Source organism: Ailuropoda melanoleuca, chromosome 16 (genome assembly GCF_002007445.2).
Source record: "Ailuropoda melanoleuca isolate Jingjing chromosome 16, ASM200744v2, whole genome shotgun sequence".
Classification (NCBI taxonomy): Eukaryota; Metazoa; Chordata; class Mammalia; order Carnivora; family Ursidae; genus Ailuropoda; species Ailuropoda melanoleuca.
Genome location: NC_048233.1, coordinates 42,514,901 through 42,585,330, shown reverse-complemented (window position 1 = coordinate 42,585,330; position 70,430 = coordinate 42,514,901). Strand labels below are relative to the sequence as shown.

At 49.3% G+C, this 70,430-nt stretch overlaps 1 protein-coding gene and 1 long non-coding RNA gene across 2 annotated transcripts; one reads left to right on the top strand and one right to left on the bottom strand.

Annotated features, from left to right (window-relative positions):
- The first annotated feature begins 28,711 nt into the window (after positions 1–28,711).
- Positions 28,712–42,694, top strand: LOC117796723. The gene is made up of 2 exons (XR_004621373.1): positions 28,712–28,940; positions 41,831–42,694. It is a non-coding gene; the product is annotated as an uncharacterized LOC117796723 (long non-coding RNA).
- Positions 42,366–46,286, bottom strand: KRT18 (keratin 18). The gene is made up of 7 exons (XM_011229906.3): positions 45,721–46,286; positions 44,857–44,939; positions 44,418–44,574; positions 43,684–43,848; positions 43,452–43,577; positions 42,907–43,130; positions 42,366–42,545 (listed from the first exon to the last, which is right to left on the bottom strand). The coding sequence occupies exons 1-7, from the start codon at positions 46,135–46,137 to the stop codon at positions 42,425–42,427; spliced, it is 1,293 nt and encodes a 430-aa protein (XP_011228208.2). The 5' UTR covers positions 46,138–46,286; the 3' UTR covers positions 42,366–42,424.
- Positions 46,287–70,430: the final 24,144 nt, after the last annotated feature.

Genomic DNA, 70,430 nt, shown 5'->3' with positions numbered 1-70,430 from the left:
GAGGCTTTGTTTTTTTTTTAAAGATTTTATTTATTTATTCGACAGAGATAGAAACAGCCAGCGAGAAAGGGAACACAAGCAGGGGGAGTGGGAGAGGAAGAAGCAGGCTCACAGCGGAGGAGCCTGATGTGGGGCTCGATCCCACAACACCGGGATCACGCCCTGAGCCGAAGGCGGACGCTTAACCGCTGTGCCACCCAGGCGCCCCCACATGAGGCTTTGTAAACCGGGTTTAGGAGTTTGGATTTTATTCCAAGTGGGTTGGGAAAGCATGGAAGGATTTTATGCAATTAAATTATACAATTTTATGTCAAAACTTGAAGTAAAATTTTGAAAAGGATTACTTGGTGTCTTGATGGAGGTGGTGGTTACATCAGTGTATATTTATGTAAATATTCATCAGAATTAATTATAAAATTGTACTTTATGGCTGCTGGCCAACATATTAATATAATACATTAAAACATTTTTTGACCTTAACATTTGTTTTTTTATTATAATTTTAAACTAAAATGTTTTTGAGGGCCCTAAAATTATGGTGGGGCCCAGCCACGGCACCTTCTTATACCTACTGGACAAGGTGGCCTGGCTGCTGTCATCCTGGTGAGAGAAGATGGTGGCTTAGATGTGAGTGTAGGGATGGAAAGAGACAGATGCAGATATATTTTGGAATTAGACATGGCGATGGTTAGATGTGAAGGGCAAGGGGAGGGAACTATCAAAGATGACCCCATGTTTTTGGCATAGACACCTGGATGATACCATTTACTTAGATGGCCAAGCCTGAGGTGGGGCAGGTTTGAAGAAGTGTAGGCTCTGTTTTGGCCATATTGGGTTTGGGATGTGTACTAGTCCAGTACTTGTTATGTTTTGATCAATTTGCTTATCACTTGGGGAATTTGTTAGAAGTTAGATTCCAATTCAGTAGGACTGGGGTAAGGCCTGAGATTCTGTATTTCTTCTGGTTCGGATCATTAAAAGGGAATGTTATTTGAAAATTAAGAAAAAAACCGTTGGCCATTGGGAACAGATTTGGGGATGGATTTCAGAAAGTTCACAGAAAAGCTAGAGGGGGTAGGGACAGAGACTTAGTTATCAAGCACCAAATATATCCCATGGTTATATCAAGCACTTAAAAAACTAGCTTATTTAGTCCTCACAATCGCCCGCTAAGGTAAATATACTTTTTTCTTAAAGATTTTACTTATTTATTTGATAGAGAACACAAACAGGGGGAGCATCGGGCAGAGGGAGAAGCCGGCTCCTCGCTGAGCAAGGAGCTTGATGCGGGACTTGATCCCAGCTCCCTGAGACCATGACCTGAGCCAAAGGCAGACGCTTAGCTGACTGAGCCACCCAGGCGCCCCCTTCTAAGGTAAATGTTAATCCTATTTTTAGATAATGATTCTGCTGCTCAGAAACAGTGAGTACCTAACCCAAGTGCACAGAGCCAGCAAGTGGCAGAGCTGCAGACCCCGAGCTCTCAAGTTCGCGTTCTTTTCAGTTTCCCAAAGACTTCTTAAAAAATAAAGAAAACTGTTAAAATCACAAAATAGGTCTATGTCAACCACTTTGTAGCATTTGTTCTGAAGAAATCCAGAAGGAATAAGCTGTTAATTTGCTGTTGCTATGTAACGAATTACTCTAAAACTTACTGGCATACAGCAATAAACATTTATTATCTCAGTTTTTGTGGGTCAGAAATTGGTTATAAAAAATCACCTGCCGGGGGCACCTGGGTGGCTCAGTCAGTTAACTGTCTGCCTTCAGCTCAGGTCATGATCCCAGGGTCCTGGGATTGAGTCCTGCATTGGGCTCCTTGCTCAGTGGGGAGCCTGCTTCTCTCTCTCCCCACCCTTACTTGTGCTGTCTCTGGCTATCTCTTTCTCTCTCTCTCTCTCTCAAATAAATAAATGAAATCTTAAAAAAAAAGAGAGAGAAGTACTTAAAAAATCACTTGCCAAGTCCTGACATTTGCAGTGTCTTGTATTTGTATTCTCTTGTCCGTGTTCCTATTATTTCCCTTGTATTTTCTCACTCTGACCACTATACTAGTTCCTAATGAGTCTTCCTGCCTATAGACTTTCCCTGCCTCAATCCATGTAATATGTAGCTACCAGATTTATTACCCTAAAGCATAGGTCTGAACACATTCCCCTGCTGATTACCTTCCATGACTCTTCATGGCCTAGGCAGACTTTGAAGGTTGTGTTTACTCCAGCCACAAATTACTGGTTCACATTTATTTCCTACTGTCCTCCCTTGTCTACTGTTACATTCCAGCCATGGATCCCCTGTGGGTTCCTAATGTTGAGTCTTTTTTTGCTCTTTGCTCTTCTTTTTGCCTGGAATACTCTTTCCTCTTTCACTACTGAATGGGTCAACAATAAAATCTATCTTTCTGGGGCTCTTCAAATGTTGTTACTTTTTCTAGGAAGGTTTTTCTGAGCTCTTTCTTTGAACCCCCCCCCCCCAGGACTGTGCAATTACCTTCCTTTTGACGCTTGTCAGCTTCCTCCTCGACTGCCCTCCTTCTGGTCTACCAGCTGCTCTGGGGTGGCATCCATGTTGATTATCTTTGTGCTTTGAGTGCATCAGCATGTGGAACACTGTTGGAGCTCAGTACGTATTTTCTGGTGCTAAGTCAGATTTTCAAGGAATTTATACTCACTGAGGAGGTTTTCAAGAAGTTATCATAATACATATTGACTTATATGCCTGGATTAATTTATTTTTCCTTGAACTAGAAAACATAGCCCTTAAAAGCAGTGGCTTCTTTCACAGGAATCAAGCAAAAAAGATTTCTTCCTTTAGACTAGTCAGAACTAGAAAGATGTTTGGAAACTAAGTTAAAAACAAAGCAAACAAGGGGCACCTGGGTGGTTCAGTCAGTTAAGCGTCTGCCTTTGCCTTGGGTCCTGATCCCAGCGTCCTGGGATCGAGCCCTGCATAGAGCCCCGAGTTGTTGGGCTCCCTGCTCAGTGGGGGAATCTGCTTCTCCCTCTGCCCTCCCCACGCCGCACGCTCTCTCTGTCTCTGTCTCTCTCTCAAATAAATAAATAAAATCTTAAAAAAAACCCAAAGCAAACAAGCAAATGCATGTAAGTTTATATTTGTTTTCTGGAGACTGAATTTACTAAGCTAATTGGTTTAATTTAGTATTTGAGGTTCTTACAATAATTTAGTTGAAATTGTCCAAATTTTCTTTTGAAAACTACACTTTTTCTAAAATATATAAATAATTATATATGGAAGCTTTACTTTCTTCTTTTTTAAAAAGATTTACTTTTTTATATTAGAGCATGAGTAGGGGGAGGGGCAGAGGGAAAGGGAGAGAGAGACTCCTCTCTGACTCCAAGCTGACTCCTGGCTGGGCTGAGCGAAGAGCTGGATGCAGGGCTCGATTCCAGGACCCTGAGATCATGACCTGAGCTGAAATCAAGAGTCAGATGCTTAACTGACTGAACCACCCAGGCACCCCTGGAAGCTTGACATTTTAAAAATCTCAACTACGCTAATTAATAAATTTTAGCTGAAACATTCCCTTTGTCTTCTCTGAGCATTAGTAGCCTAATCTGTAAAATGAAGGCATTAAACTAGATGATTTCAAAAATCTTTTTTTTTTTTTTAAGATTTTATTTATTTGAGAGAGAGAGAGCACGAGTGGAGGGAGGGGCAGAGGAAGAGGGAGAAGCAGACTCCTCGCTGAGCTGGGAGCCTGACGCAGGGCTCAATCCCAGGACCTTGGGATCATGACTTGAGCCGAAGGCAGCTGCTTAACCAACTGAGCCACCCAGGTGCCCTAAAAGAATCTTTTTTCTTTTGGTCATTTTATGAATCTGTGATGCTAACTGTGGATATTATGATCTTCCTTCTGGTGAAGTGGCCAAAGACATTTCTTAGATAATCAGGACTAAGCTAATCCAGTAATAATGGAATACGGTTCATTTACCAGTTACTTCTATGTTGTTAAGCTTGAGTAGCTGAAATGATCAAATTATCCTTGTTTGCTGTTTTATGTCCTCACAACCCAAGCAAAATATAGCAGTGCTTTAAAGATGTGTATTTCTTCAAAATAAAAGTCTTTTTATCACTGAGTTTTGACTGTCTAAGATTAATTTTAAATATATATCAAGATTATATAGGGGTTCTGTTTCTGGTTTGGTAATAGGTTCCCAGAGGATTAACTCTCTTGAAGGTAAAAATTAACCCTGAACAAAAATTAAAAAAAACACACACACACACAACAACCCACAACTATCTGAAAGCTGTGGAACGAAGACAAGCAGATTTTGGAGTGGAGCTAAAACTTGGAAAAAAGTACCAATGTGGGGTGTTACAACCTGGTGTGGTCCAGGGTCAGACAGTCTCTTCTGCTCTCACGAAGCGAGAGGGAATCCCTGTAAAGAAGAGAGAGTTCTGGTGTTGATTCTGCTGAAGTCTCTGGCTGGTCCTTGAACCATGAATGCATAAAGCAGGCTGTAGAGAGCTCAGCTGAGGAAAGAAAAAAAAGAGAATTGAAGTAAGATCTGAGCTGCTTGTCTGTTTCAAGTGAGAGAGAGTTTGCAGTTTGGGTGTAACCAATTTCATTGCTTGCTAAAAGAAAAACATCAACATCTTTGGAGGATACATTAGTTTCTTGTTCCCACTGCAAGAAATTACCACAAATTTAGTGGCTTAAAACAACACAGATTTATTTTCTTATGGCTCTGGGTCAGAAGTCTGAAATGGGCTGGGGCGCCTGGGTGGCTCAGTCGTTAAGCGTCTGCCTTCAGCTCAGGTCATGATCCCAGGGGCCTGGGATCCAGCCCTGCATCCAGCTCCCTGCTCAGCGGGAAGCCTGCTTGTCCCTCTCACTGTGCCGCTGCCTGTGTTCCCTCTCTTGCTGTCTCTCTCTCTCTGTCAAATAAATAAATAAATCTTAAAAAAAAAAAAAGTCTGAAATGGGCTAACCTGGGCTAAAATCAAAGTGTTGGCAGGATTGCATTCTTTCTGGAAGCTCTCCGGGAGAATCTGTTTCCTTGCTTTTTCCAGCTTCCATCTAATGCCTTGACTCATGGTCCCCTTCTTCCATTTTCAAAGCCAGAAACACCAGGTTGAACCCTTATATTGATCACTCTCATCTGATTTATCTTCTGCCTTCCTCTTTCACATAAAACATTTTTTTAATTTTTAAATTTTTAAAAAACTATTTCATTTATTTATTTGAAAGAGATTGAGGACACGCATGAGAGTGAGAAAGCGAGCATGAGCAGGGGGAGGGGCAGAGGGAGAGGGAGAAGCAGGCTCCCCACTGAGCAGGACTCTGGGCTCAGGACCTGGGCCAAAGGCAGACACTTAATCAACTGAGCCACCCAGGCGCCATCTTTCACTTTTTTTTTTTTTTTTTTAAGCAATCTCTACTTCCAACATGGGGCTTGAACTCATGGCCCCAAGATCAAGAGTCACAAGCTTTACCAACTGAACCAGCTAGGCATCCCCTCCCTCTTTCACTTTTAAGGACCCCTGTGATACATTGGGCCCACTTGGATATTCCGGTAATATCTTAAGATCATCCAGTTAGCAAACTTAATTCCATCTGTAGCCTTAATTCTCCTTTGCCTTGTGACATAACACATTCCCAGGTTCGGGATTCAGATGTGGACATCTCTGAAGGGCCGTTATTCTGCCTACCACAGAGGGGTATAACAGAACCTAGAGTCTCCATAACATGATATTTACAATGCACAGGATACAATCAAAATTATTCAACACATAAAGAGGATGGAAAATGTGACCCGTTCCGGAGGGGCTAGCCCTTAAGATGACCCAGTTGTTGAAATGATCAGAGGAGGACTTTAATGCAGCTGTTATAACTGTGCTCACTGAGATAAAATAAGATATATGTGTAATGAAGGCAAAGGTAGGAAATCTCAGCAGAGAAATATAAAATATAAAAAGAACCAAATGGAAATGTTAGAATTGAAAAATGCAGTGTCTGAAATAAATTTCATGAGATGAGATTAACAGCAGAATAGAGATGATAGGAGTCTCTATATTTGAAGGTAGATCAATAGAAATGATCAAATCTGAAAAAAAGAGGGGAAAAAGGTGGAGAAAAAAGTGAACTGAGTCTCAGGGACCTGTGGACTGTATGAAAAGAGAGATTATTGAAGTCTCAGCAGGAGAGGAGAGAGAGATGCAGCCAAAGAATATTTGAAGACATTTCCCACATTTGTTTAAGATTCAAGAAGTTGAGCAAACCCCAAACAGCATAAATACAAAGAAAACTGCATTGGCTTATTGTGGTTGACCTGATAAAAGCCACTGATAGCAAGAAAATCTTGGAAGCATTCAGAATAAAGTAACCCATCACGTATAGGGGAACAATTTGAATGGCTATGGGCTTATCAAAAATGCTGGAGGCCAGAAGACAAATGAGATTTTTGAAGTGCCAGATGAAGAAAATGGGTCACTCTGGAATTCTATACTTCAGAATGAAGTGCTGATATATGCTACCAACACGGATGAAACACACCCAGTGAAAGAAGCCAGTCACAAAACACAACATATTGCATAATTTCATTTCTATGAAGTGATCAGCATAGGCAACTCTATAGAGACAGAAAGTGGTTAGTAGCTGCCTGGGGGGATGAGAGGTATGGGAGATGCCCACTGAAGGATATGGGGTTTCCCTTGGTGGGATGAAAATGTTCTGAAATTGATTGTGATGATGCTTGCTTAACTCTTAGGAACTCTAAATTCCACTGAGTTTACTGAGAGCTCTCAAATCCACTGAATTGGGGCGCCTGGGTGGCTCAGTTGTTAAGCGTCTGCCTTCGGCTCCAGGCATGATCCCAGGGTCCTGGGATTGAGCCCCCAATCGAACCCCCAATTGGGCTCCCTGCTCTGCTGGGAGCCTGCTTCTTCCTCTCCCACTCCCCCTGCTTGTGTTCCCTCTCTCACTGGCTGTCTCTCTCTCTGTCAAATAAATAAATAAAATCTTTAATATAAATAAATAAAAATAAAAAATAAAATCATAAAATCCACTGAATTGTATACTTTATTATTATTTTTTTTAAGATTTCATTCATTCAGGGATGCTGGGTGGCTCATTCGGTTAAGGGTCTGCCTTTGGCTCAGGTCATGATCCCAGGATTCTGGGATCGAGCCCTGCATCGGGCTTCTTGCTCAGTGGGGAGCTTGCTCCCTCTCCCTCTGCCACTCCCCCTGCTTGTGCTGGCTTGTTCTCTCTCTGTCAAACCAATAAATAAGATCTTAAAAAAAAAAAGATTTCATTCATTCATTTGAAAGAGAGAGAGCAGATAAGCAGGGGGAGGGGCAGAGGGGGAAGGAGAAGCCGACTCCCTATGGAGGAGGGGAGCCTGATGTGGGGCTGGATCCCAGGACCTCAAGATCATGACCTCATCTGAAGCCAGATGCTCAACCGACTGAGTGACCCAGGTGTCCCTGAATTGTACACTTTAAATGAGTGAATTGTTCGGTATGTACATTATATCTCAAAGCTGTTAAAAAAATGAAGGCCAAATAAATGCATTTTCAGATACAAGAAAACTAAAAGTTCATTGTTGGTAGACCTACATTACAATGAAAGCCAAGGGAAGTTCTTCAAGCTGAGGGGAAATGATACCAGAGGGAAATTCAGATCTTCAGGAAGGAATGGAGAGTATCTGAAATAGTAAATTGCTATGTGAATACAAAAGGCTTCCCCCCCTTAATTCCTTTAAAATACTTTTGACCGTCGAAAGCAAATGTTAGACACTTGTGGGATTTATAACGTATATAGACACAATGTGTATATTACAACTATAGCATAAAGGTGGTGGTTCTTCTATCCGAGGACACACAATATTAACTCTAAGTAGGCTCTGAAAGGTGAAGGATATATATTCTAAGCCTTAGGGCAAGCATTAAAAACAATACAGAGAAGCATGGGGCGCCTGGGTGGCTCAGTCGTTGAGCGTTAAGCGTCTGCCTTCTCCGGGCGTGACCCTGGCGTTGTGGGATCGAGCCTCGCATGGGGCTCCTCGGCTGGGAAGCCTGCTTCTTCCTCTCCCACTCCCCCTGCTTGTGTTCCCTCTGTCGCTGGCTGTGTCTCTCTCTCTGTTAAATAAATAAATAATCTTAAAAAAAATAAAAATACAGAGAAGCATAGCTAAAAATACAATAAGTTAATGTGGGATTTAAAAAAATAATTAAATAATCCAAAAGAAGGCAGAAAAGGAGGAACAGATGAAGGTAATAATTTTGAAAGCCAGAGGGGAAAAACCGAGATGTATAAAACAAGCACTTTTTAAAAAAAAAAGATTTTATTTATTTATTTGAGAGAGAGCACGACAGCAGGGTGGGGGCAGGGGGAGGAGCAGACTCCCTGCTCAGCAGGGAGCCCGATATGGGACTGGATTCCGGACCTCTGGGACCGTGACCTGAGCCAAAGGCAGACGCTCAACCGACTGAGCCCCCCAGGCGCCCTAAAAGAAGCTCTTTTAAGGGACAGCACATAAACTGAGTCTCCCTGAAAAATCTTTCGCACTGGGATTCGTATCATCCAGAGCCTGGTAAGGCAGATTATCGCAGCTGTGTTCCTAGTCAGCTCTGCAGAACAAGGGTCAACAGAAGAAGCACAATTCAGGGGCAAAATAAATGGACAGAATTCAGAAGGGTCTTCTTGACTGTGAAGACTTTGATATCTGCAGAAGGTTGCAACACAAGGAAGTTTTGAATCTCCACCTCTGGGGAAGAAGCAGACATCCCCTCAGGGGTGTACCCAGGAGGGTGGGGAAGATATGGCCGGGTCATTCCCCAGGTTCTGTCCAGAGCAGCTACCTCCGGGAGGAGAGGAAAGGCAGGGAGACACCTGCCAGTGTCAGGTTCACTTACCAGCTACTCCCTGGTAGCATTCCACAAGGTTCTCTCCCTAGCCCGCCTCTCTTTTTTTTGCACCCAAAGCTGCAAATGCAGATGCCTCCAGCAGCCAGGAGATAAAGTGAATGACGTAAGGCAGTCGGGCAGGCAGTGTTGCAAACTGCACGCAGAGCACGTGTTCCCCGCGGCTTACCCGATACCTGTGAGCCCCCCATTTCTCAGCCCCCTGCTGGAGGGCATGTGACTAGATGAGACAGAGAGACTGTCAACGTATGTCGCATCAGGTGGGAGGCACGGAGAAGCTGCGGAGGAGTCTGATCTGAATAGCCCCTGCTCGCTGTTGATCAGGAAGAACACGAGGTGGAATAGAGCCATGAGGTGTGAGCAGCCTGGACCTTGAGTCATTGCTAGGAGGGAAGCTGCCCTGGAGAGCCGCCCCGTTCACCCGGGACTTTGCTTGAACAAGAAGCAAATCTTCATTCTGTTAAGGCCCTTCTATTTTGGTATCGCAGCCTAGCCTACCCTATACCCTGCCTTTGAAGGCGGCAGGTGCAACTCAGCCCAGACTCTTACTGTCAAGTGAAATGTGGGCATCCGCTAGATCTTCCAGTTTTTACAAGGTAAACCAGAAATAAGCTTTTTTTTTTTTTGGTGAAAATTCCAACATTTTAAAGTGGTTTTGGGAGCGCCTGGGGGGTTCAGTCGGTAAAGCATCTGCCTTCGGCTCAGGTCATGATCCCAGGGTCCTCTCCTTGCTCAACGGGGAGTCTGCGTCTCCCTCTCCCTCTGCCCCCTGCTCATGGTCTCTCTCTTTCTCAAATAAATAAATAAATAAATAAATAAATAAATAAATAAAATCTTAAAAAAAGAAAAAGTGGACTTAATTTGAACAATTAAAACACTGTGTAGCCCAAATAAAACACATCTGGGGGGCAATTTAGCTTCCGGGGACCCTAGCTGCTGCTTGTGGTGAACATTTTCTTCCTAGTGACTCATCAGTTCCCAAAGCTTCTGTTGCCGCTCCTGTTCAGATGGGGCAAAGACCATATCTTTGTATTACAGAGCTTGATGGACTCAACTGATGGCTCCAACTCTGGGTTTCTCACCTCGATCTAAACTCTGGGGGACAGCTCTTATGTGTTCTTTAAGCAATCCATCCTATCTGGCCCCCTATAGCTAGCACCCCATACATGCAACCCTGTAAAAGGCCTAATGGTTCTCTCTCGTGGTCTTGACCCCATCTCCTTTTCCTGACATGTTTCATATTCAACGTAATCATTTCTTTGTTATTTCTGACCTAGTGATTTACTTACCATTCGTGGCCTCACATTGTGCTCCTTGTACCTGACACGTCTGCTTCTCCATCAAACTTTTTTTTCTCTTAGGTTTTGTTTTTTTTTTCAACTTTTTGGAAATTTGGGTTCTGCCTTCCTCTGCCCTGTGACTAGTCCTGGATTTTCAGTGATCTCTAAGACATCTTAAATTCAAACTGCCCCAAGTTGAGCGCCCTCGTTTTTCTATCCCAACTTCCCTATCTCTGTTAACGGGACTACTATCTTCCAAGTCACAGTCTCAAACCCTTGGTATCATATTAACCTCCCCATCCCAAACCAACCCAAATATTCATTGAGTGTTCATACTGTGTGTCTTTTTCTGGGCAATGGGGACACAATGGTGAACTTAAAAAAAGGACAGGCAATAAACAAATATATATTAGGTCCGATAGTGATAAGTACCATGGAGAAAAAGAAGGCAAGGGCTAGGGGGGCCATGGTGGGGAAGGGTGCTATTTTATGTTTGGTGGTCATGGGGATTTGAGTAGAGATGAAGGAGATGAGGAAGGCAGGTGACAGGTGTCTGGGAAGAGTGCTGCGGAGCCTCGGAGCCCAAGGTAGAGGTGTGCCTGGCGTGTCTGGGGTCCAACAAGGAGACCACTGTGCCTGGATGTGGGTGGGCAAGGGAGAGGGTGGTAGGAGTTATTGCCCATCTATCCCAGCCTTCCCTTCTGATCCGTCCTCACTGCCTCTGCTCTCACATGGTGCCTGGAGCAATTTCCTTAAACTGAGCTCTATGGCTAATCTTATTGTCTCCCCTTGACTGGGCTACGGAATGCCCAGATAGCTGGTAAAACATAATTTCTGGGTGCTCCTGTGAGGGTATCTCTGGAAGAGATTAGCGTTTGGATTGGTAGAGTGAGTAGAGATCACATCATTGAATGATGCCGGTGGTTATCATTCAATCCACTGAGGGTTTAGATAGAGCAAAAATGCAGCTGCAAGGACAAATTTGCTCTCTCTGCTGGTGCTAGTCGTCCAGCTGCTCCTGAACTCCGATGTCCATGCCTCCAGTCCTCAGCCTTTGGACTCAACCGAATTACACCATCAGCTTTCCTGGTTCCCTAGCTTACACATGGCAAATCATGGGACTTCTCGGCGTCCGGAACCATGTGAGCCAGTTCCTAAATAGATCTCCTCTCTCTCTTCCTCTCCTCGCTCCCCTCTCCTATTGGTTCTGTTTTCTCTGGAGAAATCTAATACGCATCTAGCTCTTTCCAAGGCACTAGTCTCTAGCTTTGGAAGCACTTAGTAATCTGCTTTCGTCTTGCTTCTCTAACCCGATCTGGTCCCAACTTCTGCCTTGCCCTGAGATTTCTCAGTGTTACTCACTGTTCTCTTCACTTAGCATAGCCTGTACCTTCTCATTCTTGCCACATCGTTTGCAGGAGAAGCCTGCCTACTCTGATCAGTGTCCCAAGACATCATCCTGGCCTGGTCTATTTAGTTGTGTATTTGGTTTGTTTCATCCTCCTAATTAAACTCCAGGAGTTATTTTATACACGTTTGTGTTTCCTCTCTTCCAAGACCAGGTACCCTGTAATCTTTTTGATGAGAATTTCTGCTTGAGGGGTATAGGTGGTCTTTTTTTTTCTTTTCCTCCAAATCCAACCTGCACTATGAAAGATGGTATAGTCCCCACTCCCTGGGTTGGTGATTGTTAGTCAAAGGAGAGACGGGTGAGGACTTTGGCTAAAGATTTGCCATGCAATGTCTCAAACCGGAACCCATCTCTGGGGCCAGGCAGGAGGGCAGTCTGGGGTTGTTTGCTAGGACAGTCTTGTTTGACAGTAGCAGGCTCAAGTTCTCGTCCTTTCCTTGTCACTTACCAGGTCAAACTTTAAAAAAAAAATTATTTAGGGGCGCCTGGGTGGCTCAGTCGTTAAGCATCTGCCTTTGGCTCAGGGCATGATCCCAGTGTCCTGCTCCACTGGCAGCCTGCTTCTTCCTCTCCCATTCCCCCTGCTTGTGTTCCCTCTCTCTCTGGCTGTCTCTCTCTCTCTGTCAAATAAATAAAATCTTTAAAAATTTATTTATTTGAGAGACAGAGAGAGAGTGTGTGCATGGGGGGTGGGGCGGGAAGAGGCAGAGGGAGAGGGAGAGAGTGTCTTATGCAGTTTCCACGATAAGCTGGGAACCTGATGTAGGGCTCGAGCTCATGAACTGAGATTACAACCTGAGCCAAAATCAAGAGTCAGACACTTAACTGACTGTGCCACCCAGTCACCCCCAGGTCAAACTTTTTAATGCTGAAGTGTGTTTAAAAAACACCTAAAGGCCAGACCCCTGCCCCTCAAGAGTTTACAAATCTATGGTTAATTGTGTGCTCTTGGTAGGAACTGATAAAGAAATAATTGACCTGATTAATGTTTTTATTGTAGGTCTGTAGATAATGAGAAATGAATCTTGAAGTACTCTTAACAGACAAATCAAAGGTAATGGTAAGGGGCACCTGGGTGCTCAGTTAAGCATCTGACTCTTGATTTCGACTCAGGTCATGATGTCAGGCTGGTGAGATTGAACCCCGCATTGTGGGCTTCACTCTGGGCGTGGAGCCTGCTTAAGATTCTCTCTCTCCTCTGCCCCATCTCCCATCTTAAAATAAAAGGTAAAGATAAATGGAATAAGGGAAGGAGCTGGAGATGAACTCATCAAGAGCCTGGTCAAGTTATACTCTTCCCACCTTGACCTTGCCTTGCCTGGTTTGGTCTCCTCCCCCTTCTCTTTCCTTCTGCAAATCCTGCCCATCCTTCGAGGACCAACTAAGACCACTCCTCCTCTGGGAAGCCTTCCTGGATTGCTCCAGACTCCAATAACCTGTTTTAAATACCAGAATTAATAACCTTCGATGCACAGTGTGGAGCTTAATGATGTACTGGAACTCTTTGCTTCTGTGTTGTGTGATTTCCCAACTAAAGTCTAAGTCTTTTAGGAGCGTCTGGGTGGCTCAGTCGAACGTCTGCATTGGGCTCAGGTCACGATCACAGGGTCCTGGGATAGAGCCCTGCACTGAGCCCTGCATCGGGCTCCCTGCTTAGAGGGAAGTTTGCTTGTCCCTCTTCCTCTGCCTCTCCCTGTGCCCCCTTGCTCATGCTCTCTCTCAAAGAAATAAATTTAAAAACTCTTTAAACTCTAAGTCCTTTGAGTAATAAAAACAACAATAAAGCAGCTGATATTTATTAAACATTTATTATGAGGTTTGTACTGTGATAATACATCCATATATTTTATCTAATTTCATCCCCTCAACAATCCTATGGGGAGGTATGGTTATTATTGCCCTTTTATAGATGAGGAAACTGTTGTAGGATAATTTTCAAAAAGGTAAAATAATGACTTTCACACAAATGTAAAGTGAGCACCCACTGAAGGTTTTTATTTAACTCACTAATTAAAGGGGAAACCTGCAATTTGTGAAAAGCGATCGCAAGAAGACTCTGAAGAGCGAACATTTACAGGCAGTCAGGAATGCCAGATAGTTCTGCAAAACTGGATCTTAACAAAACTGGTTAAGATCCAGTAGGTACTAAAATGTAATATTTGGAATCATCTTCTCTACTGGATAGAAACCATTTTTATCTTGCTGGACAAAGTTCATTTGCATTTCGATGGACAAACATTTATTTTTGGTTTTTCCAATTTGCAGAGCTATAAATTAGTCTCGTAGGAAATGGTCAAAGGTTATGCTGAACACATGGATTGTGCTGTTGGTATATCTGAAAATAAGATGTTGAAAGTCTATGAAAAATCTTGAAAATGAAGTATTTAAAAAATTTTTTTAAAAAATTTTTATTTATTTGAGAGGGAGAGAGAGAGAGTGAGGAGCCGGGGGAGGAACAGAGGGAGAGGGACAAGCTGAGCGTGGAGCCCGATGCGGGGCTCGATCCCACAACTCTGAGATCATGACCTGAGCTGAAATCAAGAGTCCGGCGCTTAAACAACTGAGCCACCCAGGTGCCTCTAAAATAAATGATTTTTATAAATGTAAAAATAAACAAAGGCACAGACGCCTATAGAATCAAACAACGCCTAAGGGTTCCAGTTCCTGCGCAAAGCCCAGCATTCCGTGAAAGGCACTCAGTAAACTCTCGCTGGTTTCGAACTCTCCAGAACTCTGCGAATTCTTTCATACGTCAGCACCTAGCACAGCACCTAGGGCGTATTAGGTGTTCAGTAAGCACAGCTGGTGCCTGATAAGGGTTGTTGAATGATGGAGTATTGTGGTAGGTTGGAAAGCATGACCAAAACGTTAGCTCCTTTATCAAGAGGTAGAGTCTAGGGGTGCCTGGGGGGCTCAGTCAGGTAAGTGTCTGCCTTTGGCTCAGGTCGTGATCCCAGGGTCCTGGAATCAAGTCCCAAGTTAGGCTCCCTGCTCAGTGGGGAGTCTGTGTTTCCGTCTCCCTCTGTCGCCCTGCCCCGCTCATGCTCTTTCTCGCACTTTCTCTCTTTCCCTCTCAAAATAAATAACTAAAATCTTGAAAAAAAAAAGAGAGAGAGAGAGAGGTAGAGTCTGCTTCCTACTCCTTGACTCTGAAATTGCCTTGTGACTCGCTTTGGCCAACAAGTATGTAAGAAATGACAGTGTTTGGGGGCCCCTGGCTGGTGCAGTCAGTTAAGCATCCAACTCTTGGTTTTGGCTCAGGTGGTGACCTCAGGGTCATGAGGTTGAGCCCTATATCTGGCTCCATTCTCTCTCCCTCTTCCTCTGCCCCTCCCTCTGCTTGTTCTTTTTTTCTCTCTCAGATAAGTAAATAAAATCTTAAAAATAAAAGAGAAAGAAATGACGATGTATGACTTCTGGAGTCCAGACTTCCAGAGACCTCGCAGCTGCCACTTTCACTCTCCTGGAACTTGCTGCTATTCTGTAAGAAACCCGGGATATTCTGGCTGGAGAGCCATATGGAGGAGAACCGAGGCACCCGGCTGACAGCCCCAGCTAACCGCCTCCAATGTGAGTGAGGCCATCTTGGAGCATCTCGTCCCGGTGACTGCAGACACAACGAGCATCTCCAGGTGAGGCCAGCAGAAGAACTGCGCAGCTGAGCCCAGTTAAAATGGCAAAGTCGTGAGCTAATAAATGGGTATTGTTTTAAGCCTCGTAAGTCTTGGGGTTTTGTTATGCAGCGATGGCTAGACTAGCCCAGTGCTGTCTGTGTAGTCATAGCCTCGTAAGTCTTGGGGTTTTGTTATGCAGTGATGGCTAGACTAGCCCAGTGCTGTCTGTGTAGTCATAGCATGTCAGCCAGGGGCAGGGGACAAGGGTTTCTTCTTTGGGGATGTGGGTTGCTCACCATGGTTGAATTTCCTGGCTCAGCTCTCCAGTCCCCAAGCTGGTTGGGACCCCTGTGCTGCTCCTGGAAGTAAGTCACTACCTGGGTGTGTGGTTTGGCCCCAAACCTTCTAGGTGCCCACGCAGCCCCTTTGACAGGCTCATTCTCTGCACTGGGCTGAGGCTCAAAGAGTCAACCCTCTTGAAAAGAAGAGAGGCAGGGGCGCCTGGGTGGCTCAGATGGTTAAACCTTCGGCTCAGGTCATGATCTCCAGGTCCTGGGATCGAGCCTCATGTCGGACTTCCAGCTCAGCGGGGAGTCTGCTTCTCCCTCTCCCTCTGCCTCTCCTCCGGCTTGTGCTCTGTCTCTGTCTCTCTCTCAAATAAATAAATAAATAAATAAATAAATAAATCTTTTAAAAAGAGAGAGAGAGAGGCAGCAAACAACCCTCTTCTAGGAACTTAACATCTGAACAAGGACAGGTATGTCCAAATTGAAGTATGAAGTTACCCCCATCTTCAACACCCGCCCCTCCTTTCCTTGAATCTGTATGGCACTTTTACTTCCCAAACCCCTTTCTACTTAGCTTGTTTCAGTCCCAACATAGCCCAGTGGATGAGAGGGCCGGGTGAGGAAATCAGGAGACTTGCCCAGCGCCATGCAGCAGCTTAATCGTGGGACGAGTCCAGGCCTCCTGCTGGAGTTTCCAGGGACCCAGTGCTGGGTACTTCGAGCAGCTTCCATGGGCAGACCCTCTCTCTTCGAGGGTCTTCAATCCAGGATGCAGCCTGAGGACACAGAGAAGAGCACGGGATGGTGCCCCGTAAGCCGTGTGGTGTGAGGGAAAAGATCGAGCGTCAGTTCTGTCAGCTCCATCAGCTGTGGGATCTCAGGCAGTCACGCAACCTCTCTGAATCTCAGTTTCCTGATTTGTAAAATGGGGTTAAAATTATATCTACCTATACATAAAAAACTACAAGTAACATTTGCATCTGGAGTGAGGTGTGGGGTGGGGCATCTGGGATAGGAGGAAGACTTGATTTTTCCTTGTCTGTCTTTTGGACTCCGCAACTTTGTCATTGTGATGATTCATTTTATGTGAACTTGACTGGGCTAAGAGATGCCCAGATCTGTGGTGAAACATTATTTCTGGGTGTGTCGGTGAGGGTGTTTTTGGGAGAGATTAGCATTTGATTCAGGATACTGAATGAAGAAGAGCGCCCTCACCAGAACAGGTGGCCTTCATCTAATCTCTAGAGGGCCTGAGTAGAACAAAAAGGTGGAGGAAGGGTAAATTGGCTCTGTTTGAACTGAGGCATCCATCTTACCCTGCCCTTGGACATAGGGGCTCCTGATTCTTGGGATTTCAGGTTCAGATGAGGACTTCCACCACTGGGTACCAATTCCCAGGCTTTTGGACTTGGGCTGAATCACACCTGCAGTCTTCCTGTTTCTCCAGCATACAGACAGCCGACTGCGGGATTTCCTGGCCTCCACAATGGTGGGAGCCAATTCCTATTATAAATCTCCTCTTGTGTATATCTCTATCCTATTGAATCTGTTCCTCTGGAAAACTCTGACTGATCAGGTAATTGCAGAATAAATATTATCAATTCAATAACAATATGGATTAACCAAGGAATAAATCATCAGTTCATAATAATTCTAATTAGCCAACATATAAATATCATATCTAAAAAAAATCGGTCTCTCCAGTGGCATACCTAGAGTATTTGACAGTCGAAAGGACAAAACTACAAAGAATCATTATTTTCTTGATTCACTTTTCAGCTTTAGCTCAACGAACAATTTAAATGTCTTATTAAAAAAGATTCGAAACTGTTACAAACTTCTCTCAGAACGCACGGGCATAGTGGAAAGTGCTGGGTGTTCACCTAATTAACTTCCACGTAGAATACTGTTTGTTAAAAAATAATGAAAGTGTGTTAATTTGACTCTTACACATTTATTATCAAAACGCAACAGTAATCATAGCCATTTGTTTAGAACTTCTAGAACTTAGACCCACAAAGGATTTTCCCACGAGTATTTTGTCACGGACCTTGTTTAGAACTGCCCACGTATGAAGATAATAAAAAGTTAGACTTTCAGCCCGTTATACTGTTGTTTTTAAATTCCCTGCTAGACGATGCACCCCCTTGTTGCTTAACTCAGGGCGGACAGGTCCCCTAGCTCTGCCCTCTTTACAAGGTCCTTGTTAGAGATCGCATGGGATGATACTTTCAGGGGCCTCAAGTTCAAAAGCCTTTGGCGTTCAGAGAGGAGTTACGTGAAGCGGGGTAAGTCACGGGGTGTATATCCTACCCGGAGGCGGTCACAGCCGATTTTCCCGACAGACAGCCGGCGACACCCACAACCAATAAACAATCCAAACTTAGGTCAGGGCTGGCTTCAAAGCTCTCTCCACTATGCCCTTTTGGCCTCGCCCTAAGGCCGTTTCCCTCCTGTAACAACGGGCCACTAATACTCACCTATCAAGGGAAGCCCGGGAAAATTCTGTCAAATTCGAAGCCCAGGACCTGGCACACAGCGAACACTCAAAGAGCCATAGCGCTTTATAAAATAGTTGATGAGCTGCAAAGCATGGCACAAGTATTACTCTGAGGGACATAAACAGCAGGGTGGGAATACCACCTTACTTTGGGGTGGATTCACAGATGGGTGCTGATTTATGCCCTAGGTGAGACGAGGGTAAGGAACATGGGAGCCCTGGAGGAGGTGAGAGCTGAGGTGGGTGGGTTCAGATGAGAAATGAGTCTGGTGGCCCCTGTGCTTGCGGGAGGAGAGAAGGGTTCAGGCCGTAGTGACAACAGTGTGGCTCTGCTTGAGGGAAAGAGGTGTGGCCCAGCTCCCTCTGTGGGGTCCTGACAGTTTAACAGGGTAAGCAGGCCACCCGAGGAAACACTTAAAACGCAAAATGACATTTAAAATAGGCGGAGGGTGCCTGGGTGGCACAATCAGTTAATTGCCTTGGGCTCAGATCATGATCTTGGGTCCTGGGATCTAGCCCCACATCAGGCTCCCCACTCAGTGGGGAGTCTGCTTCTCACTCTCCCTCTGCCCCTCCCTCTGCTCTTCCTGTCTGTCTCTCAAATAAATAAAATGTTTTAAAAAAGAGCCAGAGGGATGTTTACCGCAGTTCAGTTTATGGTGGCAGTCAACTAAAAGTAGTGTGAGTATCTAAAGCTGGAGGGGAACTGGTTAAATCAATCATGCTACGTCCATTCCCTGCGAGAATACTATTCAATCCCCAAAACTGATATTATTAGAATCTATGTAGATGAATATTAAGTGACAAGGACAGAAATACCCTTTATATATGTTGTGTGTAAAGAGGAAATAAAACAGCGGGTACAGTGCAATCTCAGTTTTGTTGAGATGAAAGCAAGTGTCCGTTAAAATATCCTGAAGGATACGCATCAAGGTATTAACAATGGTTATCTCTAGGTGGTATTTGGGGGGGTTTAAACTTTTTTTATTTCTGCTCATCTGTGTTTTCTGATTTTCCGCAGTGAGTATGTTCTGCTTCTGTAATGAGGAAAAACGACACTTATTTTTAAAGTGTGGTGACAATTAGATGGACAGAGATCAAAGACTGCGTTAGATAGGAAAAAAAAAAGACCGTTAATAGGACTCAGCTAATCTGGAAAAGCATCCATTAGGAGGCCCCAGACTTTCCATGCAAGGTGAAGGAGTGTGAGAGGGCGTTGAGGGGAAAGGCAGGTGGGGGCAGGGCAGAAAACCGGGGATAGCTCAGGCACAAGGAGATGGCAGGGGTGGCGACCTCACGCCTGACATTCACCTTGCTGGCTCCTTGACCGCTGGACCATGGTCATTGGCCACTCTACCCACACGGCTAGGTGGCTCTCCAGAATAAACCACGAGCGTGGATGGAGCTCCGGGTGGGACTTTGTCCATGGATGCTGCCTGCCGGCTCTCCCAGGCCACGGTTCTAAGAAACTGATGAATGCCGGTGGAAAAGCTGACTATTAGCAGTTTTGGCCAAGTGGTGGTGCTAAAACACAGAAGATCAGAGCACAGCCTAGCAGTCCTGGGTTAGGCTAGAGCTGTCGGCTGCAACTGGAAGGCCACCAGGGGGCAGAGGAAGGTTGAGAGGCTGCTTCCGCGGGCCACCTTGAGTCACCGGTCTACAATGCCCTCTCTAGTCCTACAATGCCCTCAGCTGCCCTTCAATAAAATGGATCGTTAGGATAATGAAGTGCCAGGAGTGAAACAGAATTACTCAAACACGTGTGGATCTTGGAACTAAATGCTCCAAGGGACAGCTCAAGACACCTCTCCAAGCTCCTCTGTCAGCTCTCCCCCCCGCTCCAACCGCACACCTCCTTGCGCTGAGCCTCACCCTCTCGCCATGCTTTTTCCTTCTCTCCCTGTGTCCTCCCTTCCTTCTCCCTATTCACCGAGCACTGTCTGGGTACCAGAGCATTTAGCCAGATCCGGGGCAGGTAAAGGAACGATTCCAGAGGATGAGGTGGGAAGGAGCTAGATAAGGGGCAAGGTGTGTGCACAGAGTGGATATGTCAAGTGTGATGGGCAGAGAGAACCACACTTCCAGGTCCTTGGGCTGGAGAAATGGGGCCCGTTAGAAGAACCAAGTAAAGCCCTAGTGTGGCTGAAGGCTGGTCAACCAGGAGGTGACTGGTAAAGATGAGGCTGGAGAGAGGCAGGGGACTGACCGTGTAGTTTGGACATTTGCGAGACCACTGGAGGATTCCAAGTAGGTGAGGGACATGATGAGATTGATTTTTTTTTAAATTTTTTTAATTTTTTATTTTTTAATTTTAATTTTTTTAAAGATTTTATTTATTTGTTTATTTGACAGAGAGACAGCCAGCGAGAGAGGGAACACAAGCAGGGGGAGTGGGAGAGGAAGAAGCAGGCTCCCAGCAGAGGAGCCTGATGCGGGGCTTGATCCCAGAACTCCAGGATCACGCCCTGAGCCGAAGGCAGACGCCCAACCGCTGTGCCACCCAGGCTCCCCGAGATTGATTTTTAAAGAAGACCTCACTGGGTGGTGTGGAAGAAAGGCTAAGGTGGCCAAGAGAAGACCTTCTGCCAGGCAGGTGCTAACAGGACAGAGGAGTGATGATTGCCGCCTGTACGTAGTATGTAGATGGGGAGAAGGGGAGAGGTTCGGGTATGTTTTGGAAGTAGAATTAGTAATTTATTAGATGCAGGAGGGGTGGGGTAAGAGAGAACAAGCGGTCAAATATGATTCCCTGGTTTCTGGCATCAACAAGCAGACGGATGGTGTGTCGTGTACTAAGACGAGCAATGATTAAGGAGGGCTGGTGGGGGGCTACGAGCAATCATTTCAGTTTTCCACTTTGAACGGGTTAAATCTGAGATGCTTAAGAGATATCAAGGGAAGCAGGCATCAAGTAGAACGGTCCACAGACTGTTTAGGAGCTCAGAAGAAAGATCTGGACTGGACATCTAAAATTTGGCAGCCTTTGCTATGTGGAAGGTGCCATGGAAGCCATGGCAGGGGTTGAGATTACTCAAGGGGATAGTACATAGTAGCAGGGGAAGAGGGCCCGGGACCGGCCCAGAGGAACGTTCACGTTAGTAGCTCAGATGAAGGAGGGCGTGCTGGAGACAGACACTGAGAAGCTACACCTGGAGGAAACGCTGGAGTGAGGTGTCAAGGAGAATGTTTCAAGAAGGAGGGAGAGTTCAGGGTCTGAAACTCAGCCATCAAGGAACAGAAGGTATGTCAAGTGTCTGCTGAGTTTAACAATGCAGAGTCTTCGGGAAGGGTGGCTCGTGCCGAGGCTAGTGCTTCCGTGGGGCGAAGGAGCCCGGGCCAGCCTGGAGTGGGCTGCGGAGGGAGGGAAGGAGGGTGAGCAAGAGGAGAGCCTATGAAAAGGAACAGAGGCAGGGGAGGAGCCGCAGCGGAAGGTGGTCCAGGGAGCCTTTCTTTTTCTTTTTTCTTTTTTTTTTTTTTTAAGATTTTTATTCATTTATTTGAGAAAGAGAGATTGAGAGAACGAGCGAGAGGAGGGGCAGAGGGAGAGGCAGACTCCCTGTGGAGCAGGGGGCCCGCTGCGGGGCTCGACCTCGGACCCTGGGATCACGACCTGAGCTGAAGGTAGGCACTGAACCGACTGAGCCTCCCAGGCGTCCCAGGGAGCCTGTTTGAAGGTGGGCAACACTAGAACATGCTGGCATGCTAATGGGAAGGATCTAGCAGAGAGAGAGAGAGAGAGAGAGAGAGAGAGAGAGAGAGAGAGAGAGAAAGCTGATGTAGCAGAGAGAAGGTCAGCTGAGGTGTGCGCGAGGGGATGGGGTCCAGACCTTTGCTCCTGCCTTCCCTCTGCCTACGATCAGTGCCTCCCTGCCCGATCACAGGCTCCCCTGTGGGATCCTGCAGAAGCAGCCTGGATGTCACTGCTTCTGGACCGTTCTCTAGTCCTCCAAGACAACTTTGTCTCCCTGCCAGGCACGGCATGTTTATGGCTGGATTATAGCTTCTATCCTCTATTACTGAGGACAGGGATTCCCACGAAGTGTCTGTGGGTCAGCACTGTGCCTGAAACAGAAATGGAGACAGAGCCCTGCTCCCATCAGTGCATCCACACAGCAAGCCCGGAGGTCAGAGGTGAGGGGAGCAGCGGGATGGGGGTGGGGGCAGGGCAGGCACCTGAAATCCCCTCTCCCAGCACGCAGGGATCCTCAGGTATTTTTTAATTAAGCTGGGGAGAAGCAACAGGGGCCCTCTGGAATGTAAACATCGGATAAGACCAGGCTCCCCTCCTCTCCAGGAAGCTTCCATTTTCTGTCTCCCAGGATGACTACCACATTCTTTCCCAGGAGCTAGTTTCTGCCCCCTCCTTCCTGCAGGGCATCCTCTGGGGGTGGGGGCTGATGAGGGGGAAAGAGTCTGCCTCCCAAGTTCTATCCACACCCTCTACCCCAGCCTTTGTCTCCCTATTTGGGTCCCTTTGTAACCCCAGTGGGTTCGTGGTCTCAGGCAGGGCCTGTACTTCTGAACCTGGAGGGGGACCTCTGATTTTGATCAATATATGGATATCTCTTGCTGTGGCTTTTTGACCCCTGCTATGGGCCTCTCTAGCCTGTCTCTTCTGGGACGGTAGAGCGCATGCCATCACTGCCCCAATCCAACGTCCATTCAAATAACTAACGCCAGCCAACACATGGGGCCCAGCACCCCAAGTACTGAAAGAACAGCCTGGGCGGGTGGTGCTAATAAGAGGTGCGCAGAGGAGGAGAGAACGAAGGCAGCCAGCCCGTGCCATAGTTCCAGGGAAGGCTTCAAGGAGGAGGTGTGTGTGGTTCGCCTCCTTGAGGGAAGCGTGGAATGCGGGAGCGGGGAGGGCAGGAGGGAGCATCCGAAGCATTGCTTGGGATCAGCTCAGCGGGAGCAGAGGGTTTAGAGAAGGAGGAGATTGGAGAGTGGAAGAGCCAGACAACTATGGGGGTGGTGGGAGAGATGGAATGCAGGGATAAGGAGACTGGATTTTATACCTACAACAATGGGAAGCCATTAAAGGTGTTTACCATTGGGGGACAGATTGGTAATAGGGGGACAGATGTAGATTTAAAGGTAATTCTGGAAGCAAAATGTGGACTCTTGCTCAGGGCAGAGAGGTGAGGGTCCCATGCTCTCTTATCTCCCCCACAGCTCCCTCTCAGCTGATACTGTGGGCTCAGCCAGCCCAGGAGTCCCTGGAATGAAGATCTGGAATACGTGGGACTGAGGGAGACTCTGTGTGGGGCCTCTAGGACATTGGGTCCACACTTGGCCAGGTGTTCTGTCCACAATAAAGCTTGGACCTCAAAGCCTTTCCTGCCTTTTGGGTAGCACAGGACAGGATGAACTGTTTTGGGCCACAGTGCCTGGCATCGTCCAGGGAAGGGTTCAGGTAGCTGTATGCAACTGGCTCTCACCTCGGCCTCAAGAGCAAGGGGGACGGTTAGGAAGCAGCTCACTGGGTCCCTGGGGACACCGCTGAGGCTCAGTCCATCTACAGAGGTGCCCCAGAGTATCCCCTCTCTCTCCTTTTGATCCCCAACCCCAGGCTTCACTGACCCCCACTTCTCCTACCCTCTCCTCCTCCCTCAGGGGTCAGGTCTTGGGAAGAGTCCACTGGAATGCAGAGCCACACTGAGTCCTAGGGTCTGGGAGAATGTCTCCGGGACAGGGGGATGGAGGCAGTGACCTCTCCAGGATTGTTTTTGTAGGGGCATTGGCTGGAGTCTTTGGGCTCTGTCTCTGGGAATCGGAGACTGTGCTGTTTAGAGCTACTCTTAAAGGAAGGGAGTCATCCTTCTCTTTGTCCCAAGGCAGGCCACTTGCCTTTCTTCACGTCCTGGTTCCTTGTCCCTCCCCCATCCATTTCTCCTTCAGGACAGGGCTGGAAAGGTGGGGGACGCCAGACTCAGCTCTGAGCTTGGTGCAGGGGTGCTATCTGCAGACTCTTCTGTCTTGGGGCAGGGGTGTAATTTGGCCCCTCTATGGCTCTGGATCCAGAGATGCCTCCATATATCTCTCTCTATCCCTTTCTCTCTACCTCATGTCTATCCCTATAACTCACATGCTTCCAAATGCCAAGGAGGAGGATGTATTTTCCTATTATTAAATCGATGTCCTTACCTCCATGATCCCTAGGTCCTCTCCAAAAATGGCCCCTTCTGGAAGGGGATTTCTCTATGGATCAAGGCAGGTGATTCTCCAAGCCCCGACTTACGGTGCTCCCATCACTACTCCCTGCCCCCATCTTCTGCCCACCCACATTCCACTCATCCTTGTTATCAGCAAGATGCCCACCACCTCCAGGAAGCCCCCCAGCCCCACCCCTTCCCCTGCATGCCATCCTTCTCTGTAATCCTTGTTGCAGCTTTCCTCTCCGGTGACAAAACAGGGCAGACTCTGCTGGACCTTGGTCCCCTGTGGCTTCCTGTGGATGGGTTAGTCCGGTTTGCCCAGCCACACTTTACACTCTCCAAGGGCAACAGCTGCATCTCCTCGTGGATCGGGTGGGGATGGGGTAGGAGAGAGGCTGGTGCGATGGGTCAGAGGGAGGAGAGAGTATGTGTGTTGTGTGTGTGTGAGAGAGAGACAGAGACAGAGAGACAGAGAGAGCAGGGGCAGAAATGGCCAACTGGAGAGGTTGTGAGGACACGGGCTGTCCCCGAAACCCCTGCCAGCCCTTGTCACAACTAAGCCCCCGCTGATTATATTTTGCTCTTTGGTGCATAATTTGTGTTTTGTGATTATGTGCATAGATGACTATATGTTCCCCTCCCTTAACGTGCAATGTGCATCACAGCCGGGTGCCCCAGAGGATGTTTCTTCTCTATATCCAGGGTCCGCTGCCCCCCCCCCCGCCGCCCTGCTCCTCCTTGATGACTGAGTTCCTGCCCTGATGTCTTTAGACCTGCAGCAAGCAGGGAATTAGATGGACCCATCTGGTAAGCTGGCAAAGGCTCCGCAAACATGGGGCCTCTCTGGAGGTTCAGCTTACAGAATCCCAGCCCCTCTGGGTGGGTGTGGCCAGCTGCTCTGACTTCCTGCCTGATGCCCACACCCTGGCCTCTAGGCTAGAAGGAGGGTGAGGCTGGCCGCCCTCCAGACTGCAGGAGAGCACCTGAGAAAGTCCCTCACTGGAGCGGAAATCGGCCTCCTGTTGCTCCCACCACTTTGGTCTGGTGATATCGCTGGGGGTCGTGAAGATCGGTCAATTTCACTTCTAAATGACAATCCTTCAGACGTTTGGCATCACAGAAAGCGGAAGGGAACTCAGAGGAGATAGAAGGCTAAATGTAGAGGGAAACCGGGCCCAGGGAGGAAAGAACCCTGTGAAAGTTGCCCTGGGATTCAGCCTGGCCCGATCCCCTGCCACCGCCCAGAACACGTTTCTTCTCTCCCTGACTCCCTTTTCTGCAGGTCCGACTCTCCTTTCCCCTGAAATCCAACTTTAATCTGCTCGGTCCAATCTTGAGTCCACTTGTATGTGCACATTCTGTCTCTCCTTGAGTTCACCTTGTACATTTACACACTGTCTTGCCCAGAGGGGCCTAGGAGGCACTGGGTGGTCAAGAAATACTTACCGGATGACGGAACCAGCCGAGTAGCTGATACTCACCGAGTGCCTTCAGTGAGCTGCATGCCTTTCCTCCCTGCCCAGGGCTCTGAGGTGGGTTTCATTTCGATGAGGAAGAAACCCAGGTGACATGTGTCTCAAGCTCTGGCTCCCAGGCGACAGCTATGTCTCTGGGCTGCTGCCTCGTTACAGCCTTGAAACACTGCCCTGGTGTCCCTGTTGGTAAACTCTCATCAGCTGAGCTGTTGAGGTCCCCCCTGCCCCCGGCTTGTTTTCCTGGGGCTCCTCCTCGCCATCAGCTCTCAGGAGCAGGCCTGCAGGCTCAAAACCCTTCCCCTACAAGCTTCGCAACCTGGGCTTCTGCTGCTAGTACCCAATCCCTTCACCGAGGACGCTCGCGTCCGGATGGCTCTTTTTTTCTGACTTTCAGAGTTTAGAAAGGAAACGTAGTGCAGGTAATGTATAAGGAAAACCACAGTGGGGTTTCAGGTGGCCCCTGGAATTATGGACTCAGACACACTGAACATTTATTTCTACAGTGAAACCTAGGAATCGTCACACTGAATTAGATATGTAAAAACCATAAATTGCCCCATGTCAGGTTTTGCATGTGAGTGAGTTACAAAGAACTTTTGGTGTCCAGAATTGCTGGGGTAGGAGTTGGACAGATAGTGCCTTTGCAGGGGGATTGTGTGACTTGGTGGGAGCTTGAGTAAGTTGGAGAACTTGCTGAGAAGGGCTGGGTGGGGTGACAGAGGCCTGGAAGCAGGGGCACATGAGAGAGCTCCAGGGGACCCCAGGAAGGCTTTGATTCGACCAGGGTTGTGACCATCCAGCCACCCTTAGCCCTGCCAACAGAGGGATCTGACGGCTCTGAGTTGCAGAGTGTGGCTGGGCCTGGGGCCAGACAGGGCTCCAGGCCGTGTCAAGGTGGGCAGCAGGCCTTTGAGACCCCGGCTGCACAGAGCCGTGTTCTGCAGGCAAGATGTGACTTCCTTATTTAGGCCTGGGGCCTTGGGGCAGCCGTGGGAGGGTTGCAATCCTGGAGGGTAGCTGCAGGGACAAGACCCTTTTGTCTGGAACTTTTGGCTCAGCTCAGTTCCCTGTGTGCCTCTGCGGCTCCTGCCAGCTCAAGGTTATCTCCCTGGTGATGTATGGCCTGAGGCTTGGCATTTGCCCACCTGGGCTCACTTGCTACTGCTACAGCCAAGAGCGGGCTCAGATTTTCCGGGACCCTAGGAACACGTGTTTATCGAGTCCCTACTATGTGCTGGGTGGGCAGTTGAGCCTCCGGGGCTGCATTCTCCTTATTCTCTGATCTGGAATGCACGCCTCTCCCATGGCACAAATCCTTCTGCCATGAGTCATAATCACCATCCTTCCTCGGAACGTCNAGGCTCATAGCAGAAGAGCCTGATGTGGGGCTCGATCCCATAACGCCGGGATCACGCCCTGAGCTGAAGGCAGACGCTTAACCGCTATGCCACCCAGGCGCCCCAGCCCTGCCATTTCTTGGCTCCGAGTTCACCTCCGGAGCTTTGTGGTATCCTTGTCTTCCGTTTTGTTACTCGGATTTTTATTTGAATGCTTGGAGTTTTGAATCATTTAGGGCTAAGACCGAGGGTCTCCACCTGGGTCCAAGCTACCCCCAAAGTAGGCACCTGCCCCTCCTTCCCTGAACGTGTGTGGAATGCAGGAGTGACCCCGGGGGAGGACTGTAAAGCCCTTTAAAGAAGAGGGGGGAAATGGTGCCTTGGGCCCCTACACGTTTGCACTAAGCATTCCTAAATGACAGCAAGATTTACAGGTTTAGCACTTTTTCATGACTGAGGCCATTTCAGTGACCAAAGGAGACTGTAATTTCTGTATCCGGGGAAAACCGGTAGCAGCCACCTCCAATAGCAATAGCGTCCTCGGGTTCATTCCACATGCTCATATATTCATTCAATAGCTTTTGTAGCAGATAGGATTGTCCTCTGGCTAGAATGACTTTGTTAAGCCTGCTGGAAAGCCCTGGGGGTTTCTTAAAATTGGGGGGGTTGCTGGAGTGGGGCCACAGAACGAGGAAGGTCAGCCATCCTCCCGCTGCGTTCGGTTTCTTGGTACAAAGAAGAGCTACAGAGGGAGAAGGATGGCTGATGACAGCCTAACGTGTCCCTCGACGCCTTTTTCCTCCTTCCCTTGGGTGTTCTGCCTGCAGAATTCCATCCTGGTAGCTTATGTGTTCCTTTAGTTGCTCATTCATTCAAAAGCTAATGAGAGCTGATCGCTAACTTCAGGAATTTTGCTTGCCAGAACTGAACCCCTAGTAGCTTGAAAGGGACCTAGTAGCGGGAGTATTTACACTATGGAAATCGGAAAATGCTATAGGTCAGGGCTACTTCCCCCCCCATCACCCCCTCTTCCCATTTATGGGTGACTTAACCCGTTAGAGCGAAGTCTCAGGAGTGTAACAGTGAACAAAGCAGCCCTGTCTCCGGCCCCGGGGTGCTTAGAGCCGGCGCGGCACTGCGACATATAGTAACAGGGTAGCCCTTACCCCGAGTCTCTACGTGACTGTTACAGTAATTAAAATTAAATATAATTAAAAAATCATTTCCTCAGTCACACCAACCATATTTCTAGCGCTCAATAGCCGCGTGTAGTTAGTAGCCACCGTATTAGACAACACAGGTATTTTCATTACTGCAGAAAGTTCCATCATCGGATGGTGCCTGGAGACCGAAGGAGAAGAGGAACGGGTAGGGCCGAAGGATCATGGATACCGAGACCGAGACCATCATAATGATAGAGCTCTGGGCTGGGGTGGGGGGTGTCTCACAAGTTTCCGGACATGGTATAGCAGTGTTCGCCCTTACTTTACCACATGGCACGCATGCACTTTGATCTAGTTTATTCTACCCTATTCTATTCATTTTATTACAAATATGCTGGTTAATCAACTCTCTGTGCTCACACACCCTGCAATTTGAAAAACACCGCTTTGACGTCAGTGGGGGTGGGGCAGGGTGATAGGGGCAGAGTGGAGTGAGGCAGGTGGGGAGGGCATCCTGGAAGAGACCTGGGGGTCGGTGGGGAGAAGAAGGAAAGGGACAGTGTAAGTCTGGCAAAGGGAACTAACTTGGGGTGGGGGCCAGGGGCCACAAGAGGTTGGAATTCACTCCTCAAACCTGGTTGCTTTAAAGCTTCTGCCTTCCTGCCCTCTTTTGGCGTCGGTGCCATAGCCTTTTCATCCGGCCTTGAGCGTAAATCATTAGCTCTAGCCGTGGACACAAATCGGGACTCAAACACACAGGCATGTGTGGGAAGGGCCTGAGGGCAGCTCAACGGTGTAAATGGAAGGCTGCAGATCTCTCGAGGGGGTGAGTGATGGAGAAAGGTCAGCCAATTTGGCAGGTCAACCCTGCTGCCGGAGCGGGAGGGGGTGGGGGGGTGGAGAACTCTGTGGGCTTTGGGCCCACGGCATTGCAATGCCTTCAAATCCCCAGTTTATTCTAAATTCCTCCCGCTGTAGCCCCAGCCACTTCATTATGTTCTGATCAGGGCCTTCGGTAGAGACAGCCTCCCAAGACCCGAGGATCACTGAAATTGTAATTCCTTGAGATGTTCCTGAGTAGAGGACTGCTTCCCCAGCTCATCCCTGGGCAGGTGGGGCCGAGGCCAGCAGCCGAGCTCCGTACCCAGGGCTCGGGACTCCCTCTGCGTAGGTTGGGAGAAGAGTAATCACTCACACATGAAATCTTACGGAAGAGGGAGTTCTGTGTAAGTCTAGTCGGCAGAGTTGGTCTCGAAGGTTATAGGAGGCAGATTTCAGCCCAGTAAAAGGAGTGACAATGTTCTAATAACTAGCACGCCCAAAGGGGCTGTGCTGTTTTAAAATCTTCACACAGAAGGTGGGAAGGCCAGAAAGAGGATTTCTACTTTGAGAGGCCAAATCTGAACTGTTTATTCATTCATTCAACACCTGTTTATTGACCACCTTTGACATGCACTGCGCTAGGCGGTGGGGTTACAGCTGAAGAGGAAGCAGACAGAAATCGCTCAGTCCTGGAGCTGACATGGGTGGTAGGTGGGAGGAGGGGGAAGACAAGCACAGGGTGATCTGGAAGGACTCCTATAATGTGAGGGTTGTATGGAACTGGATGAAACTTCACGACTCCTCTCTGCCTGCCTTGTTCCAGGTGACCCTCGCCACTACCCTTCAAACGGTCAGGGCAGTTCAGGCCAGGCCAGTGTCTCTCATTTCATAAATGTGGGCCCCAGAAAGGAACGTCTTGGGGCGCTTGGCAGGCTGAGGCAGTAGAGGATACGACTGTGGATCTCCGGGTGGTGAGTTCAAGTCCCACGCTGGGTATAGAGCTCGCATAAAAAAAAAAAGAAAAAAAAGAAGAAGAAGAAAGGAAGGAATGTCTTTATTTCACTGAAGAAAAACTGAGGCCCAGAGAGTGGCTGACTCGATGTCACAGAGGTAGTGACAGGGCTGGGACTGGATTCAGATTTTAGAACTTGCCAGCTTTTCTCACTCTGATGGGCCATCCAGATCAGTGGAGGCCAGAACATCTGTCTCCTTAGCTCCCTTCATCAAGGAGAGCTGAGGCTTTCCCCAGGGTTGGGAAAGGGAAGACACCTGGGGCACGGTGAGGGTACTGGCTGGGGCGGGGAGTGTGTGCAAAGCGCCCTTCTCATTCCTGGTGACCAATGGGCATTACCTTCCAGAGGTTACACGGCAGGCCTTCCAGAGAGGGAAGGGGCCAGGGAGGTTATGGAACCTGAGAGGGGGACACCTGATTTCTGGCGGGTGCTCAACTATTTAAGATAATATCGAGCCTCACCTAGCACTGATTGTGGGCTAGACAGGGTCCCAAAACTTTGATATGTTAATTCACTTAATCCTCTCAAACTCAATAAGCACGCACTATTTTAGGACAAAGGAAACAGCCGGGCCAGGTAAGGAACCGGCCACAGTCACCCCGCTAGTGACTGGCTCACCAGGCATTTGAGCCCTGCTAGTCTAGCCCGACGCCTGCCTCTCAGGGGCTCTGGCCTTGGCCACTCCCGGGTCCGGTCCCCAGCTTCCTCCCTCTTCCCTCAGCCGGCTTCGGTCGCTGCCCCAGGCACCTGCCTCGCCCTCAGCCTCGAAACTGACCCTCTCCGAGGCCTCCCCGAGGCCGCATTCCTCGGTGGGTGGGCGGGGACCAAGGGGCGGAAAGGAACTGGCACAACCTGAAAAAGCTCTGTGTTGGGGTGGGATTCCTCTTAAAGCCACAGCCAAGGTGGGAGCGGATAGGCTGTGGGGAGGAACCGAGAGAAGGCGCCAAAGCCCGGGGCCGCGGGGAGCGCGCGGCGAGGTTGGCCCAGCTAGAGCCGGGTTGGGCGGGAAGCAGCACCCTCGATCTCAAAAATTCGCCTTTAGAGCCGGCTCTGGAGCTGGGCCTGTCGCTCTGGCTCTGCGCCGCCCGCCGTCTCGGCTCATTTCCTAGCAAGCCGCGTGGGGAAGCCGCATTCCTGCCCGCGCCGCTCTTTCTCTCCCGCGGCGTCCTCACACCCTCGGGAAGCAGCCGGCGGTGGTCCCAGGAGGGCGCTGCCGCCCGCCCCGCCTCCGCTCAACCCCAGGGTGCCGGCGGGTGGCTCCCGCGTGTCCCCAGCCGCGAGGGGTCTGGCGCCCAGGGCAGCGCTGCCGTGCCTCCCGCCGCCGCCGCAGCACCCTCGCCTCTCGCTGAGGGGGTCCCCTGGTTTCCAGTGTGTCCTGAGACTCCTGGGAAAACCCAGGGTGGATCCTGGGGCACCTGCAACCTCCCTCCAGTCTCTTAAGATAAGGGGGAGCTCTTTCTTTCTTTCTTTCTTTTTTTTTTTAAAGATTTTATTTATTCGAGAGCGTGAGCAGAGGGGAGAGGCAGTGGGAGAGGGAGAAGCAGGCTCCCCGCTGAGCAGGGAGCCGGATGGGGCGCCCAGTCCCCGGACCATGACCTGATACGAAGGCAAACGCTTAACCATCTGAGCCACCCAGGCGTCCCAGGGGGGAGCTCTTTCCTATGGTAACACTCAAGGGCAAACATCTTGGGTGTGGGTGTGTGTGCGCCTGCCCACATGCTTAGGGTAAGAATTGCATATTAATTTTTTTTGAGAAAATAAATGCAAAACATTTTATGTACCCATTTTTTAAAAATTAAGCTTTTTATTTTGAGATAATCGTAGACTCACACGCGTTGTAAGAAGTCACACAAAGCGACCCCACATACCTTTTACCCAGTTTCCCCAGTTGTAGCCTCTTGCGAAACTAGAGTATTATATAACAGACAAGACAAGGACATTGATAAGAGTAAGGATACAAAACATTTCCAACACCAGAGGATCCCTGGTGTTTTCCTTATATGGCCACACTCACTTCCCTATGGCACCATCTTCTTATTCCCCCCGGCCATCTCTAAGTTCTCCATTTCTAGAATTTCGTCATTTTGAGAATGTTATATAAAGGGAATCATAGAGTACGTAATCTTTTGGGGATTGGCTTTTCTCAATTAGCATAATTACCTGGAGATTCATCCAGGCGGTTTCCCGTATCAATGGTTCATTCCTTTTGATTGTTGGGCAGTATTCTGCCGCACTGAAGTGTCCCGATTGAAACATTCATTCTCTTGTTGAAGGACTGGATTGTTTCTAGTTTTTCGCAATTAAGAATAAGTTGCAGGACTCCTGGGTGGCCCAGTTGGTTCAGCGTGGGACTCTTGGTTTCGGCTCAGGTCGTGATCTCAGGGTTCTGGGATGGAGCCAGGTGGGCTCTGCTCAGCGCAGAGCGTACTTGAGACTTTCTCTCTCTACCCTACACATTCTCTCTTTTCAGAATAAATTCAAACAAACAGACAAACAAAAGAATGGAGTTGCTTTTCCTGCACAGGTTGTTGTGTGAACACACGTTTTTATTTCCTCAGGATAAATGCCCAGGAGTGCAATTGCTGGGTTATACCTGTGGATTTTTTAGAAACAGCCAAACTGTTTTCAGAGCGGCTGTGCCATTTTGCATTCCCATCGGCAATGTAGTAGTGATCCGGTTTCTCCATATCGTCTCCAGCATTTGGTTTTGTCTGTTGTTAATTTCAGTCATTTTAATAGGTGTGTGGCGAGAGCTCACCGTGATCTTAATTGGCAGTTCCCTCCGGCTGGTGCTGTTGACCGTCTTTGCACAAGCTTATTTGCAGCCTGTGTACCTTCTTCAGGAAAACGTCTTCTCGTATCTTTTGCCCATTTTCTAACTGGTGTGTTTGGTTTTTGCCACTGAGTTTGAGAATTCTTTGTATTTAGAGAGAGAGAGAGGGAGTGAGTGGTGGGGCAGAGGGAGGGAGAATCCCAGGTGGACTCCATGCTGAGCCCAGAGCTCCACTCGGGGCTGATCCCAGGACCCACAGATCATGACTGGAGCCGAAATCAGGAGACAGAGGCTCAACGCACTGAGCCACCCAGGCAACCCCTGAGCATTCTTTATGTATTCTAGATACTAATCATTTTAGGGTGTGTGGTATTCAAATATTTTCTCCTAGTCTGTTGCTTGTCTCCATCCTCTGAACAACTTCTTTCACAGAACAAACGTTTTCAATCTTGAACAAGTCTAGCTTATCAGTTTGTATGGATCTGCTGTGGATGTTAAGTCTAAGAGCTCTGCCCTAGCCCTAGATCCTAGATGTCTCTGGGTTTTTTTCTTAAGTGTTTTTTTTCTTAAAGTTTTATACTTTTATGTTTTACGCTTAAGTTTGTGATCAGTATTGAGTTAATTTTTATGTAAGTTGTGAGATTTAGGTCAAGATTGTTGTTTTTTTGGGGTTTTTTTTGGGTTTTTTTGGTCTATGGATGCCCAGTTGCTCTGACACCACTTGTTGAAAAGGCTGTTTTCTCCATTGAATTGCTTTTATGCCTTTGTCAAAATCGGTTGGACATATTTGTGTGGGTCTGTTTCCGGGTTCTCCTTGGTGTTTCATTGATCTATGTGTCTAGCCCTCTCCCAAACACCATGCTTTCTTGGTTACTATAGGTATATATTAAGTCTTCAAATCGTGTAGACTGATCTTTCCCACTTTATCATAATTGTTTTAACTATGCTTGCTACTTCTTTTGCCTTTCCATGTAGATGTTAGGATAATTTGGTTTATATCTACAAAAAAAAAAAGTCCCGTTTCATTGCCAAGACTGGTGATTTCTGTCTTCTCTCTTTTTAAATTTGTCAGTCTTGCTACAGGTTTGTCAGTTTCATCTCTTCAAAGAAATAGTTCTTTGTTTCATTGAGATTCCCTATTTTTCTGTTTTCAATTTCACTGATTTCATTTTTATTATTTCTTCCTTATTATTTCCTTCCTTCTGCTTGCTTAGGGCTTATTTTGCTGTTCCTTTCTAGGTTCTTGAGGTGGGAGCTGAGGTTATTAATTTGTTGACTTTACTTCTTTTCTTTTTAAGATTTTATTTATTTCTTTGTTTTAGACAGAGAGGGGGGCGTGGGGGCAGGGTGCGGAGGAGCAGAGGGAGAGGGAGAGAATCTCACGTAGACCCTGAGCTGAGTGACTCCAGTGCAGGGCTCAGTCCTACAACCAGAGATCATGACTTGAGCTGAATCCAGGAGTCCAAAGCTCAACCGACTGAACCAACCAGGTGCCCCTACCGCTTTCTAACATATGCTTAGATTGCCCTCTCAGCACTGCTTTACCTATATCCCACAGCTTTTGATATGTTGCATTCCAGTTTTCATTCAGTTTAATGTATTTTTAAATTTCCTTTGCAATTTCTTCTTTGATCCATGAATTAGTTAGATGTGTACTGTTCAGTTTTGGAGATCTTCCTGTTCTTTCTGTCTTGTTGATTTCTAGTTTGAGTCCATTGTGGTCAGAGAACACATTCTGTATGATTTAAATTCTTTTTGGTTTTTTGAGGTTTGTCTTATGGCTCAGGATATGGTCTGTCTTGGTGTAAGTTCAGTGGGCATTTGAAAAAAAATGTGTATTCTGCTGTTGGTGGTGGAGTGTTTTATAAATGTCAATAGATCCTGTTGGTTGATGGTGTTTTTGACTTCCTCTAGATCTTTGCTGATTTTCTGTATAGTTTTTCTGTCAATTGTTAAGGGAGACATGTTGAAGTCTCCGGCTATAACTGTGGGTTTGTCTATGTCTCCTTCACTCTACTCGGTTTTTTTTTACTTTGCATATTTCACGGGCTCTGTTGTTTGGTGCATACACATTAGGATTGCTATGTTTTCTTGGTGGATTGGCTTCTTATCATTATATAATGTCTCTTTCTACCTCTGGCAATTTACTCTGTTCTGAAGTTATCTGTTATTAATATGCCACTTCTGATTCCTCTCGATTGATGTTTTCATATTATATCTTAAAAAAATCCATTTACTCTCAACCTACCTATATCATTATATTTGAAGTGAGTTCCTTATAGACAGCATATAGTTTTTTAACCCACTCTGCCAATATCTGTCTTTTAATTGGTGAATTTATTTATTTATTTTTAAAAAGATTTTATTTATTTATTTGACAGAGAGAGAGATAGCAAGAGAGGGAACACAAGCAGGGGGAGTGGGAGAGGGAGAAGCAGGCTTCCTGCTGAGCAGGGAGCCCGATGCGGGGCTTGAGTCCAGGACCCTGGGATCATGACCTGAGCTGAAGGCAGACGCTTAACCCACTGAGCCACCCAGGCGCCTTGGTAGTGTTTTTTTTTTTTTTTTTAAGGTTTATTTATTTGAGAGAGAGAGAGAGACAGCGCGAGCAGGGGGAGGGGCAGAGGGAGAAAGAATCTGAGGCAGACTCCGTGCTGATCCTGGAGCCCAATGCAGGGCTCCATCTCACGACCCTGAGATCATGACCTGAGCCAAAATCCGGAGTTGGATGCTTAACTGATGGAGCCACCCAGGTGCCCCTAGTTGGGAGTGTTTTTGAGTGTATGTCTTTGTATAGATTTGTAAATGGTTAAAATTTTTTCTAGGAGTCACATGTATTTATTTAGTAAGCTCTACTCCCAATGTGGGTCTGGAACTCATGACCCCAATACCAAGAGTTGCATGCTCTACCAGCGAGGCCAGCCAGGCAGCACACTAGTAGTCACGTTTACAAGAGCCCTTTAATAGACTGCCCACTCAATTTAAAACTAGAACCCTGTGTTCAGGTAATTACTGCCAAAGACTCCTGTGGGTCAGACCATTCTCATCATTGCTCTGACCCTGTTGCCTTTTAAGGTAACCATGCCTACCTTGCTTCTGGTGGTCAGCTGTTGCCCCTTGGCCTCTGCCATGCTGGGATCCCATCATTTCTATAAAAATCAGGAAGCCCATTTCCATAGCAGTACTTTCCTCTTCATCCCCGAGCATACAGAGAAAAATTAGCACAGCACTTTTTAAGAACGCTGTGCTTCTCTTACCGGTATATTTCCCAATACCTCAGTGAAGGGAATATTCTCTAGGTCCTCCTGGGGGAATTATTGCAGGGTGAGTGAGTAGATTATATGTGATAAATCTGTTCCAACATTCCTTGCTTGCTAAACCTTTAGATTCCTTCCTCTGAATCATGCAATAGGATTTCTTGTATCTCAGCTTCATTTATTGTATGCTATTTCTGAGGCTAGGTTTTATTTTTTATTTACTTTTTTAAGATTTTATTTATTTATTTGGCAGAGAGAGCGAGAGCACAAGCAGGGGGAGCGGCAGGCCGAGGGAGAAGCCAGCTCCCCATTGAGCAGGGAGCCCGATGTGGGCTTGATCCCAGGACCCTGAGATCATGACCTGAGCCAAAGGCAGACACTGAACGGATTGAGCCTCCCAGGTGCCCCTGAGACCAGATATTAACTAATCAGCTAAAGAAAGAGATAAAATCATGTCCGGCTGCTGGAGCCAGCACACTGAGTTTGGATTCTCTGAATCCATATAAATAAACCCATATAAATAAATTCAGCCCAATCTAAAACTGTGTCTTCGTTTCTGGTTCAGCACCCTTAGACTCCAATTCCATACAAATTCCCCAAGTTTGTGTCTATATAAACTGACAAAATCTTTGTAACTTTTTTGGCTTGTGAATCTTCTCTAGGGTCAGATTTTGTGCTGAGTCATTTATTACGTGTTAACAATCTCAGGCAAAGCCCTTATGGAGGGAGTCTCCAAGCAAGACAGAACCAGCCTCGTTAAGACAAAGAAGGAGGGGCTGCTTCTGCCAGTCAGGGGGGTTTAGCATGGTCTGGGCATTCAGCGTCCTCATAAGTATATCCCAAACCTCCTTTTCCCATTTGTAGGATTCCTCCTCAATGCCTTGGCGTTCGTATAAGACCTGGTTGTGGTTCCAACTCACGCTGCAGGGTCAGGCTTCAGCTCTATCAGCCCTGTGGCTACAGGAGTTGAGAGATTCATTTAGGAAGTCTTAGAAGCACCCTGGTCCTCTTGAGCCAAGAATTTAAAACTTGGAGCTTCCAGTTTCCTTTCTCTAAGCTCACCAGTGTAGCCAAAGTGGCCAGACCACCCCAGAGAGCCCCTGATTTCCTTTTTCCCACTGTAATGGTCTATCTTAACAGCTGTGTCGTCTGCCCAAGAGGCCAGTCATTCCAGGTAGCCCCAAATGGTAAATTAAGTTACGGTGTTGCCATTACTTGTGGTTACTGAGACCTCACTGGCTTCAGACCCAGCCAAGTAGAGCTACGATGGAAATAGTACGGAGGATCCCCCCAAAATTAAAAACCGAACTGCCATAGGCTCCAGCAATTCTGCTTTGGGGAATATAGCCCAAAGGAAATGAAAACACTAACTCGAAAATATATCTGTACGCCCATGTTCATAGCAGCATTCTTTACAATACCCAAGACATGGAGATGGCCTGTGTCCATTGGTGGATGAATGGTTAAAGAAGTTGTGGCATGCATGTGCAATGGAATAGAATTCAGCCGTAAAGATTGAGGAAATCCTACCATTTGTGAAAACGTGGATGGAGCTTGAATGCGTTATGCTGATTGAAATAAGTCAGACAGAGAAAGACAAATACTGTATGATCTCATTTATAAACCAAAACTAAAAGCCAAACTCATAGAAGAAGAGATCAGACTTGTCAGAGAAAGAGAGAATTGAAGATGGGCTGCTGGCTTTGCTTATAGGAGATAGGGCCCCAAGCCAAGGGACGCAGGTGATCTCCAGAAGCCAGAAAAGGCGAGGAAATCAATTCCCCGTAGAGCTTCCGGAAGATGGGCTGTCCTGCTGACACCTTGATTTTAGTACTTCTGACCTCCCAAACTGTAAGATGACAAATGTGTGTTGTTTTAAGCCACTAAGTTGATGATTATTTGTTATAGCAATAATAGGAAACTGATAAACTTTCTAACTCAATTTATTTGTTTACATTTTAAATAAGCTGAGAACATTCCTCTCTTAAAAAAATATTTATTTATTTGAGAGAGAGAGCAGGAGCAGCGGGGAGAGGCAGAGGGAGAAGGAGAGGCAGACTCCCTGCTGAATAGGGGACCAGATGAGTGGGACTCAATCCCACGACCCTGGGATCACGACCTGAGCGGAAGGCAGACGCTCAACCAACTGAGCCGCCCAGGAGCCCCACCTTCTAACTCCTGGTTTCACATATCTTGCTCTATTTGTTCCCATAATACTTACCTAATATACAATATAATTTACTTATTACATTTATCATTCGTTGTCTGTCTCCATCTGCTAGAATATAAGCTCCCCTAGAACAAGGATTATTTGTGTGTTTTGTTCATCACTGTATCCTCAGCTCCTAGAACGGTTTTTGGCATTTCCTAGGGAGTCAGTAAATATTTATTGAATGACTAATTGAATGCATGGGGTGAGTCAGAAACAAAGATGGGTGCAAAGTTTCCTTCTGTGGAAAGCTGTACGTTCCTGAACCATTATAAAAGTTCACAAAGAAAACTTTTTTGGTATTTGTATTAGTGATACAGGATTCAAAAGGTACAAAGGATATACAACAGAAAGTAAATCTCCCTCCCACTTTGTTTCTCCCTGCACTGATTTCTCTCCGAGTCCATCATTAATTTCAATGTCTTGTGTATTCTTCCAGAGAGCTTTGCATATACAAGGATATATACATGTGAATGTATATGTATTTTATCTACCTATCTGTCGTTTTTCTCTTAAAAAAAACCCCACGTGTCAGTATATGATAAGTGTGGTTCTGCACTGTCCAGCAGCATGTATTAATTTAGTATCTGGGCTGGGTTGCACCGAGACACGGGATGCATGAGATAAAACAGATGATTCCATATTATCACCTGGAATTGCTAATTTTCCCCTTTGCACTCAGGGGACAAAATGGGCTGCCTCTCATGAGGTCATCTTCCCACGTGGGCGATGAGGAGCTTTGCTCAAGAGGCCTGGAGCTTTTCTGGGAGTGTGCCATTTAAAACAGACACATCGTGACCTGCATTAGGAGGGAAGGCCAAGGTGCTGACCCTAGTACAGCTGGGATCTGAGTCTCACCTTTGCCTGCCGATTGGAATCACCAAAATCAAATTTTAACACTTGCCTGGGGGCCTGGGTCCTCACCCCAGAAAACTGAATCAGAATCCTTGTAGATGGGACCTGGGCCATGGTCCTATTGGTAGAATGCCTCTGGGGATTGGAATTGCAGCCAGGGCTGGGAACCCCTGGGTTAAGTTCTCATACACGGAAGAGGGAGCTTGGGACTAGGAATCGGGAGATGTGGTTTCATGCTGTCAGCTTCTAGCTCTGTGGCCTCAGACAAGTCCCATGATCTCTGGGAACCTCAGCGCCTATTTCTCTGGGCTAGAGCCAGTGATACCCTCTGCCCTGCATAGCTCACAGGATTGTAATGGGATCAAATGCATTAGCGCCCTGGGAACTGTGAGACATTGTCCGATGGGAGGGCTGGGCATATCAGGTGCATCGTCTTGGGTTACTCGGGTCGGCTTGACTCAGCCACAGGCGCTACTCCGGCTCTGCCAGGGGCTTTCTGCTTCACCCCCAAGCAGGTCCGCACCCCATAACGGTCGCTTGCAGTCCCCCATCTGGCTGCCTGGCCATCTGTCTTTCCGTTTTAGGGGCCCTAGGAAGGCTGGATTCCTCCTGCCTAAATTATAGTGAGGGCCAGCCAGGGCCGTGTAGGTCTTTGCGGACGTGGGGCTGGGGCCCGCACCGGCTCTGGGGTTTCCGTGTGGTCTGAGCGAGCACCTTCAGTATGACACTTGCGCGTTTGGAAAACAGTGGGGCACACGGGCTTTCCCCTGAAACAGATCCCAGAAAGCAAAACTCAACCACCTGGCCCCAAAGCGTTGTCTCCTATAGAGTCCTACCTAGACTGGGGAGGAGGGTGTGGAAAAAGTAGGGGTTGGAGAGACCCCGGGGAACACGAGGTGGGACAGGTGACTGTTGTGGTTGTTCGGGGAAGGTAGGCTTCAGAAGGGGGAGACGGCCCTCACAGGGGGCATCCCTTGCTTTCAGCTGGGATGTTTTGCTCCGACTAGTAGCACCCGGGAGCCCACAGACAGCCAGGGTCCCTGCTCACAGAAGCTCCAGGTCACTTCTTGTGTGACTGGCTCAGGAGGCGGCCCTGACTCTGCTCCCTTCGCAGCCTGTCGGGCCCTGCGGTGCTGCAGACTTCCGGCCTGTTCTTGGGGGGTGGGCTCCCCACTGGCCTCGAGGGCTCTCCGGGCTCTGTCCTCGGAGCCTCCCATAGACAAAGCATCTGAAGTACTGCTGCCTTTAGCTTTTCTCCGCCAAGGACCCCATAGTTCCAGAGACCGCAGAGTCAACACGCTGTATTTTAGGTAGAAACTCTGTTTTTCATTTTGATTGAAGATTCGTTATCCTGGGATCTTCAGGCATCACCTTTTCGCTTTCCTGACTTCTCCCCGCTAGGACCTTCCTTGCGGGCTCTCTCCAGGACACTTATCACTTGCTCGCACACTATGTTATGTTCATTTATCTGTCTCCTGTCACCGGAATATAAGCTCTGTGAGGATAGCGATTTTGTCTTTTTTGTTCATTGATGTATCTCTAGTGCCTGGAAGAGAGGCCGGTATGTAGTAGGTAGTCCGTAAATATTTGATGAAGGAATGGATAAAAATACACACTTTTTCCCCCTTAGATTTTATTTTTTTAGGTAATCTCTACACCTGACATGGGGCTTGAACTCACAACGCCGAGATCAAGAGTTGCATGCTCCCCCGACTGAGCCAGCCAGGCACCCTCAAAATGCACATACTTTTGACCATTAGGCTGTGAGCTCGATGGGGTAGCGGCAATACCCATTTCGTCAACCACCTAGATATTCAATAGGGCCTTGCATAAAGTAGGTACTTCTTAAATATTTGTGGATAGGGTAGCTCAGCACACCATTTCTAGGAATTTGTTCTATAGGTCTGCTCACATGTTAGCGCGTATTAGTTACAGATATTAATAGCATACTCGTGAATGTTATCACAACCTTTTTTGCAAAAACCAAACTACTGGAGGGACACCTGGGTGGCTCAGTCATTAAGTGTCTGCCTTCCACTCAGATCATGATCCTGGGATCATGGGTCCTGGGATCGAGCCTCACATCGGGCTCCCTGCTCGCCGGGAAGCCTGCTTCTCCCTCTCCCACTCCCCCTGCTTGTGTTCTCTCTCTCGCTGTCTCTCTCTGTCAGATAAAGAAAATCTTTATAAACAAACAAACAAAACGGAACAAAAAAAACCAAACTACTGGAGACCAAGATATTCATCATGAAAAGATCTGGGTTAGGTAAATTTGGACTCCACGCACCGTGGTATCGGCAGCTGTTAACAAGAATGGGGTGTGCAATGTATAGATTAAATATAATAGCCCTTCACTACCAAATCGAGGTTTTTTTGTTGCTGAGACCTGAGAGAAAATCATTCTGGGGAAACTTCCAAAAATAATCCCAATGGCATTCCTGTACAGGTGCAATAAGGTTTAGTTAAAATGATGTCATATTTTGTATGCTGTCACTCAAACTAGACGGAGGACTAATTACTAAGGCAAGGGTCAAGAAAGACCTAGATATCGTTTCTCAGATTGGTTTGTTGACCGTGACTGGACATGACGCAGATCAAGTTTCTGATTCTTGGAAGCATTTGGAGTGTGGTCCTCTGTGCTGCAGATTAAGAGACTTGTGTGATCGAGACATTCACTTGGATGATGAGTAGGAAAAAAGTCATTGAAATTTTTAGGAAAACAGGAGAGGTGACAGAGTGCATAATCACCGCAATTCTGTGTTTTTCCCCTCACTAACGGACTAACAGTTTCCTTCTGGAAAATGGAATACTCAGATGGATTCCAAATGGAGGGAGAAGAGATTCCACGCTCACTCAACTGGGTGAAAAAAGCGAGGTACGTGTAGGCATGGTGATTGAGAAAGGTGTCCACGTCACGCTGTGAGTTTGAGAACTCGAGCTGCGGGACAGTGCGACCCTACAGATATAAGATAAAATGAACTGTGTTCGTGTATGTCGAGTTTAAGAAATCATTTTACAGTCAGTGGTTACCTCTGATGTGGGTGGGAAATATTTAATTTTATTGCCTTCTTTCCTTTTGGATTTCTGCATGGTACTTTTATCCCTTTTTTAATTTGAAAAGACAAATTCTCATCCACTGTTCCCTCCTCTTTCTGAGAAGGTGAGTTCTCGGAAGAGAACGCAGACCTTTCCTCTGGCCAACCTCCCTTCCCCCTTATATCAAACCCCTGGAGTCAGCCCCGATTTCTGCCTGATCAGAGGGAGGACTGCTGGGTCAGGACATCTATATGCAGTATAAAAACAGCCAAGGAAGACAACAAAGTGACCTCTGAACTTTTTATTGGCCTTCTGCTGCCCAGAGGGTACCCTGCTTTTGCTGCCTCAACGCCTCAGAACTTTGGTGTCGTTGGTCTCAGACACCACCTTGCCGTCCACAATCCTGCGCGTGGTGGTCTTCTGGATGGTCTGAATGGAGCTGCTGCTGTCCAGGGCGTCAGTAAGACTGTAACAGAAGACCGAGCCCCGGTTACGAACAGCTCTGCGGAGTAGCAGGGAGTCAAGGAAAGGGAAGAAAAAAATGCTCCTGACCCCTGCCTTTATCTCCACATTCTTTTGACCACTTCCTCCATAAAAGAGAAACCCAGGGCCAAACTCCACGTGTGCTCTAAGTATGGCGGGGGTAAGACTTAGTCTCTTCTCTGCCGCCGTTATTCCCTTGGGAGACACAGGAGCCCGAAAAGAGCACCAACCCGGTGCTCGTTGGACACCGACGAACAGGCACATGGTGGGGCTTACCAAAAAGGCTTTGGAGAGAAGTGTATCTCCACCCCAGCTTGTGAGGGAGGAAGGAGGGCCCCACGCACCTGAAGTCCTCCCCGTCTTCCAGCAGGCGACGGTAGGTGGCGATCTCAGCCTCCAGCTTGACCTTGACATTCAGCAGGGCCTCGTACTCCTGGGCCTGGCGCTGCCCCTCAGCCCGGGTCTGGGACAGCTCTGACTCCAGGTGCAGCAGGACCCCGTTGAGCTGCTCCATCTGCATCACGTAGCGGGTCTCGACTTCCCTCAGGCTGTTCTCCAAGCTGGCTTTCTGTGGGGGCACAGGGGGGAGGATCGGGTGAGCCTTGAGATGGAGCGGAGGGAGAGCCTTTGCAAGTTTCAGCAGAGCAGTCCCAGTCCCACGACGACGGCTCATCCCTTCACTGTCGGAAACTTCCTGGAGAATTTAGGGTGTGCCAGGTACTGGGGTGGTGGGTGGGTGGGAGCCGCGGGAAATGCAAAGAGAAACCACTCTTTCTAAGCACATGATTTAGGATGGAAGGGGTAGGATTTGGGCTAAGACAGGATTGGATGTGAGGCCGACAGAGGTCAGGGCCAAGAGTACTTGGAGCAGGGGGATGAGGGCTCTCACCAGGTTTCTCATCGAGTCCAGGTTGATCTCCAAGGACTGGGCGGTACGTCTCAGCTCCGTGAGGGTCATCTCAGCCTCTCCTATCTCCGCGGTCTGTGTGGTGACCACTGTGGTGCTCTCCTCAATCTGTAGGATGGGTGGAGTCCTCAGGTCCCTCCTTCTCTGTCGGCCTCCCTCCCAGCCCCTCAGGCCTCTGCGCCTAGCCTGGCACCCATCCCTTCCCCTCGTGCACCTGCTGGGACCAGTACTTGTCCAGCTCCTCTCGGTTCTTCTGAGCCAGCTCGTCATACTGGGCCCGGATGTCTGCCATGATCTTGCTGAGGTCCTGAGATTTGGGGGCGTCCAACTCCACAGTCAACCCAGAGTTGGCAATTTGGTTTTGTAGACCCTTTACTTCCTACAGGAGAGAGGACCAGAGTGAGGGGGAGACTTGGGGTCCGAGCTCCGACGAGGCTCCTCCTGTCACAGGAGGCCGGGGCATCAGCCGGAGAAAGCAACGGAGAAGACTCTCGGTTTTATACTCTGGGCAATGCCAGTTCTGGGTTTTCTACTCCACATGAAGAAAACGCCACGCACTCCCTGCCCAAATCTATCACCCCCAGGTGGTTTCTCTCTCCTCGCTTCGCTCTGTCCCTCCATCCATCCGCCTCTACAAACCTGCTCCTTGTGCCTTCTTCCAGGAAGCCCAGCCAGCCCCACCTGCTCACTCCTCTGTCAGCCCTCACACGTGGTGCTAGCTGCTTCTATCGTTTGTCCTCTCCCCACTCTCTCACCCATGTTGTCTTGACCCCATCGCGCTGGAGTTCAGGTGACCCACCGTGTATGGCAGCAGTCTGGTTAAGAGCCCAGGCTGGTAGTGCTAAACGTCCCGGCAGACTACTTACAGGCGATCTGTCCCCTCTGCTCCCCCGCCCCCAGACTTGTTCGGCCTCCCAGTCCCTGGCCCGGCCAGGGGCCCCCGCTTGCCTCCTCATGGTTCTTCTTCATGAAGAGCAGCTCCTCCTTGAGAGCCTCAATCTCGGTCTCCAGCTGTAGCCGAGTGACATTGGTGTCATCAATGACCTTGCGGAGCCCATGGATGTCATTCTCCACAGACTGGCGCATGGCCAGCTCCGTCTCATACCTGTAGGAGTGGAGGTGATCAGAGGGGCCTCAGCTCTGATCCAGAACCTTCTTGGCCCATGCCACCTAAGAGCGCCCCGTGGCCGTGGCAAACCAGCACCCGGAGTCAGGATCAGGTGGTAACCCTCTGAGCACTGTTCTTGGTACTGGGGGGACAATATTCTTAAACTGGGTTATATTAATGAATAAACTGATGGAGCCTGACTCTTACCCACCCAGCTCTGACCACAGCTGAAGATCTCGCTTGGCTCCACCCTCAGCTCCCCAGCACCCCCAGGCTTACTTGACTCTGAAGTCTTCAGCAGCAAGGCGGGCATTGTCAATCTGCAGAACGATGCGGGCATTGTCCACAGAGCTCGCAAAGATCTGGGGGATTGTAGACGGGGTGCTCCATGAATGGGAAATCAACGATGGAGTGGGGTGAGTGTGGGAAGGTGTTATGTGTGTGGATGAACCCTTCCTGGTCCCACGAATAGCCAGAGGTTCTCCTTGTATGCCTCTCCCCTTCCACCTGTGCCCCCTCACACTGTTCCCTCCTTTCCTGGAGTCCCAAATTCCAGAGTTCCCACCAGTTGGTCTCCCACTGCCCCTTCTTTGGGGCCTCTGCTGTCCCGCCTCCCCTGAAGTCAGTCAGTCAGTCCTCTCTCTGGCCCTCTCCGGGCATTTTTTTCCCCTAGTGCACCTGCTCACCTGCCCCCTGCTCCCCCCATTGGCCCCTCCCACAGGTAGGCCTCCTGTTTACTCCTAGATGACTCAGCCTTAGCCACATCCGCTTAACCCTCCAATCGTCCTGATTCGGCCAGAAGCCAGAGGGCCCAGGTCCTCTTTATGAGGCCTTGTCACACCTCCTTCCATTCTCTCTACTTCCTCTGCAACACCCCCCCCACCTTTCCCACCATCTCCTGGGAAAGCGCGCTCCCGGCCCAATCACCGCCCTTGGGGCTCCTGTGGCCAGGGGTATGCTTGGAAATCCAAACTATGCCAACCCCCTTCCTGTGGAATAGGGGGCGGGATGGAGATAGAAAGCGGGAAGGAATCAAGGCACCCCACCCGATTAAAATTCCTATCCTTGGGGGAGTGGGGGAAGAAGCAGGGAGTGGGTAATTGGAGGGTCAAACACGGCTGGGGGTCAGGGTGGCCCCCTTACCTGAGCCCTCAGCTCCTCGATGGTCTTGAAGTAATGCCCCCAGTCTTTGACCTGGGGTCCCTTCTTCTCCAGGTGTTCCCGGATTCTCATCTCCAGTCTCTGATTATCGGCCTCCAGGCTCCTCACCCTCTCCAGGTAGGAGGCCAGGCGGTCGTTCAGGTCTTGCATGGTCTCCTTCTCGCCCTGGATGCCCCCTATGCCGGCCAGACCCCCGGCCATCCCCGCGGCCAGGCCCCCGGACCCCCAGCCGCCCCGGAGGCTGGTGGAGCGGGATACGGAGATCCGGGAGCCTGAGCCTCCGGCGCCTGCATAGACGCTGGCCGCGCTGCTGACCGGCCTGATCCGGTGGCTGGGCGACTGCCCGGAGCCCAGGGACCGATAGTTGGAAGAGAAGGTGGAGTGGGTGGTGAAGCTCATGCTGTTCGGAGAGTAAGTCGAGAGGCCGGGACTCAGGCTCGGGCCAGGATGGGTGCCAGGTCCGCGACTGAAGTTTTATCGCCGAGGGAGGGGGTGGGGACCGGCCCCGGCAGGCCCCGCCCCCGCCACCAAGTCCCCGCGCGCGGAAGGTTGGGCCACAGGTGGACCGCGGCGGGAATCCGCGTCTCGGTTCCCGGGCCTCTCCAGCCTCCCTTCCCCCAGCACCCCCAGCACCTTCCTGCCAAGGCCACCCTCGACCCCCCCAGAAAGGGGGTGAGTAACCTGGACGGCCCAGGGCAGCGGGTGGAGTCGGGGCGCTTGAAGTGTAGTTTCGGGGCAGGAAATGACGTCGTTAAGCCCCCTCCCCCAGGTAGAGGAGATCCTGGCAGGTTGGAATTTGGGGGTTTTGGGAGATGAGTGAGTGAAGTCAGGTGTGAATCTCTGTAATTATCCGCAACATGCAGCCCAAGTTCCCAGCTACAGAGAAGATCTGGGGGGGATCCTGGAGCCCCAGGAATCATGGGGAAGAAAATTTGGGGCTGGAGAAGAGTAGTTCAATCCTGAGCCTCAGATCTGCTGGTTTCCACACTCGATCCCCCCCCCCCCCAACTTGGTTCCCAAACACACCCACTTACACGTGTTCACTAGCATACACTCGTGCCCACATCGTATGGACCCGTATCGTCAAATACCCCCACAAGCACGTTCACTCACCAAGTGGGCTCAGACTCCTGAAAACAACCTGATTCTCTGATCCCGCTCCCTCCTGCCCTTCTCCGCTCAGCTCACTCCCACGGACGCCTGCCCTCAGTGGGACACTCTCTGATTTCCGCAGGGGACACTTCACCTCTAAACACCTGTGTGTCAGCCTCCCTACACCCTTGGGTAGACCATACCCCAGAGCATTTCACAGTTCAGCGGGTATTTGCGCCGCCCCGACCCTGTCAGACAGACCCTGCTGCTAGACTTGCTGCGGGGAGACCGAGCTCTCTCGGGGAGAACGAGATCCCTCGTGCAGACGCCGTAGGGTCTAAGACCACGGCCCCGCGTGCCTAGAAACATTCCCGCTGAGACTCAGCCCTTCTGGCCAGCCCCGTCCCTATCCTTGCTAGGATTTTTCTGCATGTCCACTCCTTCCCCTGCCTCTCCTCCAAAGGCTCTCTGGCTCTCAAGCCGGTCCCCAGGGAGCTGCCTCCTCCAGGAAGCTCACATGGGGGGTGGGGGAAGGATGGAAGTAAAAAAGTTCCCACTGCTCCCTGCACCTCTGAGGCTCGTGTCCACCCCCTGCTGAGTGGTGAAAGGGGGGGAACCTGAGGTACAGGGCCTTCCAGTCTGTCACCAGGAGCAGCTTGTTTGTCCTGCACTTGTCTGTGCTCTTTGTTCTGGAATGGACCTATTGATTCTTATCCAGCTGCCCGCTGAGCTAAGAGATGGGAGGCAGACAGGAGAGCAGGCCTGGGAGAGGAAAGGGTAGAGCTGGGCCGGTGGACCTGCCAGAGGGAGGCACAGCTGGGACGTGGGGCTTGGCCCTGGGTTCTCCCAGGCCCGCCGCCTTCTGCTAGGGAAAGCCTCACAGTGCGGCCGCGGGGGCTGGCCAGCGGCAGATCAGGGCCCGCTGAAGGCCGAGAGGCAAATGAATGCAAAATAGCGGACAAATAAGGGCCTGTTTAATTTGCATGGCAGGCTTCGGGAGACAAGAGGTGCCCGCCAGTCAAAGGGGTTGCTGCTGTTTTCACCTTCACGTTCCCCCGCCGGGTTCCAGGATCGTCAGGTCGTGCGGAATTGCACAAGAAGCTATTAGATGACACATGCCTGTATTACCTCTTTTGCTTTTGCTAAGTTTTGAGTCAGCCCATTTGGGCTCTCGGCTAGCTGTGTGACCTTGGGGAAGTCACTTCCCTCTGAACTTTAGTTTCTTCACTTGTAAAGGGGGAATAGTAAAGCCTATCCAGTCTTTTTTCTTGGGTGACGGTGGATGTGAGTGTTATCACTCCTTCATGGAACAAATGCTAGTTACTTCCGCAGAGTAAGTCTTTAACACATCCAGGAGGGTGGGGGGGGGGGGGGGTGTCAATTTAATTGTAAAGATGGTTCAATGATAAGAGGTCTAAGTCACTTAAGACCCCCTGGCGGACTTTAAATTCCATCAGGGATCAGGCCCAGATCCCAGGATCCTTAACCAAACCCCTTCCCAGAAGCTTCTCTGATCCCTACCCCATTCCAGCTGCTCAGGACCTTTGGGGCCTGTGGAGGCTCAGTCTAGGGCCGGAGGGGGAAAGCTGCCAGCTGGGTCTTATCTCCCATAGCTGATGTCAATGGCCACATTCCTGACCTCTTACAGCATCGGGCAAATACCAACCTCAGGCTTCTAGCACCGGCCTGCCCTTTTCCACTATGTCCAGATGGTTCTGTGATTCAGGGCCTTTTCACTCTGTCGGAGAGCCTGGGGAGAGCTGGGGAGGGGGGCGTGGGGGAAGAGTTTCCGGCCACAGATCTGGGCACTGGGGCACCGGGGCTCTGGAGTCAGGTGGGTGGCAAGGGGGAAGGAGAAACTGGTGTCTAAGAGGCGGGTCCTAGGAGATGTGGAGCAGGAGATGGCCTGGTGAGAGGCTCCCAGAACAAAGGCAGAAAGCTTATAGAGTACAGAGACCCAGCCGAGGGGGTTCCTGAGGGAGGGGAAATGTTCCCTGCCCCCACTCGGCCCCCGCATTCTGGTATCCTGCTGAAGGGGAGTGGGACCGAGAGGCAGGTTTAACTCCTGAGTCAACTCAGAGATGACCCTGATAAGGGGGTCAGCCCTTTCCTCCTCCTTCCCACATTCTCTGTCTGAGGGCTGGAGCTGACAGCCGGGGGTGGGGGGGGTGGGGACGGGGGACTAGATGGTGGGGATTAGGGATCAGGGAGAGTCATGGGGGCCTGCAGTCCTTCAGGCTTTGGCTTCATCATTTAGGCTGGAAATTTCCTACTGGGCCCTGAGGAGGGAGGTGTTTAGAAGAGCAACTGAAGTGTGAGGGCGGGGCGGGGGGGGGGCTATAGCCCCAACAGGGAGGGGACGAGGTCCATTATCTTCTGGAAGGATCGAACTCTTTCCACAGGTGTGAGTGCGTGTTGGAGGAAGGGAGAGGCCCCCGTGGCAGGGAGGGTGGAGGCAGTAAGGTGGGTTGAGAGTGAGCGTGTCCTGGAAGTTCTCCTCAACTCCCTTCACTGCCTGGAGGGCCCAGAGCTGCTGAGTTAGGGGTGGTGTTGCTGAGGACCTGAGAGAAAGGAGTGTGGGGTAGAGTGGGACTCCCTCACACCCAGCCCTGCATCTGGCATAGGGGGCACCTCTAGAAGATTTTGATTTAAACAATTACTGAAAAGGGGGAGCCTCATGCTTGTCTCCGTGGCCTGAGCTCTGACCGACCTGCACAGCCGGATGTGGCGGCCCTGTCTGGGGCGGCCCACCCAGAGGATTTGGGGAAAACCCTGGCAGGGATGAGACAGCCTATGGAAAAGGATCGGAGCAAAGTGGGCAGAGAGCTAAGGCAAGAAGAGGAGGAAGAGACAGAGGGAAAAGAGAGGAGAAGGGGGAGGAGGCCCAGACTCTTGCCAGTTCCTAGGAAGAGTCTGTGAAAGAGAGGTCATGAGAGCCCAGGAGGAGTTTCAAGGAGCAGCTGTCCACGGCGCGGATACACAGAGGAATCAAGAAGGCCCAGGGCAAGAAGAGCACTTCCAGAAAGTGATGGAGACCGAAGGCAGGTGGTGAAGGGCTGAGGAGTGAGTGGTTCATGCCGAAGTGAGGCAGAGTGTAGACTTTTGGGGAAGGAAAGGAGGAAAGGGGATGCACCGCTGTTGTGGGTGGCAAGGTGGCTGGAAGCAAGCTTGCTTGCTTGCGGCAAGCCTGGTCAACGATTAAACAAGCGGTAACAATAAAGTGGCTGGTGCAATGCCAGGCCAAGTGCAGGGAACAGAGCAAGCACATGGCAGCTGTCACAAGGAGGTCAGCAGCAGCGCTCACCTAGCCTGAGAGCCCGCGGGAAGTGGCACTGAAGCTGAAAGCTGAAAGGTAATACAGTGCAAGGAGGTGGCAGAGCTGGGACTTGACGTATGTCGCCCCTGCATACTCTTGCCTCTCGACCAGTGACCGGACGGAGGCAGAGGAGACCATGACACGTGTGCTGGGATAGAAGGCCTACCGACGAGGCGGGAAAGGACGCGCGAAGAAGAGTTTGAGGTTACACGGTGCGGCCCTGTGATGAGACCAAGTACACAAGACACCATCTCAACCCTGGGGGACCTGTCACTGAGAGACACAGAGGGAAGGGCTAGTGGAAACTCAGGGGCAAAGGAGTCTAGGCTGAAAACATGGCGGGAACGGCAGACCACTGGGCGGGGCTGACGGGGAAGCAAGGCCATCCAGGAGAGCTGCGTGGAGGAGGAGGGGCCCAGGGACTGGGAGCTGGCAAGACGGATGGCAGCAGCTGTCTAGAAAACAAGGGAGTGTGAGATGTGGCTTGTGAGAGAAGGGGTGTCAGAGTTTGGGTCAGAGCAGATGGTGGCACTGAGGGTGGCTGAAGGTGCTGAAAATCATAGAGTTAAGGATCTCCAGGAAAAGAGAAGGTGGGCAGAGACCATAGATTTTGGAATCAGACAGACCTGAGTGTGTATCCTAGCTTTGCTGTTTGTCTCCGAGTGACCTCGATCATGTGCCATGCCTAAGTGAGTGAGCTTCTCCGAGCTTCGGTTTCCTCATCTGTTGTTGCGGGAGACACACTGCACCTGATGGGGGGACCAGAGCATAGCAGGTGCTTTTCACGGGTGCTCCCCTGCCTCTTCCTCCTCAACAGGGAGGTTCAAGCCTAGTTTGGTTCAGTTCCACAGCGAGCTGCGAATACAAAGATAAACGCAAATAAATAGTAACCATCAAGGAGAATGTTATTAGAGGGGACAGATAATTGAAGAAACAAAATACAGTGTGGGAGGTGCTATGAAAAGTTCTGAAGTACTATCGGAGTGGGAGAGAGCTTCATCCATTCACCAACTATTAGTAAGGCCCCTGCTATATATGCCAGTCGTGTTCCAGTCTCAGGGGCACCTTGAAGAAAAGGCAGAGAAACTTGCGCTCTCATGGGGTTCATAGTCTTGCTGTTGAAGCACTGGGGTCATGGAAGTGGGAAGGCTCGGGCAGGGCTTCAGAAAATGGGGCAGGGCTTCAGAAAATGAATAAGAACTTGCTAGGGAAACAAAGGGGTCCAGGAGAAGGCTTTTCAGATCGAACAGCAGTGTGACTTGTTACAGCGCATAACACAGTCAGTCCCCTCATCTGAGTTTCAGGTCTGTGTCTCCTGCTGGTCACGGGATAGTATCCCCCTCTAGGAGCTTTCAAAGTAATCTTAAACTTATCGGGTCTGGGGCGCCTGGCGGGCTCAGTCAGTGGAGCATGCCACTCTTGATCTCAGGGTAGTGAGTTCGAGCCCCACGTTGGGCATAGAGATTGCTTAAAAACAGAAACAAAACCGAAAACACCACAAACTTACCGGATCTCAGGCTGAACCTATGATCTTCCTGCATCTGTTTTTTCTTTTTTTTTTTTAATTTTTTTTTTAAAGATTTTATTTATTTATTCGACAGAGATAGAGACAGCCAGAGAGAGGGAACACAAGCAGAGGGAGTGGGAGAGGAAGAAGCAGGCTCATAGCAGAAGAGCCTGATGTGGGGCTCGATCCCAGAACGCCGGGATCACGCCCTGAGCCGAAGGCAGACGCTTAACCGCTGTGCCACCCAGGCGCCCCTGCATCTGTTTTTTCTTTGTCCTGCTTTTTAACAATTCAGATTTTTTTAGGTCTAATTTGCATATGGTTATATTCACTTTTTTTAGGGATAGAATTCCTTGAGTTTTGACAAAGGAATACAGTTGTAAAACTGCCACCGTAAATCAAGGTATAAAACGCTTTAATGATCTCAAAATGTCCCATTGTGTTCATTTCTAGTTTATCTCCCTCACCCTCCCCCAGCCCTGGCAACCACTGATCTCTTCTCTGTCCCTGTAGTTTTTTCTTTTTCAGAATGCCCTATAAATCGAATCCTACAGCATGTAGCCTTTTGTCTCTGGCTTTGTTCACTGAGCATAATGCTTTTGTGATTCATTCATGATATCGCACATATCTGTAGTCTGTTCCTTTTTACTGCCATATACTATGTCACCCTGTGGAGGTCCCATAGTTTGTTTATCCATTCACCAGTACTTGGATATTTAACCTGTTTCCAGTTTTTAGAATGAATTATGAATAAAGCTGTTACAAACCTTGATGTACAGATCTTTCTGTGGATACACGTCTTCATTTCTCTTGGAGAAAACACCAGGAATGGAATGAGTAGGTTGTATGATAAGTATGGGTTTAACTCTGTAGGAAAATGCCCACTATTTTCCAAAGAGTGTTTGAGAGTTTCAGTGGCTTTGGATCCTGTACATGTTTTGTATCGTCTGTCCTCTTTTTTTTTTTAATGGATTTACATTCTTCATCATACATGTGATTTACAACTATTTTTTCTCGGTCTGTGGTTGCCTTTCCATTCTCTTGACCTTGCCTTTTTTTGTTTTTTTTTTAAAGATTTTATTTATTTATTTGACAGAGAGAGAGACAGCCAGTGAGAGAGGGAACACAAGCAGGGGGAGTGGGAGAGGAAGAAGCAGGCTCCCAGTGGAGGAGCCCGATGTGGGGCTTGATCCCAGGACTCTGGGATCACGCCCTGAGCCGAAGGCAGACGCTTAACGACTGAGCCATCCAAGCGCCCCTTGACCTTGCCTTTTGAAGAGAAGTTATTAATTTTGAAGAAGTCCAATGTATCAAGTTTTTATTTTAATGAATCATGGTTTGGTGCTGTATTTGAGAAGTCTTTGCCTATGTTTAAGTCACAAAGATCTTTCCAGAAGTTTTATGGTTTTAGGTTTTACATTTTGGCCTGTGATTCATTTGAGTTAATGTGTTTGGCAAATATTTTGTCCCCATATGTGGCCTATCTTTGTATTTTTTATTTTTTTATTTTTATTTATTTATTTTTTATTTTTTAAAGATTTTATTTATTTATTTGACAGAGAGAGAGATAGCCAACAAGAGAGGGAACACAAGCAGGGGGAGTGGGAGAGAAAGAAGCAGGCTCATAGCAGAGGAGCCTGATGTGGGGCTCTATCCCATAAAGCCAGGATCACACCCTGAGCCGAAGGCAGATGCCCAACCGTTGTGCCACCCAGGCGCCCCTATCTTTGTATTTTTTTTAAAAGATTTTATTTATTTATTTGACAGAGATACAGACAGCCAGCGAGAGAGGGAACACAAGCAGGGGGAGTGGGAGAGGAAGAAGCAGGCTCATAGCAGAAGAGCCTGATGTGGGGCTCGATCCCATAACATCGGGATCACGCCCTGAGCCGAAGGCAGACACTTAACCGCTGTGCCACCCAGGCGCCCCCTATCTTTGTATTTTTTAAACAGTGTTATTAGAACAGTTGAAGTTTTAATTTTGATAAAATTCCGTTACCAAGTTTTTCTTGTAAGGTGTGTATTTTTTTGTGTTCAATCTAAGAAATCTTTCCCTAACCCCAGATCACTAAGATTTTTTCTAATGTTTTCTTCTAGAAGTTGTATAGTTTTAGATTTTATGTTTCGAGTTGATTCTTGCTTATGATGTGAAGTGTGGTTGAAGTTCATTGTTTTTTTCACAAGGATGTCCAATTGTTCTAGCACTGTTTGTTGAAAAGACTAGCCTTTCTCCAGTGATACCTTGGCACTATTGTGAGAGTTTCTTTCTGGGCTCTTATGTTCTATTGACGTATATATCTGTCCTTAGGCTGATACCTTCTGTCTTAATTACCGTAACTTTATGGCAAGCCTTGAGACTAGGTAGTGTAAGTCCAAATTTCTTCTTTTTCAAAACCGTTTTAACTATTTTAGGCACTTTGCCTTTTTGCATAAATTTTTAGAATAATTTTGTCAATATTTATTTAAAAGCTTATTGAGATTTTGATTGGGACTGCATTAAACTTATAGATCAATTCAGAGTCAGAATTAGCATCTTAACAATATTGAGTCTTCCAATCCATGAACTTGGTATATCTCTCCATGCATATTGATCTCCTTTATTTCTCTCATTAATGTTTTATGGTTTTCAGCACAAAAACCTTACACATATTTTGTTTGATTGGAAGGTATTTTATGTTTTAAATCTGATTATAAATGATATTGTGCTTTCAATTTCCATTTCCGATCACTCATTGCTAGTGTATAGAAATATAACTAATATTTAAATGTTGATCATTTATCCTGCAACCTTGGTAAATTCTTTTATTAGTTCTAGTGACCATTTGTATATTCCTTAGAATTTTCTACATAGACTATCATTTCATTTGTAGATAAAGACAACTTTATTTCTTCTTTTCTGATCTCTATGACTTTTATTTATTTTTTTTGACTCATTGCACTCACTAATACCTCCAGTACAATGCTGAATAGAAGTGATGAGAGATAATATCTGGAACGTGTGGTACTCCTGCTTGCCCAGGGTCTTTGCACATGCAATGCCCTATATCTAAATCATTCTCTTTCTTTACTGCAAACTTTTCTATTAACTTATCCTTCATATTTCAGTTCATGTATTCCTTCTTCAGGGAAGTTTCTTTAATTCCTTCAAATTTAGGCCATGTTCTTTTGTAATACTCTTATAGGATCATGTTTCTTTTATTAAAATAATTTATAGCAGTTCATATTTATATATCTTCATTAGAGTGATTATTAGGTTACTGTCTTTCTAAATAGATTGTAAGTTCCAGGGGCCATGTCTATTTTGCTCATCACTGGATTTTTAGTGCCTGCATGTATTAGGTGATCAATAGATATTTGTTATATATGGGGAGCCAATAGGTAGGAGAAAATGTAAGAGGCAGAAGATGAAGTGGGAAAGGTCGGTGAGGGCCAGGTCAAGGAGGGCCTTGTTTGCACTTCCTTTGTTCTCAATCCATGAACTTGGTATATCTCTCCATTCATATAGATCTCCTTTAATTTCTCGCATTAATGCTTTATGGTTTTCAGCACAACAATCTTGCACATATTTTGTTTGATTGGAAGGTATTTTATGTTTTAAATCTGGTTATAAATGATATTGTGCTTTCAATTTCCATTTCCGATCACTCATTGCTAGCATACAGAAATATAACTAATATTTAAATGTTGATCATTTATCCTGCAACCTTGGTAAATTCTTTTATTAGTTCTAGTGACCTTTTGTATATTCCTTAGGATTTTCTATATAGACTATCATTTCATTTGTAGATAAAGACAATGGAAGTGCACAAGAGTTTGCACTTCCTTCGTTCTCAACTTTATTTTGCTCCAGGTACACTGGGGATCACATTATGAATGCAGGGGCCCAAGTGGCACCCCCACTTGCAGAATAATACTCTTTGGTATTAGGGTCTGGGCCTCCATTTATTTTTATTTTTATTTTTTTTAAAGATTTATTTATTTATTTTAGAGAGAGCGAGGGCATGAGCAGGAAGGGCAGAGGAAGAGGGAGAGAGAGAATCTCAAGCCGACTCCCCACTGAGCATGGAGCCTGACACAGGGCTCGATCTCATGACCCTGAGATCACAACCTGAGCTAAAACCAAGAGTTGGGTGTTTAAAGGACTATGCCACCCAGGCACCCTTGGGCCTCCATTTATAACAAGTTCCCCAGGGATGCATCAAAGGCATCTGGATACTGTTTCAGGATCTGGAGAGACATTGAAGCTTGAGGCAGGAAAGTGTCATGATCACTTTGCTTTTTGGCAAGACTACCCTACCTGGATGTCTTGGAAAGGTATGAAAGGACAAGAGGGACAAGATTGGAGATGGCGGCAATCACCAAGATAAGTGGTAGTGAATGCCTCAATTAAGGGAGGAGAATCAGCAGAAATACAGGAAAGAACATAGAGTCAAGGGAAATTTACAAGTTAGCGTTAGCAGGTCTTGGTGTCTAATTGGATGTATGGGGAATGAAGAAGTAAGAATACCAACAGTAATAACTAACAATTATTGAGCACCTATGGTACACCAGGCACAATTCTACATGCTTTATACATATCATGAATTAGCTTCCTAACAACCATATGAGGCAGACGATAGTACCATCCCTGGACCTCAAGTGATTCCTAGGTTTCTCACTTAGGAAAGGGTGATGCTGTCCATCAGATGGGAATTATGAGAGGAAGTGAGGCCAGGATTGGAATCTACTGATTTTGAGACTTGGGTGAGACCCAAGGTGGTGACTGGAAACACAGTTCTGCAGCTCTCCTGAGAGGCTGGGAGCCATCATCCTGGAAGTGGATGGGATTGACCAGAAGAAAAGATGTCGAGGCCGAGGCTCTCAGTTTGGCCTGTGTGGGTGGATTTCCTGACTACATGAGCCTCTAGAGTTATATGGGAGATGTTGGCAATCTGTGATTGTGCCAAAGGAGTGTGTGTGGTCCACCAAAAAGATAAAGGACTACAGATATAGGTGGTGGGCAGTAGAAAGGAGTCAAGAATGAAGATTGGAGGGACGCCTGGATGGCTCAGTCCATTAAGCATCTGCCTTCAGCTCAAGTCATGAACCCAAGGTCCTGGGATCAAGCTCTGCATCGGGCTCCTTGCTCAGCGGAAAACCTGCTTCTCCCTCTTAAATAAAATCTTAAAAATTAAAAGAATGAAGATTGGAAAGGAATGGCCCGAGGGATAGCAAGAAATTTAGAAGGAGATTTCAGGAGGTCAAGGAAATAGTCTTTCAAGAAAGATGGAGTGGTCAGTGGTCCAGCCCAATATCACAGGTAGGTCAGGTAAGAGAAACTTGAGAAGAGTCCACCAAATTCAGCTATTAGTTGATCATGAGTTTTTTTTTTTTTTAAAGATTTTATTTCTTTATTTATCTGAGAGAGAGAGAGCACACACAAGCGTGGGGGGGTTGTTGGGGAGAGACAGAGGGAGAGGGAGAGAGAATCTCAAGCAGACTCCCCCAGGAGCACAGAGCACGACTCGGGGCTCGATCTCAACACCCTGAGATCACCATCTAAGCCAAAACCAAGAGTCAGAAACTCAACCGACTAAGCCACCCAGACACCCCTGAACGTTAGTGGTTTTAATGATTTCTGTGGCTGGTGGCTAAGATGGAGTAAGGAGGGTGAGATGAGAAATGAGAATGAATCCAGCCTCTTCTTTTGAGAAGCTTGGCTGTGGAGAGAGAGGTGTCAAGGGTCAAGGATGATTCCCATCCCCTCTCCCCTTCCTTCTCTTCTTCCTCTCTTTCTTTTTTTAAGGAGGAGAGACTTGCCCATGGATACAGGAAGAGGGGAGAAATCCTTGGCAGTGGGGAGAGCACGACAGAGAGAGGAGCCACTTGATGGAGCAAGCTTCCCAGGGGGTAGAGTTGAGAGCTCGGGTGGAAGGCCTGGCCCTGAGCACGGGGAGGGCCACCTCCAAGAAGGAGTTAAGGGTGGGGATGAATACAGAGAACAGGTGAGGGGGGTATTAAGGAGATGGTGTCAGCCACGGAAGCCCCTTCAGGCACCAGGAGTTTATGAGTCTGGTGCCTGGCAGAGTGGGACAGTGTGATGACATGTTTTTGCAGCTGAGGAGACACCCTCTTCTGCTCTGAAGATGTCACTGCCTTTTCCTTAGCCTGGGACACCCTCCTTCTGTTCGGCCTTGTCCTCTTCCAGGAAGCCTTCCTGGATTGACACCCCAACTCTGCCCCTCCCAGCAGCTGGGTCAGCTCCCCCATTCCCTCCTTGCCCCAGCACAGGCCAAGAGCTCCCCCTGGTTCAGGATCTGTCTGTCTGTGTCTGGCTTCCAGAGAGAAAGCACCCAGAAGGGGGAGGGGAGGGGATAAGAACACTAGTGATTCTGTAAAATGGGTGGCTTCTCTCTCAGGGCTGCCCCTCCCCAGCTCTCAGGATGAGCTCTGGCTGGCCACAAGGGGGTGCTTGGCCAGAGAAGGTCTGGCTGGCATGGTCTGGGCAGCCGGCCCAGGTGGCAGGCTGGGCTCTACTCTGGCTGGGACCTTTGCTCCCTACACCAATGGCTCTGGCCTCCGTTGCCATGGTTGTCCTTTTGTTTGGGGTAAACAGACCTCTTCCTCCTCCTCCTGTCCAGCTTACTGACAAGCAAGTGTCTCTCCAGGGCTGGGCTGGAATTTTAAGTGTGCAGGTACCCCCCCCCCATCTTGGGAAGGCACAAGGTGGTGAGTCACCGAATTTAGGTTTCTTTCCACCCCCCTCACTGTTATCTGGCTGCCCCCCGATGCTCCCTTCCTGCCCCGCCTAGGTCTTGTTGGAATTGGGGAGGGATGGAGATAAGGGCTGGGGCTCATTTGGTCTATCAAACTGGGTGGTGGGGTGTAGGGAGGAACCTTCCCATCCTGGATTACCTCCTTGGGGCTGTTTCTGGGCAGTGGAGCCCTTCCCGAGGCCTCTCCGATCCCTGGTATCAATGAGAACAATCGCAGCCTCTTTTCTCCCTTATCTTCTGGATCCTGGGGGCCCAGGGTGAAGGAGAGGAGAAGATAGGAAAAAAGGACTCTGGGGGAGAGGAAATAAGGATCAGAGGGGGAGACAAGGACTCGCTGGGATAGAACAGAATCTGAGAACCATTCCTTCCTTCCTTCTGTGAGTCGGACCAATTTCTGTGCTGGGTACTGAGCAAAACAGAAACGTGTAAGACAGGAGGAGCCTGGTTTTGAGTCTGCACTTGGTGCTGGCGTGAGAGCCCTGCACTTGGAATTTGGGGACCCCGTTTGGAGCCCCAATTACTAGTTGCTGGGCAAGTTACCGTAATGATAGTGAACCCCCAAGGTCATGGTAAGAACCGAATGAGACAAATATGGGAGACGGCCCCATTAGCTGGTGTTTAAGGCACGTGAGATGCCTATGGATCAGGTTTACAATCAGGGGGGTGCTCAGGCAGGGGCGACCCAGCTCAGGGGTATAACAAAGGCTCGTTTTGGGGGTCTCTGTGGGAGTGGTGACTTCCAGCAGTGGTGACAGGGCGGGCTGTGTGGGCAGGTGCCTGGTGTGTGATTTTCATTCAGTCAATGTTTGCAGAATGAATGGGGTGTGCTGGAGCCAGGGCCAGCAGGAGGGTAAGATTTCAGCAGGTGCAGGGGACAGGGAGGTGCTGTGGGAGGGAAGGGCATGGCCCTGGGGCTGGGGCGGGGAGGCAGCTAGTGCCAGGCAGGGAAAGCTCAGCTCAGCCGGAGGAGGAGTTTGACCTTTATTCTGAAGGCAACGGGAGGCTCTGAGCTGGGGAGTGACAGGATCAAAGTGGTGTTTATGGAAGATCAGTCTGGCAGAGCCTGGCCAGAGGACATCTTGGAGCAAAGCGACTGGGGGAGGTGGAGGGGGACAGGGACAGAGGGGCAGAGGGAGGATGTGTACATGTCTAGGAGCTTCAGGGCGGGTGATGATGTCAGCTCCCCCTCCACTCTGCGGAGGGGCTGTTCACACCCGCACGTCTCCAGGGCCCATCTCACCTGCCTGCAAGAAGAAGGAGGGAACATTGCAGGGAGGTAGAGAATTTCTCAGGGACACAGAGAGCAAGGCGACACTGCCTCCTGCCTCCTCCTCTCTCCAAGGGACAGGGAGCCCAGCTCAAGGTATGGGGGTGGGCGGGAAGACCAGGACTGGAGCTAGGACCTGGGTCCTTTGCTTTTCTGAGTCCTGCTCCTGTGCTCTAAGAGGAAGGGTAGGTGGATGTGGTATTTAAAGTTAGGGAGGGGGGCCTGGGTGGCTCAGTTGGTTAAGCATCTGACTGGATTTCAGCTCAGGTCATGATCTCAGGGTCCCCGCTCGAGCCCTGCATTAGCCTCTGGGCTCAGCATGGAGTCTGCTTGTCCCTCTTCCTCTGCTCCTCCCCCCACTACCTGGCTCTGTCTCTAAAATAAATAGATAAAATCTTAAAAAAAAATAAAGCTAGAGAAATAGTTAATGGTGGCAGAGAGAGAGAGAGAGAGAGGATCCATTACGCTCAGGAACAGCTGTACGTGAACCCTAGAGCTCCTTAGCAGGAGGCTGAGACGACAGTGCTGTCCAGCCCTGGGACCGAACTCCCCTGGGGCAGGGAGCGGGGGTGGTTCTGGCTTGGGGCTGGCTAGGAGGAGTCTGAGCCCCTTAGCCTTTGCTGGGACCAGTCATCCTAATTCATCTCTTCTCCCCCTTTGCTCCCAACCTCCTTCGGTCCCATCTTCTGATGAGCCCCAGACCCTGGAGGTGTGTTGCCTAGGCCCACCATCCCTGCAGCCCCCCTGCTCTGACTCCGTGTGAGCTCCTGGGAACTCAGAGTTAGCTAGTTTTGCTCTCCAGAGGTGGGGAGATAAGGTTTATGACCCTGGATGGGCCTATTCTCTGTGAGGCAGTCTGTTGTATAGACATATACCTCCAACTGCATTCCTCCGGGGGCCTGACCTTGCCCTGCCGGACTCAGTCCGTGCTAGGAATCCGATCCGAGAGTGCCACTTTCAGAACCTACCAGACCTCCGTCCCTGAGGTCGTTTCCCCATTGCCCCGGCCCTGCTATGTTCTTGCGCCCTTGAGGCCTGCCACCCCTGCTGTCCATTCCTCGGCTTCGGCTTCGGGGCAGGCCTGACCCCATCTAAGTCTGAGTGGGGAGTCACAGCACAGCCACTCCTTGGAAAGAGCATCCCCTTCGCCAGTCACTCATTGCTACTTCCGTTATTCCCTGGATGAGCCAGCCCTCCGTCCAGTCTATCCTTTGGCCCCTTTCAGTGCGCATGAAGGAGAGCATGCTGTCTTGAGCAGTGGCTGGTGCCGAGGTGGGAGGGAACTGTGGGCGCCCCAGAGTGTAGTTGAGAGTTCGAGAGTGCGCCTCATCACTGAGGGAGGGAGACGTTCAGGAGGAAGGGCGAGACCTTGGAGAAGAGTCTGTGGTTTCCTCTCATCCCAGTAGGGGTCCTATACGGGACTTTACAGGGCAAAGAAAAGCTCTGACAAATACTGTCATCACATAATTTATTTGACATATGAGAGAACAAAAGCTGAGAGCCCAAATCAAGTAAGATTTCAAGTTTAATGCTGTCCCGGCTGTGCTGCAATTAACTTTGGGAAATTCAAAGTTCTAAAAACCAAACTGATTGATCGATTGATTGATTGGGAGGGGAGGGGCTGAGGGCGAGGGAGAAGGAGGCTCCATACTCAGCCCAGAGCCCAACTCGCGACTGTCCCTCATGCCCCTGAGATCATAGCCTGATCAAGGTCAAGAGTCAGATGCCTCGAGGTCAAGAGTCAGATGCTTCACCGATGGAGCCGCCCAGAACCACATGAATTTAAATGAAATTAAAGGAATTCCAGAAATAAAGGATACTGCTCCTTCATTTTACAGGCACAACTGTAGATCAGAGAGGGGAAGAGACTTGTCCAATGTCATACAGCGGTTTAGAGGCTAAGTTGAAATTAGAACACATGTGATTTGACTTCCAAATTGATGTTTTTCAGCCACTCTACATTGTTCTAGGGATTAAGAACAATTTTTCATTTCATTTCATTTCATTTCATTTCATTTCATTTCATTTCATTTCATTTCATTTCATTTCATCACCAATCCAAGAGCGCTGAGCGGTGGTGGGAAGTGAGAAGTGAAAGGACTTGAGGGTGTGTCAGCTCCCAGGGTGAGGAGGGAGGGCGGAGAGCTGGGAGGCTGGTTCTGTCAGTCAGCTGCTCAGCTGTTCTGGAATTCCTGGGGCTCCCCAGATCTAAGGGGCCCTTCGGGAGGCCTTCGCTTCTGGAAGGCATCTTCCTTTATCAGAGGGGCTGGCTGATTGGAGTACAGCTTTCAGGCTGGCCTGGAGCATTCCATGGCTGTCTCCTGCCTCTCTCAGCCTGGCTCTGGCTAGACCCAGGGGCGTGGCAAACCGCACTTCGGGTTTGAGCTAGAAGGGTTGGGTCGAATTCTGATCCTGACACTCAAGCGCTTTGTGACCTTAGGAAATATTTCGAAATATTTCTGAGCTTCCCTATGCTGAGGTGTAAAATGAAGCTATTTGTACTTTCCCTGTAGGCTTAAGTGTGAAGATTGAATGGGGTTATAAAAAGTCTATGGTGTGGGGAGTGCCTGGCATCTGGAAGGATCTTGGAGGGAGAGGGAGGCAGGGAGGAGTAAGGCAGGGAGGAGAGACATGGCTTTGGAGGCAGACAAGGTCCAGTTCGGCCTCTCGCAGCTGCTGCTGTACAGCACAAGCTTTTCTTAACCTCCAGGCTGTTTCCTCAGCTCTGAAATGGAAACAATGCTTATTTCATAGTTTCTGTAAGGATTAAAAGTTGTCATTACTGTCTTAGGGGAACTCCTAGGCCACTGGGGGTGCCTGAACCCACGCCTCAGTCTGGCAGATCAGGTCAGAGCTGAGGGTGTCTAATTACAGCCCAGGCTTGGAGGGCTGGGAGGAAAGCCTGGGAGGGAATGTCTGGGAGGGCTTCCTGGAGGAGGTGCTTGGGAATGGAGCCGGGCTAGAGGGACAGAGAGAGAGAGAGAGAGAGAAGGAGAGTCCCTGGTCTGGTGACCTGTGCAGGGAGAGAGAGAGTTTGCATCGGAGCTGGCTGCCAGGTGGAACATGGCCCGGCCTGGGGTGGGAAGGGGCGGCTGGGGGTGGAGGGTCGGTGTGGCTGGATGTGGCAGCCACGGGAACCACGGACCCATGACCTAGGAAGAGGCCTGGGAAGTTCAGTTCTGCAGCTGGACACTTCTGAGTCAGAAGCAGAACTCTGGGCGGGAAATGGCCCTCTCCTTGGGCAGGACTCTCTCTCCTTGGCCTCCCAGGTGCTGGAGGCTGCTTCTGCTGCTCTGGCTTCTCTGAGTTTCCTGAGATGAATCACCTGGGAAATCTGAGGAGTCAAGGAAGGAGATGAGGCTGCTCCTGGCCTTGGGGAATAGATGGCCTTAGCCTGGAATTCCACTGGGAAGGCAGAAACACACACAGAATTGTGTTGCCATGGGAGCTTGCCTAATACGTCCCTGGGGCGAAACTGGCCTAGCCCCCGGACTGCCACCCCCCCTCAAGCCCATTCCTACCTTCCAAATCAGCAGACTTGCCTGAAGACCTATGAATGAGTCACTGGGTCCTGCTTTGGGGTTACTGCAGGCCTTAGAGACCAGGGAATCCGGGAGGTAGGTTGGTTCCCGGGCAATAGGTAGCAGGGCTTTGCTTGACCCCAGCTGCTCATTTGTGAATTCATTCATCATACCTTCGGTGGAGTGCCTGCTAGGCATTTTCTAATGCTGTAAATCTGGTTGCCAACAAGACGACGTCAAGGTCCCGGCCTTCATGGGAGAGGCCCCCTAAGTCTGTCAAAATCCCTGCAGTAGGAGGGGTGATTGAGATATTCGACAAATACTAATCGAATGAACGCGTTATTTATTTATTTATTTATAAAATTTTTTTAGCATGTTAGTCACCATACAGTACGTCATTAGTTTTTGATGTAATGTTCCACGATTCATTGTTTGCCTGTGACACCCAGTGGTCTATATATTTTTCAAATTGCTAACTAAAAGAAGAAAAATGTCTTTGGACCATTTCTTCTGGGTTATCCACATGACCGCTTCCCTCGATGGAGGTCACGGGGTACCGACTCTGCAGGAGAGCAGCGCTGGAAAGGGCACGCTCAGGCCGTGGGCTCACTCCAGACTCAAGGTCAAGTCTTGAAGGATTGTCAGTTTCCTCATCTGTAAAACAGGCGTAATGGTACCCTCCTCATGCGTTATTTTCGGATGGCGAATAACATAGGCAAGAGATCTGACACTTTGACTTTAGCGGGAACCCCCTAAATGAGAGCTGCCCCTGTGAGCCCCACCGTTCCCACCACCACCACCACCACCACCACCACCGTCACTGGCAGGGAAGGGAGCCCTGGTTGAGAGCTTGTGAAGACAAGCTGTGTCCCCAGGCAGGGCTCGGTTTGCATGGCCGGCTCCCTAGGAATGGGATTTGCAAGCTTCTGTTTTGCATGGTGGCAGATTTTTGCATGCTTCCCTTTAGTACTCTCTTCTAGAGTCCTTATGCGGGCCCCAGCTGCCACCTCCCTCTAGGGGCCCTTGGCCCTTCTGAGCCAGCCCCCAGCTCTCTGTCCCACCTGGGCTCCTACTACCATGGGTTGGGCGGGCACATTGGAAGACACAAAAATGGGTGAGACGCTGTTCCATCCTGCAAGGGGGAGACCAGGACTTAAATTCTTACAAGGCCACTGTCAAAGAGGATGTCAGCACAAGTTCTGGGGTGGGGGGTGCTGACCAGAGATTGGGAGGGGGGAAGGTGCTGGAAGGAGGCTTTGGGAAAGGCAGGGGGACAAGCACGGAGCGGTGGCAAGGGTCCAGCTAACACTGACCGACCCGCTGCTGCCAGGCCTCGGTCCCCCATCTGGGGTTCACCTCAGCCCTCTTGGGTGGCCGCCATTATCTGCATTTTCAGCTGAGGAAAAGGAACATTCGGAGAGATTAAGTCACTTGCCCAGCTTCACACGTTTAGGAAGTGGCTCCCCAATTCTTCTGGTTGCATTCACTCTCCTGTGACTGTCTGTCACACCTGGCTGTGGGGCAGAGGAATGTGCGTGGGGACAATCCTGCCATGAGGAATCCGCGGGGCTCAGATTCCATTCTTTTCTGCACCGCTGTGAGCACTTGGGCCCCTTTCCTTCCCGGCCTGACAGGGAGGGTTGTCATGAGTTTGAAGGAGGTGCAGTGCGCAGTGCACGCAGGAGGCCCTCAGGACACACCCCGCTGCTGCTCGAGCCCCCTCGGCCTTCGGCTTGGACCCATCCTCGCACAGAGGAAGCCTTAACTTCCCAGATGACCGAGCAGATCCCACTTGCACGAAGCTCGAACTTTCGGAGAGCCTTAGCTCGCAGTGAGAAGTGTGTCTGGGGCTCCTTCCTGCTGATTCCGGCCGTCTCCCCTGGGCTGTGCAGATGAATGTCCCCCCTTTCTCCTGGTGTCCAGCGGCTTCTCCTCCAGGACTCACCCTCCTCGGTCCCTTGGGCTGTGTGTCTGCCGTGCGGGGTTCTCCTTCCCACCCCCCCTCCCTGGCCCTGGTCCCGGGCATCTCTTTGCATTGGCTTGGTGTGTCCAGGGCCCCCTGAGAGTCAGACAAGAGTCATGTTGTCCAGGCATGTCCCGAGCAGCGGGGAGTGGGGAGCGGGGAGAAAATGGGCTCTCCCACGCGGGCGGCTGCTGCCGAGGACGTGGGGGGTTGCGTGGCGGCCCGGGTCCTGCTGTGGCCGCAGGGAAGCTGTGTGCTTGTGTGCACGTGGGAGGCGCAGAGGTAAGGAGGCAGGTGTAAGCCTCCTGCTCCAGGCAGGGGGCGGGGGTCTGCACATTCACTCTGCGACACCCGCTCTGGCCTGGTGCCCTGCCAGGCGGAGGCTGGCACAGAGATAAGAACCAGACACAGACCCTTAGAGGCCCCTGGCCTGTGCGCAGGGAGCTGTGGTCTGAGGCTGGTGGGATGAACGTGATGGCAGGGGGAGGCCCGGTGGCTATAGCAAATGAATGCACCCGTCTGGCCAGAGCAGAAGGTGCTGGGGGAGCAGGGAGCTGCCAGAAGTGCGTCGGAGTCACCTCCTTGCTTCCCTTCACCTTGGACTCAGCCCTGCAATCAATGGCCACATCCTGTTGGTTCTTCCTTCTTACCGTAGCTTGATTCCATGCCTGCCTTCCCGCCCCACCGCTCCTACCACACCGCACACCTCCGCGTGTTCTGCAAGACCCCGTCTCGCCTCCCGCCTCCAGTCTCGCCTCTGCCATCTGACCTACGCAGCTCACTTCCTCTTCCTCAAGCTTTCACCTCATGCTTTCACCATATCACCCTCCCGCCACACACCTTCGTGGGACTCTGCAGCCTGCAGGATAAACTGTCTTGCCTTTGAAACCCTCAGCCCCACCGGCCTCCTCACCACCTAGTCTTTCTGCTTGTTCCATAGGATTCCTATTCTGGTCCAGTGACTCCTTGCATTTCCAGGTCTTTTCATCCATACTTTTCTTTTGTGAAGACTCAGTCAAGCCCAAACCTATTTTATTATTATTATTATTATTTTAAGATTTTATTTTATTTGACAAAGAGCGAGGGATAGAGCACGCACAAGCATGGGGGAGGGATAGAGAGAGGGGGAAGCAGACACCCTGCTGAGCAGGGAGCCTGATGGGGGACAGGACCCCAGGATCATGACCTGAAGCAGAAGGCAGACACTTAAGGTGCCCTAGACCAAATCTATTTTATTATATTTTTAATTTATTTTTTTATTAACATATAATGTATTATTTGTTTCCAGGGTACAGGTCTGTGATTCATCAGTCTTACACAATTCACAGCGCTCACCATAGCACATACCCTCCTCCATGTCCATCACCCAGCCACCCCATCCCCCACCCTCCTCCCCTCAGTTTGTTTCCTAGGATTAAGAGTCTCTTACGGTTTGTCTCCCTCTCTGGTTTCGTCTGGAGCCCAAACCTATTTTAAGCAGCTCTTCCCTTTTTTTGAAGTCCTAGTGGCATATGTCTGGATCACTTATTTTTCTGAAATCAATATTTCATTGATAAGATACAGAAGGTAGGCTTTGCCTGGCAGAATTTATATTTATACAAGGGCTCAGTGTGCACACCCATATCTTTATACCCCTTCGGCCCTCTAGATTTCCAGGCCTGCCTCTGTGTACATTCGGGTTAGTGCAGGCAGTGAACATCTGTTGTTTTTATCCGTCCAACATCTCGTCCACCTTTTTTGGTGAATCATCTGTTTCTGCCCCCCCCCCCCCATTATATAGGCTGGGTGGGGCTGACTGCCCTTCTCCATGGGCCGGCCACGAGCGAGATCTGGTCTAGTCCAGATTTATAGTCTTCTAGTCCCCTGGCCCCAGCGATTGGTTCCGGGATGGGCACGTGACCTAAGCCAGCCCAAGGAGAGGCAGCCGGGCACCTTTAGCCGGAAGGGTCGGGCAAGAGGCCGCCGTTTGGTTGTCATCCTTGCTGCAGCGTGGGGCTGGTCTGCCCCAGAAGAAAGCTAACGCGGAGGAAAACTAGAAAAGTGGAGGGAGACAGTCCTGATGCCCTCCCTGAGCCCCTCGTCCCCGAGCCCCTCATTTTGGCTATGCCAAAAGTCACATGCACCCCCGATCCTCCCAGATGTGCGAGCAAATAAATGATCTCTTACACTGAAGCCCGTGTGAGTCGGATCTCGGTCGCTTGCAATCAGGAGCTGTGAGCACTAATGTGTATCTTTGTGTTGGGGTGTGGGGGATATGGCTGCTTGTGCATGGGGGGGGGCGTGGTGTACACTGAAGGCTGGTATGTATGTGGGTGTGATGGGTGGGCAAGGTGAAGGGGGCACACACACTCATGTGAGGCGACGTGCGTGCGTGCATGTGCAGGGCGAGGATGACTGTGACCCGCTGGGCAGGCATGCGTGTGCATGGGTCGGGGGACGCGTGGTATAGGTCGAGGTTGCGTGTGCACAGGCGGGGGTGGGCATGTGAGGGGCTGTTCGTTCTGGGAGAGCACCTGCCTCCTGTGTGTCCTGAGGGCAGGAGTCCAGCTTTGCGTGTCTGTGTTCCCCGGAAGAATCCAGCTGTTGCTTGAAAAACCCGTTTATTGTCATTATCCTGTCCCCTTCAGAGAAAAATCCTCATTATTTTCGGGCTGAAGCCAAATTCCTTAGAATCTTTGAGCGATATAAAGAATCATAAAACTTGTTGATGTTCTTGGGAAAGTCAGAAATATCAAAGGCTGTTTAGACCAACCCGTAATATCAGAGGAGGAAATTGAGACTCAGACAAGGACTCCTTGTTTTCACTTCCTCCTACCCCAGCAGGTAGGGTGGGGGCGGCCAAGGCTGCCATTGGGGCAGCTCACTTTTGAGGAGATCCCTCCTCAGTCCTGCCTCTCCACGGGCTGTGGTTGCTTTTATGGTGGGTGATTAAACTCAGGCTATGCCCAGATACCTAGGTATTTATGGCTTCCCCTGACGGGTGCCCTTGACCCCTGGGCTTTCTCTGTGAGGGGGGCTTTGCTTTAGCCGTTTACCCCTTTCCTTCCTGTCCCTCCTGCAGCTCCTCACCTCTCCCAAACAGACTGGTGTCCCCAAGCCAGAGCGTCCCAGCCACCGTGCCAGGAATGGCTGGAACTGGGGCCATCAGCCCTCCGAATGTCTGAGTGGAGGCCTCAGGCCGCCGTAGCCTCTGGCCTGACCACCTCTGGTCTCAAGCTGGCCCTTTCGTTGACCCCAGCCTGCCATACACGCATGATCACTTCTCAGACACCATGATCCGTGTCTGTGGAGAAGGAATGGCCGCACAAGACTATGCTTCGCTCATGACTTTTCACGACCCCCCCAGTGTTGTGCCACTGGCTTTTCTGTGCCAGGCACGGAAGGGTCACTGTTCCTGTGTATCAGGAGAGCAGGAGAGGAGCCCTTCTTTTCACCCAGGGCTGGGATGGGTGTCCGGGTTAGCATGCTAATGTGGGCCTGACCTGGGACTCTGTGGCAATATGGGCGTATCAGGGATTCAAAGATTCTTGCCCAGCCCCACGTGGTATGGATTCTCTCCTTTACAAGCAGAGCCCTAGATTTTTCTGCGCAACCGGGGCCAGGCGGAGGGGGCTGAAACATGGAGACTCAGAAGTTGTCATCCCAGGTAAGAGTGACTTCAGGCAATGTGGAGGTAAGGACGCTCACCTCAGCATCCTTCATCATCCTCCTGCCTCCTTGGGGGACACTTGGACCCTGTGCTGACACTCTGCTCCTCTTGTCTTCAGTCCCTTCTCTTAGGTCCTGCCCGACTTGTGCTGGTTTGCTGACCTGAAGACAGTCTCTTGACTGTTAATCCAACATACCACTTTCCTTGCTCCTTCTCACAACCGAGGAAGTATGATATAGTGGTGAGGAGGGGGAGAAAGTTTCCAGCAGTGTGACCTTGGGCATGTTTCTTTACCTCAACTGGTAAAAATGGTGATTATGACGTCTGCTTTTCTTATGAAGATTAAATGACTTAATGTTTGTAAGACCTTTTTTTTTTTTTAAGATTTATTTATTTATTTATTCGACAGAGATGGGGAGTGGGAGAGGAAGAAGCAGGCTTATAGCGGAGGAGCCTGATGTGGGGCTCGATCCCATAACGCCGGGATCACGCCCTGAGCCGAAGGCAGACGCTTAACCACTGTGCCACCCAGGCGCCCCAATGGTTGTAAGACCTTCTAAAAAAATTATTTAAAGATTTTTATTTATGTATTTGAGAGAGCGTAAGAGCAAGAGAGATCACAGAGGGAGAGGGAGAAGGAGAAGCAGACTCCCCGCTGAGCAGGGAGCCCGACATGGGGCTCGATCCCAGGACCCTGAGATCATGACCTGAGCTGAAGGCAGATGTTTAACCCATTGAGCCACCCAAGTGCCCCTGTAAGGCCTTAAAAAAAAAAAAAAGGAAAAAAGATGTATTTACTCATTTGAGTGGGGAGGGGCGGGGAGAGAGGGAGAGAGATCTCACTCCCTGCTGAGCACAGAGCCAGAGACTGGGCTTGATCTCAGGACCCTGAGATCACCACCCGAGCCAAAATCGAGAGTTGAATCCTTGAGCCACCCAGGTGCCACTGTAAGGCCTTTTTTGTACCTTATAAGTATCATTATTAAAGTATTAGAGTAGGTGGCGTTAGGCATCAGTCTCTCCGGACGTCCAGTGAAGGCCATTACGGACCCAGCTCTCTCAGAGCCTCCCCGGCACGTGTCCAGTACTGAGTTAGCAACCACAGTACTGGATTCGTGACTAAGGACTCTTAATGGTCACTCTTCAACAGAGACCTTCAGGATACACCTTGCCTTGGCCGAAGGAGGCTCCCACTTGTACCTAACTGGTGTGAAAGGAACCAAAAAGCTATCGAGGATACCCAGACTTTTTAGGCTGGTGCCTGATAAGCAAATGAATAGATGAATGAATGAATGGGTGAATAAAAGCAGGAGGAAATAAAGACCTCGGGTCCCTGCCCCTACTCCCCGCGTTGGTCCTCAGGTTGCCCGGCAGGAAATTCAGAACAACAGACCTCTGGACAATAGCTCCATTGCCCAGCAGCCCAGGCCAGGATAATTCTCGGGGCTGGAGGGTAGGGGGTGGGCGTGGAGGCTGTAGCTGAGCCTCGGGTCCTGCTCTCTTTTTCCTCCCTCTCGCATTCCTGTCTGGTTACCTGAACCCACTCTTTGGGGAAACTTTTTTCCTGCAGTGGAGAGCTGTGGGGGGCCTGGGTGACTGCTTCCTTAGGGTTCCTCCAGGGA

Bases quoted from the DNA above. Each gene is read 5' to 3' on its own strand.
- KRT18 (XM_011229906.3), bottom strand. From the start codon at position 46,137: ATGAGCTTCACCACCCACTCCACCTTCTCTTCCAACTATCGGTCCCTG. The intron at 44,940-45,720 runs GTAAGGGGGCCA...ACAATCCCCCAG, and splicing joins TCGAGGAGCTGAGGGCTCAG to ATCTTTGCGAGCTCTGTGGA. The intron at 44,575-44,856 runs GTAAGCCTGGGG...CCACTCCTACAG, and splicing joins GCTGAAGACTTCAGAGTCAA to GTATGAGACGGAGCTGGCCA.